This window comes from Piliocolobus tephrosceles, chromosome 13 (genome assembly GCF_002776525.5).
Source record: "Piliocolobus tephrosceles isolate RC106 chromosome 13, ASM277652v3, whole genome shotgun sequence".
Lineage (NCBI taxonomy): Eukaryota > Metazoa > Chordata > Mammalia > Primates > Cercopithecidae > Piliocolobus > Piliocolobus tephrosceles.
Window position 1 is genome coordinate 108,489,294 of NC_045446.1, and position 71,896 is coordinate 108,561,189.

General features: G+C 46.0%; 1 protein-coding gene and 2 pseudogenes across 1 annotated transcript in view; all 3 read left to right on the forward strand.

Moving 5' to 3' along the window:
• The first annotated feature begins 390 nt into the window (after nt 1-390).
• On the forward strand, nt 391-520 carry LOC111540360 (annotated as a pseudogene).
• A 22,085-nt stretch (nt 521-22,605) lies between these two features.
• LOC111540336 lies at nt 22,606-24,350 on the forward strand (annotated as a pseudogene).
• Nucleotides 24,351-70,705: 46,355 nt separating this feature from the next.
• CXCR5 (C-X-C motif chemokine receptor 5) overlaps nt 70,706-71,896 on the forward strand; it is an 18,622-nt gene continuing 17,431 nt past the window's right edge. Inside the window, exons 1-2 of the mRNA XM_023208407.2 lie at nt 70,706-70,947; nt 71,865-71,896. The exon at nt 71,865-71,896 is cut by the window's right edge and continues 109 nt beyond it. The gene's annotated coding sequence lies outside the window, so the exon portion shown is untranslated. The remainder of the gene's footprint in view (nt 70,948-71,864) is intronic.

Here is a 71,896-nt window from a genome sequence, read left to right on the forward strand (position 1 = left end):
CACCTGTGAACCCAGATACTCAAGAGGCTAAGGTGGGAGATCACTTGAGCCGGCGAGGTGGAGACTGCAATGAGCTAAGATTGTGCCACTGCACTCCAGCTTGGGTGACAGAATGAGACCCTGTCTCAGAAAAAAAAAGAAAGAAAGAAAAAGAAAAAAAAAGAAAATCTGTCACTCTTCCATCTTTTCCCCATACCTATCATTTATTCATTCAACAAATATTTATTGATTGCCTACTCTATGCCAGGCAGTGTGTGACTGAATAATTCTCCTGTTATAATAATAATGATAATAATTTAAAAGAGAATAATGTTTATCAGGACCAGCCTGAGCAACATAAGGAGACCCCATCTCTACAAAAAATAAAATTAAGTTAAAAAAAATCAGGGCAGCTTTGCGCAGTGGCAGTATCATAGCCAATGAGGTTTATCCGAGGTGCGATTATTGCTAATTGAAAAAAAAAAAATCAGGGCTGTGCATTGTGGCTCACACCTGTAATCCTAGCACATTGGGAGGCCAAGGCAGGTGAATTGCCTGAGCTCAAGAGTTCAAGACCAGCCTGGTCAACATGGCAAAACCTCGTCCATACTAAAAATACAAAAACTTAGCAGGACATGGTGGCATACCCCTGTAAGCCCAGCTGCTCAGGAGATGGAGGCATGAGAATCGCTGAATCGCTTGAACCCGGGAGGCAGAAGTTACAGTGAGTCGAGGTAGTGCCACTACACTCTAGCCTGGGTGACAAAGCGAGACTCTGTCTCCAAAAATAAATAAATGAATAAAAATAATTATTTTTGTTGAGACGGTCTCACTCTGTTGCCCAGACTGGAGTGCAGTGGCGCCATCTTGCCTCACTGCAGCCTCAACTTCCTGGGATCAAGTGATCTGCCCCAGCCTCCTGAGTAGCTGGGAATACAGGTGCATGCTATCCTGCCCAGCTAATTTTTGTACTTTTTGTAGACTCTGGGTTTCACCATGCTGACCAGGATGGTCTCGAACTTAGCTTAAGCGATCTGACCACCTCAGACTCCCCCAAAATGCAGGGATTATAGGCATGAGCCACTGCACCAGGCCAAATTAAGTTAAATCAAATTAAAATTTTTTAAAAAGAATATCATATAAATGGAATCACACAGTGATTAACTTTTTTTCACATGCTATATTTAAATTCACAATCCATTTTGAATTAGTTTTTGTGTAAGATGTGAAGGTTAGGCTGGGCACAGTGGCTCACGCCTGTAATCCCAGCACTTTGGGAGGCCACGGAGGGTAGATTACCTGAGGTCAGGAGTTTGAGACTACCCTGGCCAACATGGTGAAACCCCGTCTCCTCCAAAAATACAAAAAATTAGCTGGCCTGGTGGCATGCACCTGTAATCCCAGCTACTCAGGAGGCTGAGGCAGGAGAATCACTCGAACCCAGGAGGTGGAGGTTGCAGTGAGCCGAGATTTCACCACTGTACTCCAGCCTGGGCAACAAGAGCAAAACTCGGTCTCAAAAAAAAAAAAAAACAGATGTGACATTTAGGTCAAGCTTCTTTTTATATTCTTTTGCCTATGGATGTCCAATTTCTACAGGGCTATTCATTGAAAAGACTATTCTTCCTCCATTGAATTGCTTTTGCTCCTTTGTCAAAAATCAATTTCTGGCCTGTTCCATTGACCTGTGTATCTGTCACTACTCCATACTGTTTTGATTAGTATAGCTTTACAGTGAGTCTATAGCAATACAGTAAATCTTAACATCAGACAGAATGATTCCTTCCAGATTATTCTTCTGTGTCCAAATTGTTTAGCTATTCTAGCTCCTTTTTTTTTTTTCTTTTTTGAGACGGAGTCTCGCTCTGTCGCCCAGGCTGGAATGCAGTGGCCGGATCTCAGCTCACTGCAAGCTCCGCCTCCCGGGTTTATGCCATTCTCCTGCCTCAGCCTCTGGGTAGCTGGGACTACAGGCGCCCGCCACCGCGCCCGGCTAGTTTTTTGTATTTTTTTAGTAGAGACGGGGTTTCACTGTGTTAGCCAGGATGGTCTCGATCTCCTGACCTCGTGATCCGCCCGTCTCGGCCTCCCATATTCTAGCTCCTTTGACTTTCTGTATAAATTTTAGAATAAGCTTGTCTTTACCTACAGAAAATCTTGCTGGACTCTTCAATTTTAATAATTTTTAAAGTTTTCTTCATTTCATTTATTTAATGTATATTAGTTTTTAAAATGATTTATTCTATTGTATGTCACACAGATGATCAGAAGACACCAAATTTCCTATGTTTCTAAGAGATAGGGCAAGCCCTCTTTTGGCATGGTAGTCACCAAATAATTCCATATGTTATCTTTACAAGTGTTCCTTAAACCTCATAGCAACTGTAAGAGGAAGATACTAGTAGTTTTTCTGTTTTACACATGAGGAAACTGAGGCTTGGATAGATTACATAACATGTCCAGTGTCTCATAGCTAGAAAGTGGCAGAGTTGGGATTTGAACCAAAGCAATCTTGTTCCAGAACACATACTGTTATCCTCTGTGCTATGCTCTTCTGTTTGAATATAGTTATCACATCCAAGCAATTTTTATTCAGTGCCTATTATGTGCCAAGGACTGTTCTAGGTGCTATGTGTTCTAGATGTCCTATGGCACCCATGAGTAAAATAAAATAAAGCAGTGATTAAGACAAAATCCCAGCACCCATGGAACTTCTATTGTAAAGGGGGAGAATTTACTGTATTAATGCGATAATGATTGTTTCGTTGAAGTATTATTTTGTTATTGGGTTTATACTGAGAACACAGACACTTTAAATATAGGAGCTGGGATCTTACCCAAAAGATATGCTTATTCACTGGATATAAATACCATAATTCTACCAGTGTTCTGGGGACTGAAAAATCCCTTAGTTGGGAGATAGATATAAGTATCTTGGGCCAGGCATGGTGGCTCACACCTGTAATCCCAGCACTTTGGGAGGCTGAGGTGGGCGGATCACAAGGTCAGGAGAACAAGACCATCCTGGCTAACACGGTGAAACCCCGTCTCTACTAAAAATACAAAAACATTAGCTGGGCATGGTGACACGTGCCGGTAGTCCCAGCTACTCAGGAGGCTGAGGTAGGACAATCGCTTGAACCCGGGAGGCGGAGGTTGCATTGAACTGAGGTCGTGTCACTGCACTCCAGCCTGGGTGACAGAGCAAGACTCTGTCTCAAAAAAAAATAAAAAATCTTGACTTCAAACACCACAGATTAGTTTTGACTATTTTGGAACTTTAGATAAATAGAATTATACAGTGTATTTTCCTTTCTGACTTTTTTTTTTTTTTTTTTTTTTTTTTTTGAGACGGGGTCTCACTCTGTCCCCCAGGCTGGAGTGCTGTGGCCGGATCTCAGCTCACTGCAAGCTCCGCCTCCCGGGTTCACGCCATTCTCCTGCCTCAGCCTCTCGGGTAGCTGGGACTACAGGCGCCGCCAGGTCGCCCGGCTAGTTTTTTGCAGTTTTTAGTAGAGATGGGCTTTCACCGTGTTAGCCAGGATGGTCTCGATCTCCTGACCTTGTGATCCGCCCGTCTCGGCCTCCCAAAGTGCTGGGATTACAGGCTTGAGCCACCGCGCCCGGCCCTTTCTGACTTCTTTTGCTCAACATTATGTTGGTAAGATTCACCCATTTAGGCCGGGCGCGGTGGCTCAAGCCTGTAATCCCAGCACTTTGGGAGGCCGAGACGGGCGGATCACGAGGTCAGGAGATCAAGACCATCCTGGCTAACACGGTGAAACCCCGTTTCTACTAAAAAATACAAAAATCTAACCGGGCGAGGTGGCGGGCGCCTGTAGTCCCAGCTACTCGGGAGGCTGAGGCAGGAGAATGGCGTGAACCCGGGAGGCGGAGCTTGCAGTGAGCTGAGATCCGGCCACTGCACTCCAGCCTGGGTGACAGAGCGAGACTCCATCTCAAAAAAAAAGATTCACCCATTTGTTGCATGTAGTTGTAGTTTGTTCAATTCTTGTTGTGCTGTTCCATTGAGTGAAATAACCTAGTTTATCCATTCTATTGCATGTGGAGATAGAGATTGTCTCCAATGGCCGGGCGCAGTGGTTCAGGCCTGTAATCCCAGCACTTTGGGAGGCCAAGGCGGGTGGATCACTTGAGGCCAGGAGTTCAAGACCAGCCTGGCCAACATGGTGAAATCCCGTCTCCACTAAAAATACAAAAATTAGCTGGGCATGGTGGTGCATACTTGTAATCCCAGCTACTCAGGAGGCTGAGGCAGGGGGATGGCTTGAACCCGGGAGGTGGAAGTTGCAGTGAGCCGAGATCGTGCCACTGCACTCCAGCCTGGGTGACAGAGCTAGACTCTGTCTCAAAAAATAAACAAACAAACCAAAAAAGATTGTCTCTAATATTTGACTATTACAAATAGTACATGATTATGGTCAGTTTCAATACTGCCAAACAATTTTCTAAAGTCATACCATTGTTTCATACTGCTTGCAAAAACATCCTTTTGTTTTCCCTTATATTTAGCAAAATATTTTGTTGAGGACTTCAACTCGTTTCATCTACAAACAAAAGTTTTAAAATCTATGCTTAGACCAAAGGGATGGAAAGAGAAGAGCAAAGACACAGGAAACCTGAGGGAGGAGGAAACTGGGATAGATTCAGGACTGTTTGGCCAGCCAGTTCTTCCTGTAAGATATTGTCTTTCAAGAGCTAAGCTTTGGGGATTCTAATTGTTTTAATAAAATACAGTGTTCCTTTACATAGTTGAACTGAATTGTTTTCCAATAAATATGAATTAAATTGCCTCATTATTTATTTAGGTTAAACAATTAAACTGAAAACTTAAGAGGAAAGAGACCTTGTACATTCTTCAACATTATAGCCTCAGACATAACAGATGCTCAATAAATGTTTGGATAAATGAATGAATAAATAAATGAATCAGTTTCCTAAAATTTAGCAATTATCTATCATGACCTGATGTAGCATGGTTGGTTCATTATGCAGATACTAATCCTGTGTTTCAAATTCAATGATCCAGGCCTTTCTCCTGAGTCTACCCCAAGTACCATGAGACTATATTGGAGCTCTCTGGGGATTATACATACAGGATCAATAGGCTGGACAACCTCACTCCCTCAGGCAGTCAGCCTGCCACTGCCCTTATAGAGATCCTGGTCAAAAAGTAGACATAGGCCAAGCGCAGCGGCTCATGCCTGTAATCCCAGCACTTTGGGAGGCTGAGATGGGAGGATCACTTGAGGCCAGGAGTTTGAGACCAGCCTGGGCAACATGGAGAGACCTCATCTCCATTAAAAATAAAAAATTTAGCCGTGTGTGGTGTCATGCACCTGCACTTCCCAGCTACTCAGGAGGCTGAGGCGGGATGATTTCTTGAGCCTGAGAGGTCAAGGCTGCAGTAAGCTGTGATTAGCCTGGGTGACAGAGTGAGACTCTGTCTCAAAAAAAAAAAGAACAGAGATAATTTATGAAAGAATACGTACACACACTCAGAATGATGCATGTGGCTTAACTGTTTACAAGTGTGAATAAGTGGCTCATTTACATAGAGTATCACATTTAATCGTCTCAAAGCCCTAAGGGGCTTGTTATCATAATCTTCATTTTATAAATGAGGCAGTTCAGAGAAATGAGGTGAGTTGCTAAAGGTCACAACCAGTAATTGTTAAAGCCTCAATTTTAACTTAGGTCTGTCTAGAGCCTGAGATTTTAAGAATTATGTGTGCATAAATAATTTAAAAATTGGCCGGGCGCAGTGGCTCAAGCCTGTAATCCCAGCACTTTGGGAGGCCGAGACGGGCGGATCACGAGGTCAGGAGATCGAGACCATCCTGGCTAACACGTTGAAACCCCGTCTCTACTAAAAAAGATACAAAAAACTAGCCAGGCAACGTGGCGGGCGCCTGTAGTCCCAGCTACTTGGGAGGCTGAGGCAGGAGAATGGCGTGAACCCAGGAGGCGGAGCTTGCAGTGAGCTGAGATCCGACCACTGCACTCCAGCCTGGGCGACACAGCCAGACTCCGTCTCAAAAAAATAAATAAATAAAATAATTTAAAAATTAAATTTTATTTGGCTCTCAAGGACATGTATTTTTGCATCTGATTTCAATTAAGCTAAATACATTTGGTGCCTACTAGGTACCGAAGACATTTGTATAACTTAAGATAATATTACAATGTATTTACTTTCTCTAAGCACTCCTTCAGCTTCCCTGATTAGGAGGCAACTGGGTCTTGAAAGAAAACTTCTTTTCTGATGTACAGAACAGAGGACTAGGAACCTGCATGAGTAGGTCTTAGGGTGAAGGAAGCCTTTTCAGAAGGGGAGATGAGGGAGAGAGGAAAATGAATTAGCAGGAAAAAGGCAAAAAAGGTATTTCAAGAGGGAAGCCTGAAAATTATTTCCACTAGAGCTTTCCGTGACTTGTTTTAATGACAGCCATCCAGGTTTTTCATTTCATTTATGTATTTACTTATTTACTTGTTTATTTTGAGATGGAGTCTCACTCTGTTGCCCAGGCTGGAGTGGAGTGGCACGATCTCAGCTCACTGCAACCTCCGTCTCCTGGGTCAAGCGATTCTTCTGCCTCAGTCTCCTCAGTAGCTGGAACTACAGGCACCCACCACCACACCCACCTAATGTTTGTGTTTTTTTTAGTAGAGACGGGGTTTCACTATATTGGCCAGGCTGGTCTCAAACTCCTGACCTTGTGATCTGCCCGCCTCGGCCTCCCAAAGTGCTGTGATTACAGGCGTAAGCCACCACGCCTGGCCAGCCATCCAGTTCTTGAAGGCCAAAGAAAGCATAATAAACCTGAAGATCCTTGGCAGATCCTTGCATTGCTGGACTGCAGGGTGCATAAACACCGTGGATGACAGATGACGTGGCCGGCCACCTCAGGCCCATCCCTGCGCACTAGGTCTGGACGTGCCAGCTCCTTGGCAACACTGCAGGCTGTTATGACCCTGTGCCGGGGCGGGGGCAGGAGGGCCGAGCACCAGGTGATGTGGCGACACCGCAGTCAAAGAAAAGCCATGCTAAGAGGCCGCTGCCCTGCAGTCCTGTGACAGGCAAGGGGACTGCAGGAATACTGGGGAAGAGGGGAGGGATGGAGGGGAAGGATCGTTGTTGCACGGCTCTAGCCAGAAAGAAAATCTAAAATTCTGCTTCATGGCTCAGCTCCCGGCACAGCTAATGCTTGGAATGGACCAGTTGCCCGGACAGTTACAATTATTTGTCATAAGCAGCTCAGGCCTTGGTGTTCAGTTTTCCTTTGCCCCTCAGTTTCAGATGGCCTACTGTGGCCCCTGCTCATGATTCAGACTGAAATAGCTGCCTGTTTTGCATGCCAGTTCAGGCTGCATTTCAGTTCTTGTTTCTTTGAAAGGACCTGTCAGAGAAGCAGTATGAAATGTCAGGTTCCGGTTTGGTATTCCCCCTCTAACTTCAACCTTGTAGCTTGACTTTTGCGGGATTCCCACTCATGCTCAGAGTCTCCTCATGCGAATAGGCTTATCTAATTCACAAATAGCTTGGTGATGTGATGATGCCTGGCCCTGTGAAATCATACTTTTTCACCTTACATCACCTTCCATGGACTACCTGGAATTCAGATTAGTTAGCCATCCCTTGCTTGGACATGCTTACTAAAGATAGAGGATATTGGCCAGACGCAGTGGCTCACGCCTGTAATCCCAGCACTTTGGGAGGCCAAGTCAGTCAAATCATCTGAGGTCAGGAGTTCAAGACCAGCCTGGCCAACATGGTGAAACTCTGTCTCTACTAAAAATACAAAAACTTAGCTGGGCGTGGTGGCACGCACCTGTATTCCCAGCTACTCAGGAGGCTGAGGCAGGAGAATTGCTTGAACCCGGGAGGCAGATGCTGCAGTGAGCCGAGATTGCGCCACTGCACTCCAGCCTGGGTGACAGAGTGAGACTCCATCTAAAAAAAAAAAAAAAAAAAAAAAAAAATATAAGGCATTTTCAGTTATCAAGGATTTCTCAATTTCTTCCTACAAAATAATTGAAGAGTCCTACATAGATCTTTACAATTGTCTGTGTAGAAGTTCAAACTCCTGAAAGTTGGCTAGTCCTTGTTCATATCTACCCCATACCTGTGTTAATACCGTTTACATTTACTCTTTCAGACACAGGGGAACAAGGTCCTGAACAAAGAAGGACTTGGTATGGTGCCACAACTGCTTCTGGCTTGGGTCTCTACAACTTTGGTGGAGCTTCCAAGAGCTCCATGTGGGGACAGAGCATTAGATGGTTGACAACATCTGTGGTCTGCAGGAGCCACTATGTGGAGGGCCCGGGGAAGAATTTGCCATTTTCAATGAAAAACACGTGGCAGTTACTAACTATGATGATTTTGTACTCAGGATCTGGATCGGTGGCAACTTTCTTTAAACACCAACTGCTTAAGAAATAAGAATGTTTTAGTTCATCCATTTAACAGACATGAAGAGTGTTTCAAGAGATGCAATCCCTTTGAAAAATGGATCAAACTCTTGAACTCATATAGCATACTAGATATGTTTGTCAATAAACTTATGACGTGAAAACTCAGTCAATCAATTTAGCCTTGGGCATAAACAGATAATGGCTTCTCATTCCCCGTTTACAGTGGCCCCTCCTTCTCTTGTCTTTTCCAAATACAAGACCACTTAGATCTTTATCATGGTCCTAAGGAGCTGATGTTGAAGGTTATATGTAAGACATGGGGAACTTGAACTCAGAGGGGCGTGTGTGTGTGTGTGTGTGTGTGTGTGTCAAGGTCTCACTGCTGCCCAGACTGAGTGCTGTGGCACAATCACAGCTCACTGTAGCATCAACCTGCTGGACTCAAGCGATCCTCCTACCTCAGCCTCCAGAGTAGCTGGGACCACAGGTATGTGCCACTATGCTCAGCTAATTTTTTTTTTTTTTTTTCGAGGCGGAGTCTCGCTCTGTCGCCCGGGCTGGAGTGTAGTGGCCGGATCTCAGCTCACTGCAAGCTCCGCCTCCCAGGTTTACACCATTCTCCTGCCTCAGCCTCCCAAGTAGCTGGGACTACAGGCGCCCGCCACCTTGCCCGGCTAGTTTTTGTATTTTTAGTAGAGACGGGGTTTCACTGTGTTAGCCAGGATGGTCTCGATCTCCTGACCTTGTGATCTGCCCGTCTCAGCCTCCCAAAGTGCTAGGATTACAGGCTTGAGCCACTGCGCCCAGCCAGCTAATTTTTTTATATTTTGTAGAGACAGGGCTTTGCCATGTTGCCCAGGCTAGTGTTGAATTCCTGGACACAAGCAATCTTCCTGTCTTGGACTCCCAAAGTGCTGGGATTACAGGTGTGAGCCACTGTGCCCAACCAGAATTGCAGATTTTTAAATACAGAAATTCTCAAGTGCTTTGCCCAGGAAGGGATACATTTGCCAACTTTTCTGGCTATTGGAGCAGGTCAGAGAGGGCTAATGTTCCTGTCAGAGGTGATAGTTTTACTCTGATCCCATTTGTTCATCTCTACACTTTTTGAAGAAAAGTCCCTTTTCAGATGTGTATATATTTTTGAATATTCTCATTAGAAAGCTCCTTTCTTTATGTCCTGAGTGAATTACTCCCATGTGTTAAGAGTTGGGAAGTTATAGCAAAGGTAGGGTCCAAGGAAATTAGTCAAAAATCAATCAAGGACCCAGCTGAAAGACAAATGAAGTTGAACAGTTCACAAAAGAGGAAATATATTGTGCTAAAAGACACGTGGGAAAATGTCCAACTTCACTAATAACAAAAGAAATGCAAATTTTAAAAACCAGGTACCGTTTCATCTGTAAAATTTGCAAAAGTTAAAAATGTGTGGCTGGGCGCAGTGTCTCACGCCTGTAATCTCAGCACTTTGGGAGGCCAAGGTGGGTGGATCATGAGGTCAGAAGTTCGAGACCAGCCTGGCCAACATAGTGAAACTCCATCATTACTAAAAATACAAAAATTAGCTGGGCATGGTGGCGGGCACCTGTAATCCCAGCTACTTGGGAGGATGAAGCAGAGAATTGCATGAACCTGGGAGGCAGAGATTGCAGTGAGCCAAGATTGCACCACTGCACTCCAGCCTGGGCGACAGAGCAAGACTCCATCAAAAAAAAAAAAAAAAAAGTGTTGGGGGTGGTGGAAAAATACCCAGTACTGGCAAGCATGCAGTATGGTGGCTGTCTTTATGCCCTGCTGGTGGTGGGCTACATTGATATCACTTTTAGGGAAACCATCTGATGAGACACGTCAATCATATTCCTGTTAAATTATCCTGAGGAAGTTATCCAAAACATATACAAAAATTTATCACAATGATGCAGTGTTATTTATTTTTTAAAATGGGAATAACTTAGGTATGAAAAAATATGAGACTGGTTAAATAAATGATAATATATTCTCACAGTAGAACACTAACGCAACCATTAGGAAAGATGCTTTGTTTTCTAGTACCATGAGAAAACACTTTTTTACAATCCAGGCTGGGGTGCCGTGGTGCAATCTCGGCCTCCCAGGTTCAAACGATTTTTGTGCCTCAGCCTCCCTACTGGGATTACAGGCGTGTGCCAACACACCCAGCTAAATTTTTAATATTTTTAGTAGGGATGGGTTTTTGCCATGTTAGCCAAGCTGGTCTTGAACTCCTAGCCTCATGTGATCTGCCCACCTGGGCCTCACAGAGTGTTGTAAGTCACCGCGCTTAGCCTATTACAATGTTAATTAAAAAGTGCAAAATACATAATTGTGTTTACAGTCATCCCTCAGTATCTGTGGAAGATTGGTTCTAGGACTCCCCCTGTCCCCGCAGATACCAAAATCCACAATGCACAAGTTCCTTCTTTTGTTGTTGTTGTTGTTGTTGTTGTTGTTGTTTTGAGACCGAGTTTCATTCTTGTGGCCCAGGCCGGCCCGGTCTCGGCTCACTGCAACCTCTGCCTCCTGGGTTCAAGTGATTCTCCTGCCTCAGCCTCCCAAATAGCTGGGATTACAGGCGTGTGCCACCACACCCAGTTAATTTTTGTATTTTTGGTAGAGACGAGGTTTCACCATGTTCGCCAGGCTGGTCTCAAACTGCTGACCTCAGGTGATCTGCCCACCTTGGCCTCCCAAAGTGCTGGGATTACAGGCGTGAGCCACCACACCCTGCCACAAGTTCCTAATATAAAATAATGTAGTATTTGCATGCAACCTACTCACATCCTCCCATATACTTTAAATCATCTCTATGTTACTTACAATACCTGATGCAAAGTAAATGCTGTGTGAATAGTAGTTTTACTGTATCGTTTAGGAAATAGTGACTGGACAAAAACAACCTGTGCATGTTCAGTACAAATGCAGCCATCTTTTCCTTTTTCAAACCTTTTCAGTCTGTAGCTGGTTGAATCCCAGGATGCAGAACTCACAGATACAAAGAGCTGACTGTACATTCTAATCTCAGTTATGCTAAAAAATAAAACATAGAAACAAGAAAGGGATAAAATATATTAATTCATTAACAATGGTTGTCTTGAAATAATTCGTAATTTTTTTCTTCTTCCCTTTTCCTCTTATTTTTCTGTAATAATAACATACTGTCTTTAGAATAAAAATTGTATTTAGGCAGGGCACAGTGGCTCATGCCTATAATCTCAGCACTTTAGGAGGTTGAGGCAGGAGGATTGCTTGAGCTCGGGAGTTTGAAACGAGCCTGGCTAGCATAGTGAGACTGTCTCTACAAAAAATTTTATTTATTTATTTATTTATTTATTTATTTATTTATTTATTTATTTATTTGAGGCAGAGTCTCGCTCTGTTGCCCAGGCTGGAGTGCAGTGGCGTGATCTCGGCTCACTGCAAACTCCACCTCCCGGGTTCATGCCATTCTCCTGCCTCAGCCTCCCGAGTAGCTGGGACTACAAGTGCCCGCCACCACACCCGGCTAATTTTTTTATATTTTTAGTAGAGACGGGGTTTCGCCGTGTTAGCCAGGATGGTCTCGATCTCCTGACCTTGTGATCCACCCACCTCGGCCTCCCAAAGTGCTGGAATTACAGGCTTGAGCCACCGTGCCCGGCCTATTTATTTATTTATTTATTCATGAGACAGAGTCTTGCTTTGTCACCCAGGCTGGAGTACAGTGGTGCAATCTCAGCTCACTGCAAACTCCGCCTCCTGGGGCTCAAACAATTCTCCTGCCTCAGCCTCCCTAGTAGCTGGGGTTACAGGTGCACACCACTGCCCTCAGCTAATTTTTGTATTTTTAGTAGACAGGAGGTTTCACCATGTTGGTCAGGCTGATCTTGAACTCCTGACCTCAAATGATCTGCCCGCCTCAACCTCCCAAACTACTGGGATTATAGGCATGAGCCACCACACACGGCAAAATTTTTAAAAATGTTTTAAATTTTATTGAAAAATCACGGCCGGGCGCGGTGGCTCAAGCCTGTAATCCCAGCACTTTGGGAGGCCGAGACGGGCGGATCACGAGGTCAGGAGATCGAGACCATCCTGGCTAACATGGTGAAACCCCGTCTCTACTAAAAAATACAAAAAAAAACTAGCCGGGCGAGGTGGCGGGCGCCTGTAGTCCCAATTGCTCGGGAGGCTGAGGCAGGAGAATGGCGTGAACCCGGGAGGCGGAGCTTGCAGTGAGCTGAGATCCGGCCACTGCACTCCAGCCTGGGCCACAGAGCGAGACTCCGTCTCAAAAAAAAAAAAAAAAAAAGAAAAGAAAAATCACAAGCAGCTACAGTAATCAAGGCTGTATGGTACTGGCATAAGGATAGACATATAGATCAATGGCAGAAAGTTCAGAAATAAACTGTTAGCTTTATGGTCAATTGATTTTCAAAAAGGGTGCTAAGACAATCCAGTGAGGAAAGAATCATCTTTTCAATAAATTGTGCTGGGACAACTGGATATCTACATGAAAAGAAGAAAGTTGGACCCCTTCTTTACACCACATACAGAAACTAACTGAGCTGGATTATAGACCTAAATGTAAAAGCTAAAACTATAAAATTTTTAGAAAACAAGAATAAATCTTTATGGCCTTAGGTCAGAGAAAGTCTTCTTAGATATGACCAAAAGCCCAAACAACAACAAAAATAGACAAATAGGACATCATCAAAATTAAATACTTTTGTACTTCAAAACACAGAATTAAGAAAGTGAAAAAACTCACAGAATGTGAGAAAATATTTGCAAATCATATATCTGATAAGGAACTTGTATCCAAAATAAATAGAGCTCTAACAACTCAACAATAAAAAGACAAATCATCCAATTGAAAAATGGGCAAAAGGCCAGTCTCAGTGACTCAGGCCTGTAATCCCAGCACTTTGGGAGGCCAAGGCGGGCAAATCACCTGAGGCTGGGAGTTTGAGATCAGCCTGACCAACATGGTGAAACCCTATCTCTACTAAAAATACAAAATTAGCTGGGCATGGTGGCGCATGCCTGTAATCCCAGCTACTTGGGGGTCTGAGGCAGGAGAATCGTTTGAACCCGGGAGGTGGAGGTTGCGGTGATCCGGGATTGCCATTGCACTCCAGCCTGAGCAACAAGAGCAAAACTCTGTCTCAAAAAACAAAAAGAACAACAAAAAAAAAGAAAAGAAAGAAAGAAAGAAAAAAAAAAAAGGGCAATGAGTTGACTAGAAATTTCTCCAAAGAAGATATATAAATATTGCTGCTGTAACAAATGTAGTGGCTTAAAACAATACCACTTTATTATCTTACAGATCTTGAAGTCAGGAGTTCAACATGGGTAGAAATGGAAAGTGACTGCTAATGAGTATAGGGCTCCTTTTTGGGGTGATGAAAATATCCTAAAATTAATTGTAGTGATTTTTTTAGTAGAGACAATGTTTCATGATGTTGCCCAGGCTGGTCTCAAACTTGTGGGCTCAAGTGATCTGCCTGCTTCGCTGGTTGCACAGCTCTGTAAATAAACCAAAAACCATTTTGTATATCCCCACCTTGGATTGTTTGGGGTTTTTTGTTTTTGTTGTTGTTTTGTTTTGTTTTTGTTTTCCTTTTTTTTTGGTTTTTTGTTTTGTTTTTGTGACAGGGTCTCACTTTGTCACCCAGGCACATACAGGCTGGAGTGCAGTGGCACGATCACAACTCACTGAAGCTTCAACCTCCTGGACTCAAGAGATTCTCTCACCTCAGCCTCCCAAGTAGCAGAGACACAGGCATGCGCCACCACACCTGGCTAATTTTGTTGAGAAATGAGGTCTCTCTGTGTTGCACAGTCTGGTCTCCAACTCCGGGGCTCAAGTGATTGTCCCACTTCTGCCTCTCAGAGTGCTGGGATTATAGGCATGAGCCACCATACCCAGCCTGTATGAGTACTTTAAATGGGCACATTGCATGGTATGTAAACTACATCTCAATTAAGCTGTTAAAAAATAACAAATGAATGACTCCTAAGTAGGATGCCATATCAATTTAACAAAAACACACCACAAATGGCCTTAAAGAATAAAGGAAATGTATTGGCTCATTCAACTGAAAAGTGCAGAAGAAATAAAGACTTCAGGTGCGATACAGTCAAAACTTCCTCCCCCAGCAGTTGGAGCTCCAACTGTACATGCTGCTACATAATTGAGGGAGAGTGAAATAGATAGCGTGGAGACAACACCCACTATGCCCATCCACTATGGTCCTAAGGGCAAAGAGAAAACAGGTGGCTCGCGGCTGGGTGCAGTGGCTCATACATGTAATCCCAGCACTTTGGGAGGTCGAGGCAGGCAGATTACTTGAGCCCAGGAGTTTGAGACTAGCCTGGGCAACATGACCTGTCTCTATAAAGAATACAAAAAATAGCCAGGTGCGGTGACTCACACCTGTAATCTCAGCACTTTGGGAGGCTGAGATGGGCGAATCACAAGGTCAGGAGGTCGAGACCATCCTTGCTAGCATGGTGAAACCCCATCTCTACTAAAAATACAAAAAATTAGCCGGGCCTGGTGGCGGGCACCTATAGTCCCAGCTACTCGGGAGGCTGAGGCAGGAGAATGGCGTGAACCCAGGAGGCAGAGCTTGCAGTGAGGCGAGATCGTGCCACTGCACTCCAGCCTGGGCGACAGAGTGAGACTCCGTCACAAAAAAAAAAAATACAAAAAATTTAGCTGGGTGTGGTGGCACACGTCCATAGCCCTAGCCCGGGCAACAGAGTGACACCCTGTCTCTACATTTTTTAAATAAATAAATAAATTGAAAAAATATATATAGTAAAAAAGAAGAACACAGAAGGGCAGGCCTGGCATGGCGGCTCATTCCTGTAATCCCAGCGTTTTTGGAGGCTAAGATGGGAGGATCACTTGAAGCCAGGACTTTGAGAACAGCCTGGACAACATATGAAGACCCCGTTGCTATAAAAAAAATTATTTTAGGCCGGGCACAGTGGCTCATGCCTGTAATTCCAGCACTTTAGGAGGCCAAGGTGGGTGGATCACCTGAGGTCAGGAGTTCGAGACCAGCCTGACCAACATGGAGAAGCCCCGTCTCTACTAAAAATACAAAATTAGCCGGGCGTGGTGGCACATGCTTGTGATCCCAGCTACTAGGGAGGCTGAGGCAGGAGAATCGCTTGAACCTGGGAGGTGGAGGTTGCAGTGAGCTGAGATTGTGACATTGCACTCCAGTCTGGGCAACAAGAGTGAAACTCCATCTCAAAAAAAAAAAAAAAAAGAAAAAAAATATTTTTAAAAAATACTTTGGGAGGCCAAGGCAGGGAGATCACTTCAGCCCAGGAGTTTGAGACCAGCTACGCAACACGGTGAAACCTTGTCTCTACTAAAAAGCAAGCAAGCAAACAAACAAACAAACAAAAACACTTTTTTTTAATCCAAAAGAGGGGCTGGGCATGGTGGCTTACTCCTGCAATCCCAGTACTTTGGGAAGCCAAGGCAGGCAGATCACCTGAGGTCAGGAGTTGGAGACCAGCCTGGCCAACATGGTGAAACCCCATCTCTACTAAGAACACAAAAATTAGCCAAGTGTGGTGGCGCACGCCTGTAATCCCAGCTATGTGGGAGGCTGAGGTGGGAGGATCCCTTGAGCCTAGGAGGTAAAGGTTGGGGTGAGCCAAGATCGTACCACTGCATTCCAGCCTGGGTGACAGAGTGAGACTGTGTCTCAGAAAATAATAATTAATTAAATAAATAAATAAATCAAAAAGAAAATAAAGAAAGAAAACAGAAAGGCAAGCTCAAAGACAAATAGCAGAGCATGTGTGTACCGGTCAGTCACAGGAGCAATTCTCAGGAGGCCGAAGCCCTCTTTAGACTAAAAAGAGAAACAACTAAGGACAGTAATGAAGAACACTGTCCTTTAAACACTTTAAAAGTGTTTAGGATTGATTGCTAATGGAGCATGAAAATGTTCTAAAATTAGATTGTAGAGATAGTTGCACAGGCCTGTAAATATACTAAAAATGATTGAGGCGCGGTGGCTCACATCTGTAATCCCAGCACTCTGGGAGGCTGAGGAGGGCAGATCACCTGAGGAGTTCAAGACCAACCTCATCAACATGGTGAAATCCTGTCTCTACCAAAAAATTAGCTGAGTGTTGTGGTGCACACCTGAAGCCCCAGCTACTCAGGTGGCTGAGGTAGGAGAATTACTTGAACCAGGAGCCACCTCGCCCAGCCCCCACACATGGATTTATTTATTTTGTGCGTTTGTATATGTTTAGTTTTATTGTACCAGGAGGTGGAGGTTGCAGTGAGCTGAGATCTCACCACTGCACTCCAGCCTGGGCAACCAGAGTGAGACATCGTCTCAAAAAAAAAAAAAAGCCAATGATCATTGGGCACAGTGTCTCATGCCTGTAATCCCAGCACTTTGGGAAGCTGAGGTGGGCGGATCACCTGAGGTCAGCAGTTCAAGACCAACCTGGCCAACATGGTGAAACTCCGTCTCTACTAAAAACACAAAAAGTACCCAGGCATGATGGCGGGTGCCTGTAATCTCAGCTGCTTGGGAGGCTGAGGTGGGAGAATCACTTGAATCCGAAAGGCGGAGTTTGCAGTGAGCCAAGATCATGCCACTGCACTCCAGCCTGGGCAACAGAGCAAGACTCCATCTCAAAAAAAAAAAAAAAAGATTGAACCGTACACTTGAATATCTGTATTCTTTTTTTTTTTTCTTTGAGACGTAGTCTCGCTCTGTCTCCCAGGTTGGAGTGCAGCGGCATGACCTCAGCTCACTGCAAGATCCGCCTCCCAGGTTTATGCCATTCTCCTGCCTCAGCCTCCTGAGTAGCCGGGACTACAGGTGCCACCACACCTGGCTAATTTTTTGTATTTTTAGTACAGACGGGGTTTCACCATGTTAATCAGGATGGGCTCGATCTCCTGACTTCATGATCCGCTTGCCTCCCAAAGTGCTGGGATTACAGGTGTGAGCCACCAGACCTGGCCGAATATGTGTATTCTTTAAATGATGTGTGAATACCAGGCACAGTGTCTCATGCCTGTAATCCCAGCACTTGGGGAGGCTGAGATGGGAGGACTATTTGAGCCTAGGAGTTTGAGACCAGCCTAGGCAAAATAGTGAGACTCCATCTCTACTGAAAAAACAAAACTAGCTGGGCGTGATAGTGTATTCAACTGCAGTTTCAGCAACTTGGAAGGAGGCGAGAGGATTGCTTGAGCCCAGGAGGTTGAGGCTTGAGGTTGCAGTGAGTTTTGATCGTACCACTGCACTCCAGCCTGGGAGACGGAGTGAGATTCTGTCTCAGGAAAAAAAAAAAAAAAAACACTTAAATAATATGTGAATTCTATTTCAATGAAGCTGGATTTCATTGTTAAGAGCAGGTAGATATTAATCTAGTGCTTGGGCATATGGAGCCAGGAGAAGGGAATTAAATGTAAATTAAAGCCCAAAATATGGGAAAGATAGTAAGTGAGCCTCTGTGTATTTCAAGGAGTTCAAGACTCTTGGGCCCAGATAAATTACCTCCTAGGGCACTGAAAGAACTTGTAGGTGTAGTAATTATTTAAACTAATTTGTGAGAAATTATGGAGAATTGGGTGAGGGAAGAGAAGTTTTGGACATAAGCACACATGGACTTTTTTTTTCTTTTTGAGATGGAGTCTCGCTCTGTTACCAGGCTGGAGAGCAGTGGCATGATCCTGGATCACTGCAACCTCTGCCTCCTAGGTTCAGGCAATTCTCCTGCCTCAGCCTCCCGAGTAGCTGGGACTACAGGCACGGGCCACCACGCCCAGCCAATTTTTGTATTTTTAGTAGAGACAGGGTTTCACCATTTTGGCCAGGATGGTCTCGATCTCTTGACCTAATGATCCACCCACCTTGGCCTCCCAAAGTGCTGGGATTACAAGCATGAGCCACCTCGCCCAGCCCCCACACATGGATTTATTTATTTTGTGCGTTTGTATATGTTTAGTTTTATTGTATCAAAGCAACTTGTACATTTTTTTTGTTTTGTTTTGTTTTGTTTTTGTTTTTGAGACAGTCTCACTCTGTTGCCCTGGCTGGAGTGCAGTGGCATGATCTCAGCTCACTGCAGCCTCTGCCTCCCAGGTTTAAGTGATTCTCCTGCCTCAGCCTCCCCAGTCGCTGGGACTACAGGCACACTCCACCACACCTGGCTAATTTTTTTTTTTTTTATTTATTTTTAGTAGAGACAAAATTTCACCATGTTGGCTAGACTGGTCCCAAACTCCTGACCTCAGGTAATCCACCCTCCTCAGCCTCCCAAAGTGCTGGGATTACAGGTATGAGCCACTGCACATGGCTACAAAGCAACTTGTACATTTTTAATGTTTAAAACTGAGCATCTGGGCCAGGGGTTGTGGCTACCTTCTGTAATCCCAGCCCTTTGGGAGGCCCCAGCAGGCAGATGGCTTCAGTTCAGAGGTTTGAGATCAGCCTGGGCAACATGGTGAAACTCCGTCTCTACAAAAAATACAAACCTTAGCCAGGCATGCTGGCGCACACCTGTACTCCCAGCTAGTCAGGAGGCTGAGGTTGGAGGATCGATTGAGCCTGGGAGGTTAAGGCTTCAGTGAGCTGTGACTGCCTTATTGCACTCTAGCCTAGGTGACAAGGCAAAATCTTGTACCAAAAAAATAAATAAATAGGCCAGGCACTGTGGCTCACACCTGTAATCCCAGCACTTTGGGAGGCCTAGGCAGGTGGATCACGAGGTCAGGAGTTTGAGACCAGCCTGGCCAATATGGTGAAATCCTGTCTCTACTAAAAATACAAAAATTAGCCAGGCATGGTGGCGCATGCCTATAGTCCCAGCTACTCGGGAGGCTGAGGTAGAAGAATAGCTTGAACTCGGGAGATGGAGGTTGCAGTGAACTGAGATCAAGTCACTGCACTCCAGCCTGGGCGACGGAATGAGACTCCATCTCTAAATAAATAAATCAATGTAAAAATTTATTTTAAAAGTGTTATATTGGCCAGACGTGGGTGGCTCACGCTTGTAATCCTAGCACTTCGGGAGGCCGAGCTGAGTGGATTATCTGAAGTCAGGAGTTCGAGACCAGCTTGGCCAACATGGTGAAACCCCATCTCTACTAAAAATACAAAAATTAGCTGGGTGTGGCATGCACCTGTAGTCCCAGCTACTCGGGAGGCTGAGGCAGGAGAATTGCTTGCACCTGGGAGGCAGAGGTTGCAGTGAGCCAAGTTTGCGTCACTGCACTCTAGCCTGGCAACAGAGTGAGACTCCGTCTCAAAAAAAAAACAAAAACGGCCGGGCGCGGTGGCTCAAGCCTGTAATCCCAGCACTTTGGGAGGCCGAGACGGGTGGATCACGAGGTCAGGAGATCGAGACCATCCTGGCTAACACCGTGAAACCCCATCTCTACTAAAAAAATACAAAAAACTAGCCGGGCGAGGTGGTGGGCGCCTGTAGTCCCAGCTACACAGGAGGCTGAGACAGGAGACTGGCGTGAACCTGGGAGGCAGAGCTTGCAGTGAGCTGAGATCCGGCCACTGCACTCCAGCCTGGGTGATAGAGCAAGACAACATCTCAAAAAAAAAAAAACAAAAAAAACAAAAACAAAAAAAAAAATCAAAAATTCGCCTGGCATGGTGGCGCATGCCTGTAATCCCACCTACTCAGGAGGTTGAGGCAGAAGAATCACTTGAACCCAAGAGATGTAGTTTGCTGTGAGTCGATATCACGCCACTGCACTCCAGCCTGGGTGACACAGTGAAACTCTGTCTCAAAAAAAAAAAGTGTTATCTTAATGATGTCCATTAAATATGCCAAAGGAGAAGCCATGTTGTCAAAACCCCTACTTAACCCACCGAAATATCTCAAATTCTCCCTTTGCTGATTTTCTATAATCCCATTTTTTAATGTTTTTTTTCTTCCCTTTTTTCTTTCTTTTTTTTTAAGGTACAGTCTTGCTCTTTTCCCCAGGCTGGAGTGCAGTGGCACGATCTTGGCTTACTGCCACCTCCACCTCCCAGGTTTAAATGATTCTCTTGCCTCAGCCTCCTGAATAGCGGTGATTACAAGCATCCGCCACCACGCCCAGCTAATTTTTGTATTTTTAGTAGAGACAGGGTTTCACCATGTTGGCCAGGCTGTTCTCAAACTCCTGACCTCAAGTGATCCACCCACCTTAGCCTCCCAAAGTGCCAGGATTACAGATGTGAGCTACCGTGTGCCCAGTCTCGATTCACATTTAACTCCCTTCTCCTGGCCCTTTTTTCCTTTTTTTAAAACAAGAGAAAGTAGATGGACACATGTTGGTAAATGCTAACTGTCTGTGTTCACATAGAGACACAGTGAATTCTCTGAGCCCAATACACAGAGAAAGGAGGAAAAAAGCAAGAATTCTATGCATAACTACACAGGGGCCTAGCACCCTCCAGCTTCCAGCAGAGCGAAGGGAGTAGGTTTTTCTTTTCTCCCACGCAGCTTTGTGGTGTTGATTCCATACAGTTTTTGTTCAGACAAGAAGGGATAAAAATGAATTTGGGATGGAAAGAGATAGAGACTCTTGTCCCACTCTGTTCTGCTCAAGGTGCATCCCCTCAAAATAACACCCATGGTATAAAGAAAAGAAACCTCAGAAACAGTGTGACTGGTCACAAGAGGGAAAAAACAAAAAGACTGCAACTTGCTCCCAGGAATGGGATACTTTTTTTTTTTTTTTTTTGAGATGGAGTCTCGCTCTGTCGCCCAGGCTAGACTGCAGTGGCGCGATCTCGGCTCACTGCAAGCTCCATCACCTGTGTTGACTTCATTCCCCTGCCTCAGCCTCCCAAGTAGCTGGGACTACAGGCCCTCGCCACCATGCCCAGCTAATTTTTTTGTATTTTTAGTAGAGATGGGGTTTCACCGTGTTAGGCAGGATGGTCTCGATCTCCTGACCTCGTGATCTGTCCGCCTCGGCCTCCCAAAGTGCTGGGATTACAGGCATGAGCCACTGTGCCCGGCCCTGTAGTTTATATTTAATTTATTTATTTTTAAGAGACAGAGTCTTGCTTTGTCACCCAGGCTGGAGTGTAGTGGCAGGATCAGGCCTCACTGCAGCCTGGAACTCCTGGGCCCAAATGATCTTCCCACTTCCAGCTCCTAAGTAGCTGGAATGACAGGATTGCAACACCATGCCTGGCTAAGTTTTTACTTTTAAAAGAGATGGGGGGTCTCACTATGTTGCCCAGGATGGTCTCGAACTCCTGGGCTCAAGCAATTCTCCTGCCTTAGCCTCCCAAGGTACTGAGATTATAGGTGTCAGCCACTGTGCCTGGCAGCCCCAAGTTTTGACTCTTATCCCAAGATTTAGTTTTTGGTCCAAGTGAAAGAGGGCAGTTCTTTATTGTTTCTACAGACATTGAAAAGACAGTAGAACATTATGAACAACTTTTTATGAATATAAATTTAACAACATAAATGAAATGAATAAATTCCTGGAAAGACACAAATGACCACACTGACTCAAGAAAAACTAAAATACCTGAATAGTCCTATATCAATTAAATAAACTGGATTTGAAATTTAAAATCTTAGGCCCTGATGAGTTAATTGTTAACAAAATATTAGCAAATTGAACTCAGCAATATGTAAAAAGGATAATACAGCCTTCTAAACTGAGTTTGTTCTAGGAATGTAAGATGGGTTTAATATTTGAAAAGCAATTAACGTAATTCACCATGTTAGTAGAATAAAGGAGAAAAACCATATGATTATCTCAGATGCATAAAAAACATTTAGCCAAATTCAAAACCAAAATTTGTAACAATAACAATGAAAACACCCCAAACCCAAACTTTCACCAAGATTTTTTTTGCCCATGATTCACCTTGTAACCTTACTTCCGCACTTTGTGCTGTGCACCAGGGATCTCTCTCCATGGCCAACCCTAGAGGGGTCAACACTCAACCTTAAATAAATATTTGGGGCCTGTTAGGAGCTGAGGATACTGTCGTGAATAGGCAGATGAGGTCGCTACCTTAGAGAGTTTATCTTCTTGGAAACAGGCTTGATTTTATTAAGGGTTCTGGAAGGACTCCTTTCACTTTCATTCTATCCATGCCACTTTAAAAAAATCTGTAGGTGGTTTTCTGAGCTTCATCCTGTTGAGCAATGAGACTTGTGATCTGGTTGTTGGACTTTTCTAGCAGCATGGCCCTGAAATGCCAGTCTCCACTACTGCCTCAAAAGAAGAAACCAAGACTGCCTCATGCTCTGAGACCAGGGCAGACATCCACCTCTCTGGGCTTGCAGAAGAAGACAGAAAAAAACCAGCAGGAAGCAACTGAATGTATTGATGAAGTACAAAATGAAATAGACTTAATGAACAAGCCAGTGAGGAGATTTTGAAACTAGAAAAGAAATATAGCAAACTCCGCCAACTATTTTTCCCAAAGAGATCAGAGTTGATTGCCAAAATCCCAAATTTTGGGGTAACAATATTTGTCAACCATCCACAAGTGTTTGCACTGCTGGGGGAGGAGGATAAAGAGGCACTGCATTATTTGACCAGAGTTGAATTGACAGAATTTGAATATATTTATTAGGTTACAGATTAGATTTTTATTTTGATGAAAATTCTTACTATGAAAATAAAGTTATCTCCAAAATATTTCACCTGAATGAGAGTGGTGATCCATCTTCAAAGTCCACTGCAATCAACTGGAAATCTGCAGGGGATTTGACAAAGCATTCAAGGCAGATACAGAATAAAGCCAGAGTGAGGAATCAGAGAGGTTTTTTTACCTGGTTCACTGATCATTCTGATGCAGGTGCTGGGGAGTTAGGAGAGGTCATCAAAGATGATATTTGGCCAAATCCATTACAGTTCTACTTGGTTCCTGATATGGATGATAAAGAAAAAGAAGAAGAAGATGGTGATGATGATGAAGGGTTGGAAGATACTGACAAAGGAGAGGAGGATGAAGGGGCAGATGATTAATAGAACGCTGATGGATTCCAACCTCCCTTTCAAAAAATGTTCCCCATTTTGTGCTGGGCGCGGTGGCTCGCGCCTGTAATCCCAGCACTTTGGGAGGCCGAGGCGGTGGATCACGAGGTCAGGAGATCGAGACCATCCTGGCTGACATGGTGAAACCCTGTCTCCACTAAAAATACAAAAAATTAGCTGGGCGTGGTGGTGGCTGCCTGTAGTCCCAGCTACTCGGGAGGCTAGGCGGAGCTTGCAGTGAGCCGAGATCGCGCCAGTGCACTCCAGCCTGGGCAACAGAGCAAGACTCCGTCTCAAAAAAAAAACACAAAACTTCAAGATGGTCCAAATGCAGTGGTGTTTACAACTAATTTATCACAACCAATGACAGATTTCTTTGTTCCTTCTCCACTCCCTACTGTTTCACTTGACAAGCCAAAAACAAAAACAAAAAAAAAAAGGAAAAAAAAAAAAACAACACATGGAATTCTAGGCAAATCAGTTCCACACATAGCAATTGGCTGCTACGCCTGTTAATTCTGCTGAGCTGTTTTTCCCTCCATTGCAAGCCTTAGAGGATCAGTTTTCTATTTAATTAAGGTTGTTAAGAAGAAAGGGGCCCAGCCGGGTGCTGTGTAATCCTAGCACTTTGGGAGGCCAAGGTGGGCGGATCACGAGGTCAGGAAATCGAGACCATCCTGGCTAACATGGTGAAACCCCGTCTCTACTAAAAACACAACAAATTAGCCGGGTATTGTGGCCGGCACCTGTAATCCCAGCTACTTGGGGACTGAGGCAGAAGAATAGCTTGAACCCAGGAGACAAAGGTTGCAGTGAGCCAAGATGGTGCCATTGCACTCCAGACTGGGCGACAGAACTAGACTCCGTCTCCAATCCAAAAAAAGAAGAAGAAGAGGAAGAAGGAGAAGAGGAAGGAGGAGAAGGAGAAGGAGGAGGAGGAGGAGGAGAAGGAGAAGGAGAAGGAGAAGGAGGCCAGGTGCGGTGGTTCATGCTTGTAATCCCAGCACTTTGGGAGGCCGAGGCGGGTGGATCATTTGAGGTCAGGAGTTCGAGACCAGCCTGACTAACATGATGAACTCCCATCTCCACTAAAAATACAAAAATTAGCTAGGCGTGGTGGCATGCACCTGTAATCCCAGCTACTTGGGAGGCTGAGGCACAAGAATTGCTTAAGCCCAGGAGGCAGAGGTTGCAGTGAGCCAAGATCACACCAGTGCACTCCAGCCTGGGCGACAGAGTGAGACTCTGTCTGAAAAAAACAAAACAAAATAAAACAAAAAAGAAGAAAGGGACCAGGCGCAATGGCACACACTGTAACCCCAGCACTTTGGGAGGCTGAGATGGGCGGATTGCTTGAGCCAAGGAATTTGAAACCAGCCTGGGCAGTATGGCAAAACTCCTTCTTTACCAAAAAAAAAAAAAAAAAAAAAAAAAGCCAGGTGTGGTGGTGCGCATCTGTGTTCCCAGCTACATGGGAGGCTGAGGCACGAGGATTGCTTGAACCCGGAGGTCAAGGCTGCAGTAAGCCATGTTCGTACCACTTCTCTCCAGCCTGGGCGACATAGTGAGGCCCTATCTCAGAAAAAAAGAAGAAGAAGAATGAGAGAGGTAGACTCCAGAAATGACAAATAGCAAACTCCATGTTGATCTTAGGTAAAATTCTAGAATGGGATTTGTGGGCAATACAAAAATAAATTGGTGGTTCTGAGAGCTCTCACATATTCACTAAGCAATTCTGCTGAACTTGATTTCCTTCTTGTCAAAGTATATGTCTTCCTTGGATAGTTGGATTGTTTACCGAGGGCCAATTTCGTACCAAGCATTGTACTAAGAGTGTAGATAAATACAATAGGGGTGAACCAAAAGGACATGCCCCCTGCCCTTACCATGTAGTGAGGAACAGTTGTTCAAAAGGCACGTGAATAAATATATCACTATAAACTGTGGGATGGCAGGATGGTGGGAGAATTTCACAGAAAGACCTGATTTAGATTTGGCAGCAGGGAGGAGCTTGGTCTAAGGAAAACCTTTAAGAGGAACTCATATTTAAAGATAAGTAAGAGGCCCGGCATGGTGGCTCACGCCTGTAATCCCAGCACTTTGAGAGGCTGAGGCGGGTGGATCATGAGGTCAGGAGTTCGAGACTGGCCTGGTCAATATGGTGAAACTCTATCTCTACTAAAAATACAAAAAAAAAAAAAAAAAAAAAAAAGCCGGGTGTGGTGGTGCATTCCTGTAGTCCCAGCTACTCAGGAGGCTGAAGCAAAAGAATGTCTTGAACTCGGGAGGTGGAGATTGCAGTGAACCAAGATCGCACCACTGCACTCCAGCCTGGGCGACAGAGCGCGACTCCATCTCAATAAATAAATAAATAATAAAATAAAATAAAGATAAGTAAGAGTTAGCCAGGGAAATAGAGCAGAAAGAGTATTCTCTCTCTTTTTTTTTTTTTTTTTTTTTTTTTCCCAGGCTGGTCTCAAGCTCCTAGCCTCATGCGATCCACCTATCTCGGCCTCCCATAGTGCTGGCCTGAAAGATATTCTGAGCGGAGGAAACAGCATGGGCAAAGACCTTGAGTCAGTAAAGTAATGAGTTTGAGGAACTGAGAGCAGGCTGATGTCACTGGAAAGTAGTAGGAGAGTGAGAGTTGGAGCTAGAGGGTGAACAGGTCAAAATTATGCAAGCTTTAAAGGGCACAAAAAGGTTGGTTTTTATCCTGAGGGTGCTAGAAAGTCATCAAAGTAGTTTGTGCAGGAATGTAGCCCAAATGATCCAGTTTTGGTTTGGAAAAATTTAAACATAGGCCAGGCACGGTGGCTCATGCCTGTAATCCCAGCACTTCAGGAGGCCAAGGCGGGCAAATCACTTGAGGTCAGGAGTTCAAAACCAGCTAGCCAACATGGTGAAATCCTGTCTCTATTAAAAACACAAAAATTAGCTGATGTGTCAGCGGCACCTGTAATCTCAGCTACTCAGGAGGCTGAGGCATGAGAATCACTTGAAGCAGGGAGGCAGTGGTTGCAGTGAGGTGAAATCGTGCCACTGCCCTCCAGCCTGGGCAACAGAGTGAGACTCTGACTCAAAAAAAAAAAAAACTTTTAAGCATATATGAGAATAGATACAATTACATTATAGCACCCAAAATTCCCATCAATAGCTTCAAAATTATCATTTTATGGCCAATTTTTAGGATTTGGGAATAAAATAGAAATTCCCAGGAATTCTCAGAAATTCTTGATATTAAAAACTATTCTGTGTTTTCATAACACTTGATTTAATGTTTTAAATGTTAGTATGCAAGATCTTCAAAGAAAAAGACTTTTTTTTAATTTTTAAATTTTTTTTGAGACATGGTCTCTCTCTTTGTCACCCAGGCTGGAGTGCAGTGGTGCGATCTCAGCTCACTGCAACCTCTGCCTCCTGGGTTCAAGTGATTCTCCCGCCTCAACCTCCCTCCCAAAGTGCTGGGATTACAGGCATAAGTCACTATGCCCAGCCAAAATAGTTAACATTCTTAAAATAAAAAACATAAACATGCAGGCCGGACGCGGTGGCTTACGCCTGTAATCCCAGCACTTTGGGAGGCTGAGGCGGATGGATCACCGGAGGTCGGGAGTTCAAGACCAGCCTGACCAACATGGACAAACCCCATCTCTACTAAAAAGACAAAATTAGCCAGGGGCGGTGGTGCATGCCTGTATTCCCAGCTACTCGGGAAGATGAGGCAGGAGAATCGCTTGAACCCGGGAGGCAGAGTTTGCGGTAAGCCGAGATCATGCCATTGCATCAGCCTGGCAACAAGACTGAAACTCCATCTCAAAAAAAAAAAAAAAAAAGAAAGAAAGAAAAGAAAAAGAAAAACATAAACATGCAAAGCATTAGTTGCCTTATCTAATAGTCTTGATATTTGATTCCTGACAGATAGTCCAGATGTAAGAGAAATCTCTTTCATTTGAATTGATGTCAGTTGAATTGCTAAAAATACATCCAGAAGCGTCTTTAAATTAGGGATTAGAGTACCTGATGCTTCATACAAGCTCATTTACTTTTATAATGCTTGCCCTGATTTTGGTTTTACTGTTGAAGTTGATAATATTTTTGCAAACTCAGATTATAAATTAGTTCTGATTTCACTGGTATTTTATAACAGCATTATCTCTTCTTTTGCATTTCTTCTGCTAAAGTATTTACAGATGACTGTAACCCACAGCAAATATTCAAACACTAAAAACTGCCAATGAACATTATTGAATAGCATTCAAATAATCAACATTGAGCTTTCCTAACACGATACAGAATCCCAGATTGAAATTCCCAGTTTTAGTATTTACCAAAATTTGTTACTTCTTGGATCACCACTCATTGGATTTATATAAAGCAAACTGTGCATATAAACTCATTACTATTTATTTTACTTGAAGAAATGCTTGTGCTTAGCAGCAGACAGGGCCATGAGCACATACTTGTGACATGGCAGTGAAGACGAATTGACAGGGATGGGTTCATGCTGTGTTTTGGAGTGAGCAACACCATCAGGATATCACAACTCTTTTTTTAAAAAAAATTTTAATTGTTTAAATAAATTTTTAATCTTAATTTTTGTGGGTACTTAGTGGGTGTATATATTTATGGGATACATGAGATGTTTTGATACAGGCAGGCAATGATTATACAACCCATTTTAATAGTCTCAATGCTCTCCATCATCATTTTGTTGACACAGTACCAGTCTGAGTTAACAGGATGGGTATTAGAAACTAACAGGGAGCCGGACACAGTGGCTCACGCCTGTAATCCCAGCACTTTGGGAGGCCAAGGCGGGTGGATCGCCTGAGGTCGGGAGTTCAAGACCAGCCTGACCAACATGGAGAAACCCCATCTCTACTAAAAATACAAAATTAGCCAGGGTGGTAGCTCGTGCCTATAATCCCAGCTACTCAGGAGGCTGAGGCAGGAGAATCGCTTGAACCCGGGAGGTGGAGGTTGCGGTCAGCTGAGATCGCGCCATTGCACTCCAGCCTGGGCAAAAAGAGCGAAACTCTGTGTTGAAAAAGAAAAAGAAAAAGAAACTAAGATGGAAATAAGGCCGGGCGTGGTGGCTCATCGTTGTAATCTCAGCACTTTCAGAGGCCAAGGAGGGTGGATCACTTGAGGCCAGGAATTCGAGACCAGCCTGGCTAACATGGTGAAACTGTATCTCTACCAAAAATACAAAAGTTAGCCAGGTTTGGTGGGACGCGCCTGTAATCCTAACTACTCGGGAGGCTGAGGCAGGGGAATCGCTTCAAACCAGGATGTGGAGGTTACAGAGACCTGAGATCACGCCACTGCATCCCAGCCTGGGTGACAGAGACTCTGTCTGGGGGGGGAGAAAAAAAGGAAGAAAGAAAGAAAGAAAAGAAACTAAGAGGGAAATGAGTTTGGATAGTTGGGGTGGGTGAGGACTCTCAGAAAGGAGGGAGGGCTTGCCAGCAAAAGGGGCATGTTTTCGTGCGTAAGAAATGACTGGGGAAAGCGAAAGCGGTGGGGGCACCCGTGATGAGACTGGCTGGCTCTAGAAACATTAGCAGGATTTCATCCACACTTGCTTGGGTAACTTTCTGTTGTCACTGGGAAGCCAGTGGGACTTTTTCGTCCCAGATGAACCAGGGCCCATACACTTATCACTTTCACTTGTTCCTAGAGGCTGTGTAGTGTCTTGGCTGCCTGAGGGTGCAGGGACTATGCTCACACAGTGGGACTGTAACTCAGCATACACAAATTAGGTGCTTACAGGTCTCACACTTGTCACTTGGCTCCATTCAGTTTCTTTTTCTTTTTTTTTTTTTTTGAGACGGAGTCTTGCTCTGTTGCCCAGGCTGGAGTGCAGTGGCTGGATCTCAGCTCACTGCAAGCTCTGCCTCCCGGGTTTATGCCATTCTCCTGCCTCAGCCTCCTGAGTAGCTGGGACTACAGGCGCCCGCCACCTCGCCCGGCTAGGTTTTTGTATTTTTTAGTAGAGATGGGGTTTCACCATGTTAGCCAGGATGGTCTCGATCTCCTGACCTCGTGATCCGCCCGTCTCGGCCTCCCAAAGTGCTGGGATTACAGGTTTGAGCCACCACGCCCGGCCTCCATTCAGTTTCATACTTGGTTCTTTCTCTTCCATGCTCTCTATTTTGTTCCTTGAATAGACCAGGACTCTGTAAGCTGAGACTTTTGGTAAATTCCTTTCCTTGCCAGTTTACTCTGACTTTGTACCCACAGTTCAAGGCTAAATCCCTTTTTGTCTGGGCTACTGGTTGCCACATCCCTTTTTGTCTGGGGTAGTCATTTCATGTAGAGACTGCTTCTGTACCCATATGTTTATTCAAATGCGGTAGTGAAATAAAATCAATGCACAGCCATACAATTACTACATAGCCTGTGTAAAGAATGATGCAGATCTATTTATACACAAATATGGTAAGCTCCATAATATATTATTAGACTTTTAGAAAGTAAGTTTCCAGATGACATTTATAGCAATACACGTGTATGTGTGTGCGAGTGTGTGTTTATAATTGCATAGAAATTGTTCTGGAAGGATACTTGCTAAACTCAACTCTAACAAGTGTGTAAATGACATAAATTAAATTACTTTATTTTTTAGTTTGTTTTTAAATTATTTTAATTTGCAAGCATCACTTCTATAATGCAAAACAAAAATTTAAAACCCCAAACCATTGCTCTTCTTAGAGTCACTTGAATTGGTAGCCCTGAAGAAAATTCCTAAATTAGACTTTCTTCTGTTCTTGACTGAACGAGGATGAATGGATCACCCAATCCTGTGCCAGGTATAGGAATAAATGCTGGACAGTTACAGATGAAAGACAGCATGTTGCCCTTTAAGGACTTCAAAGTTTACAGAGAGAAGAGACCAGAAAACAAGAAAATAAAGTACAGTATGATATATGCCTCAGAGCTATACCTTGGAAAGAAAAAGGATGGACAGCACAGACTTTAAAGCAGTAACAGGAGTGGGGAGGAAAGCCTTCCAGCGAAGGTAAGAATCAAGAGAAGTCTTTTATTTTCCCTGTTTCTTTATTATTAAAAAATGTGAAACATAACTGAAAAGTTGAAACATCTGCAGATCCACCACCTAGATTCAATGATTGAACATTTTGTTATATTCACTTAATATGTAATACAAATAAATAAATGCAAAACCATTTGAAGATTCACCCCTAAATGTTTAAACCCCAGCTCCTAAGAATGACATTATCTTACATAACCACAATGCCATTATCAAACAAAAATAACTTTAATCCCCCCCACCACCTTTTTTTCTTGAGACCGAGTCTTGTTCTGTCACCCAGGCTGGAGTGCAGTGGCGTGATCTTGGCTCACTGCAACCTCCGCCTCCCGGGTTCAAGTGATTCTCCTGCCTCAGCCTCCCAAATAGCTGGGATTACAGGCATGCACCACCACACCTGGCTAATTTTTGTATTTTTAGGAGAGACAGGGTTTCACCACATTGGCCAGGCTGGTTCTGAACTCCCTACCTTAAGTGATCTGCCCGCCTCAGCCTCCCAAAGTGCTAGGATTATGGGTGTGAGCCCCTGCACTCGGCCTCCCTTTTAATTATCTAATAGCTGATTCGTAATTTAAAAATCATCCCATTTTCCTCAAAACCTCTTTGATACATTGTTTTTTTTTCTCACAATCCAGGATCCAGCCTAGGTTCAAATATTGCATATTATTGTGTTTTGTATCATGTCAACTTGGTTAAGTTGGAACTGTTTCCCAGAATCCTTTTCCCTGAATGGTTTCAGGTTAGAGCTGGCCAAAAGAGGAATTTGCATGACCTTTAAAAAGCAGAGGCTGGGCACGGTGGCTCACGCCTATAATCCCAGCACTTTGGGAGGCCAAGGCAGCGGATCATGAGGTCAGGAGTTCGAGACCAGCCTGGCCAACATGGTGAAACTCTGTCTTTATTAAAAATACAAAAAAATTAACCAGGCGTGGTGGCAGGCGCTTATAATCCCAGCTGCTCGGGAGGCTGAAGCAGGAGAATCACTTGAACCTGGGAGGTAGAGGTCTCAGTGAGCCGAGACCGCACCACTGCACTCCAGCCTGGGAGACAGAGTGAGACTTCATCTCAAAAAAAAAAAAAAAAAAGGCAGAAATGAAGCCTCCTGAGTAGCTGGGACTACAGGCATGCACCACCATACCCGGCTAATTTTTGTGCTTTTAGTAGAGACGAGGTTTCACCACATTGGCCAGGCTGGTCTCAAACTTCTGACCTCATGATCTGCCCACCTCAGCCTCCTGAAGTGCTGGGATTACAGGCGTGAGCCACCGCGCCCAGCCGCAAGTATTATTCTCTAAATGTCATTGTGGTTAGATATGGTGACAGAAGTGCTAGTGAGCTCTAGCTTGTCCTTGCTTTGCTCTGATCAGTGTCCAGAAATGCTAGCCGATTCCTGACCCTGTTGACCACCAGTGACCACCAGACACTTGGCCATGGATCCACAGAGGTGGCGGCTGCCCAGATGGCTCTTCATGAGCCTTCTCAGCACAGCCCAATGTCAGTGGCCAGATGCACTTCCCTCCCCACATTGGTGACTCCTCTTTTGATTCTCTGACTAACCTCTTGGTCTTTCACTTCCCCAGCTTCTTCTACAATTGTGTAAAGCATAATTCCCATAATAAATTCCTTATCTCATCATTCATAAAGTTTCTGCCTCCCTGACTGATGCACTTACTGGTACTGGCCATGGTTTCAGGGGACAGATAACATTAAGGATAGGAATTGGAAACTGGTTCTCTGATCTGATTAAACTTAAGTGCATTCATGATTGTTGCCAGCAGTAAACTTCAATTCTTAAACTCTACCTGTAATCACTTGTGATAAATGCTTATAGAAGGCAAAGCTTTGGGTAGCCAATTATTTGCTGCTGTAGAAGATTCTAATAGAAATAGGAATGTAATGAGGAATGTTGGTTGCTTCTACATATGGGAAAAGTTTGGAGAAAGAAAACAATGAGCTAAAGGCTTTAAATTTCCATCCCAAGATCTGGAAAATGGACCAAAAAACTTGAAGACTGCCTTTAAAAAAAAAAACTCTTATCTCTGGTAGCCTCAAGGTCAAGATTTCTGATCACCAAACCCTAAGTGTCCATTTGCAGCAGACTGAATTTCAATGCAAAGTGAATTCATAACCTACCAGGGTGTCTTGTGTTCAAAATAAGACATAGATTGGGAAGGAGTCAGACCCTGAATCTTAGGATACAAACATGTGGATGGATTCCTATGAGGCCAAAGACCTTCAACCAACCTGTGGCCCTGCAGGCTGCATGTGGCCCAGGATGACTTTGAATGCGGCCCAACACAAATTCATAGACTTTCTTTTTTTTGAGACAGAGTCTCCCTCTGTCACCCAGGCTGTAGTGCAGTGTCATGATCTCGGCTCACTGCGACCTCTGCCTCTCAGATGTGAGTGATTCTCCTGCCTCAGCCTCCTAAGTAGCTGGGGTTGCAGGCATGCACCACCACACCCAGCTAGCTAATTTTTTTGTATTTTTAGTACATATGGGGTTTCACCATGTTGGCCAGGCTTAGGTGATCCACCTGCCTCAGCCTCCCAAAGTCCTGGGATTACAAGCTTGAGCCACCACGCCCAACCATAAACTTTCTTTTTTTTTTTTTTTTTAGACGAAGTCTCGCTAAGATCTCAGCTCACTGCAAGCTCTGCCTCCCGGGTTTACACCCTTCTCCTGCCTCAGCCTCCTGAGTAGCTGGGACTACAGGCACCCGCCACCTCGCCCGGCTAGTTTTTTTTTTTTTGTATTTTTTAGTAGAGACGGGGTTTCACCGTGTTAGCCAGGATGGTCTTGATCTCCTGACCTCATGATCCGCCCGTCTCGGCCTCCCAAAGTGCTGGGATTACAGGCTTGAGCCACCGCGCCCGGCCATAAACTTTCTCAAAACATGAGCTTTGGCCAGGCGCGGTGGGTCACACCTGTAATCACGCACTTTGGGAGGCCGAGGCAGGTGGATCACCTAAGGTCAGGAGTTTGAGACCAACCTGGCCAACATGGCGAAACCCCGTCTCCACTAAAAATACAAAAGTTAGCCAGGTGTGGTAGCAGGCACCTGTGATCCCAGCTACTTGGGAGGCTGAGGCAGGAGAATCGCTTGAACCTGGGAAGCTGAGGTTGCAGTGAGCCGAGACAGCACCACTGCCTTCCAGCCTGGACAACAAGAGAAAACTGCGTCTCAAAAAAACAAAAACAAAAACGAAACAAAACCAACCAAAAAAACACAACAACAACAATAAAATCATTGTGAGTTTTTTTGTGACTTTTTTCTTTTTCTTTTTCTTTTTCCTTAGCTCATCAGCTATTGTTAGTGTATTTTAAGTGTGGCCCAAGACAATTCTTTCAATGTGGCCCAGGGAAGCCAAAAGATTGGACACCCCTGCCTTAAACCCTAAATTCAGCTGACCCTCCTCAGCCAAAGAAAGTGACCTTTCTCCATATCTGCAGTTAATCTTCCCTTACCTGAAGAACCTGGGATGACCTCCTCAGAGCTAGTGGCCTTTCAGGTGACTGTGATGCTCCTAGGAACCTAACCCTTCCACCTCTTTTAGATCTGTAAGCGCAGAGATTCAAGTCACAGCAGGCCCCCAGCATGACTCATGAGGAAATACCATACAAACCAAAAGAATATTGAGTTTGTCAATGTATACATTGCTTCATGTTTTCTTTTGACATAGTTTCATATTTACAGCAAAATTATAAGAATAGTACAAACAATTCCCTTTACCTTTTACCGAGATCCTTAAATGCTGATTTATTTACTGACTGAAACTCAGGGAATATGTCGGGGAACAGATCTTGAAAGAGTTGGGTCAGGATGGAAAAAATATAATTTTGGATTTGGATGAATTTATTTATTTATTTATTTTAAGACAGAGTTTCTCTCTGTTGCCCAGGTAGAGTGCAGTGGCACAGTCTCGGCTCACTGTAACCTCCGCTTCCTGGGTTCAAGTGATTCTCCTGCCTCAGCCTCCTGAGCAGATGGGATTACAGCGCCTGCCACCACGCCCGGCTAAATTTTGTATTTTTAGTAGAGATGGGGTTTCACCATGTTGGCTAGGCTGCTCTGGAATTCCTGACCTTAGGTGATCCACCCACCTCGGCCTCCCAAAGTGCTAGGATTACAGGGTGAGCCACCATGCCTGACCTGGATGAATTTATTAGTAAGAATGCACACCCTAAAAAAACCTTTATCAGCCAGGTGCGGTGGCTCACGCTTGTGATCCCAACACGTTGGGAGGCTAAGGCAAGAGGATTGCTTGAGGACAGGAGCTTGAGACCAGCCTGAGCAACATAGCAAGACCCCATCTCTACAGGAAAACAAAATAAAACAAAATAAACCTTTCTGGCTTCTGGCTGAGGAGAGACTGCCCCTCCCTAGGCTAGCCAGTTCTTAGAGATAGAGATAGCAAAGGGCTCAGCCAGAAGCATGTATTTGATATGCAAACGAACCAGTCCAAGAGCCACACCCCCTCTATCTGCCCTATACATCCCTAAAGGCAAAATTCCTCTCCTCAGGGCCAGGTCCCAGTCAACTAGGGACTAACCTATACCCCAAAGCCACTGAAATTATTCAAACTAGTCAATACTAAAGGTTCACCCCACCCTACCTTGCCCTTCCCACAAAACGCCCCACCCCAAAGAGCAGTAGCCTAAACCTTCCCCATAATTCTGTCTTCTGCCCTTTGATCCCCCGGTGTCTTTTCCTCAGGGCCCTGCATGCTTCCTGTCCCTAGGACCGAGGAGTACAATAAACTCTGTTTTCCTGAACCTCTCCTGTCTCCTCTTGCGGCCATACCTGACTGGCCATCTCATAAAAGAATGCAAAGCGCCGGGCGCGGTGGCTCAAGCCTGTAATCCCAGCACTTTGGGAGGCCGGGCGGATCACGAGGTCAGGAGATCGAGACCATCCCGGCTAACACGGTGAAACCCCGTCTCTACTAAAAAATACAAAAAACTAGCCGGGCGAGGTGGCAGGCGCCTGTATTCCCAGCTACTCGGGAGGCTGAGGCTGGAGAATGGCGTGAACCCGGGAGGCGGAGCTTGCAGTGAGCTGAGATCCGGCCACTGCACTCCAGCCTGGGCGACAGAGCGAGACTCCGTCTCAAAAACAAAAAACAAACAAACAAACAAAAAAAAAGAATGCAAAGCAACCAGGCGCACGCCTGGAATCCCAGCACTTTGGGAGGCCAAAGCAGGAGGAACACTTCAGGCCAGGAGTTTAATATCAGCAACATAGCGACACCTTCATCTCTACATGACTATATTGTGGCGCACACCTGTAGTCCCAGCTACTCAGGAGGCTGAGGTGGGAGGACTGCCTGAGCCCAGGAGGTCAAGGCTGCAGTGAGAGTTAGGATTATGCCATTCATTGCACTCCAGCCTGAGAAACAGAGAAAAACCCTGTCTCTAAAAAAAATAAAAATAAATAAATGTAAAAAACAATTTTTAAAGAAGAGCACTAAGCAGAGACTCTGAATTTAAGGTATCTGTTCAAGTTGTTTGGGAATGGCTTTAGAAGTTCGCTCTTTTTTTTTTTTCTTTCCTTGGGACAGAGTCTCACTCTGTTGCCCAGGCTGGAAGGCAGTGGCAAGACCCCTGCTCACTGCAACCTCCGTCTCCCAGGTTCAGGCGATTCTCCTGCCTCAGCCTCCCAAGTAGCTGGGATCACAGGCACCTGCCACCACGCCCAGCTAATTTTTGTATTTTTAGTAGAGACAGGGCTTTGCTATGTTGACCAGGCTGGTCTTGAACTCCTGACCTCAGGTGATCCACCTGCCTCGGCCTCCCAAAGTGCTGGGATTACAGACACGAGCCACCGCACCCGGCTTTAGTAGTTTGCTCTTAAACCCAAAGATGGCTTGCATGGATGAAGTTAAAATATCAGAACTCCCAATACTTAAGAAGAAGGTATCCAGAGTGCTAGAGTGGATTCATAATGTAAAATCAGCTAATTATATTCCTTGGTAGGATCTCCCAAGGTTTGGTGGACTCCCCTCACCAAGGTTTTGAGAAATACATTGATGAGAACACTGGCATTCTTGAAGTACTCTGTAGTGGTTACTCTTTGAAGACAAGGCTTGAGAATGGGAAATGCAATTATCAAAATGGGATCGCTGCCATTGGGATGCAATGAGAATGATGGGACATTAGGGTGTCCACAGCCAAGTGGAGGCACTTAGTAACCAAGACAAAGTTAGTGTAGTTACTGTTACGGGTAGCAGAGCCAAGGCAGGCATCAAAGCAGTTTGGCCTGCAGAGCGTTGGCATTGGCTAATGGATCATAGTGTTCCAAGGACAGGAATGGATAGGCAGCCTACTAGGGTCTTGCTTGATTTGTGTGAGTGGAAAAGCTCTAGTTATGCTGAAAAAAAAAAAAGCCTGACTTCTTTTTTTTTTAGACAGAGTCTTGCTCTGTCACCCAGGCTGGAGTGCAGTGACATGATCTCGGCTCACTGCAACCTCCACTTTCTGGGTTCACGCCATTCTCCTGCCTCAGCCTCCCCAGTAGCTGGGATTACAGGCACGCACCACCAGGCCCAGCTAATTTTTGTCTTTTTAGTAGAAACTGGGTTTCACCATGTTGGCCAGGCTGGTCTCCGACTCCTGATCTCATGATCCGCCCCCCTTGGCCTCCCAAAATGCTCAGATTACAGGTGTGAGCCACCGACTTCTGACAATAGAGTAAGAGCCCTTCAATCAGTTATTAGATTAGAGACAGTCCCCAAGCCCAGTCCCCTTGAATGAAGGAAAGATCCTTTGAGGAAGGATTTGCTACATTGTCAAAAAGTTACACTGTAAATCTGCTTCTTAGCATTTCCTCAAAGAGATCTGCAGCCATAACGCAGGGTGACTGTGCTTTGAGAAGGGGAAATGACCAGATACTTAGGAGTTAGTATACCTTGGCTCTGAACTGGTGCTAATCCCTGGAGAAGCAAAATGGCACTGTGTCCCATTGTCAGAGTAGGGGCTCATGGAAGTCAGATGATCTGTGAAGTTTTGGCTTGGCTCCATCTCACAGCAAGCCCCGTGGTTCCCAGAACTCACCCCATCATTATTTCCCCGGTTCCAGAATGCACAGATGGGTATACACTGCAGTTTGGATATATTCAGTAGGTGTCTGAGTAGACATACTCAACAACTGGTAGACTTGTTATATTGGTTCTCTGACCCATGGAATGAAGGCTATCATGATAGAAAAGGCCAAGTGGAATCCACAAGAACTGTGTCCACATACTAAAATAGTAAACAAAAAACAGTATCACATTTCTGGAAGGCTTGATGAGATTAGTGCCACCAACAAGGTCTTGAAAGACACAGAGGTGGTCATTCCTACCATATCCCTGCTCAGATCACCTGTTTGCCTGTCAGCAGACTGAAGGACATAGGAGAATGAAAATGGGTTATCCAAAGCCTGGTGACTCCAATTGCAGCTGCTATTCCAGGTATAATTTCATTGCTAAAGCAAATCAACACATCCCATGGCACTTAATCGCTTTTTCTGTTGTGTTTTGTTTTTTGAAATAGCACCTTTCTCTCTCACCCAGACCGGAGTGCGTTAGCACAATAGCTCACTGCAGCCTCCGCCTCCCGGGCTCAAGTGATCTTCCCACCTCAGTCTCCCAAGTAGCTGGGACTCCAGGCGCACACTACAAGTTGTTGTTGCTTGTTGGCAGGATGCCTCAGTTCCTCACCACATGTTCCTCTCCTCAGACTAGATTATGACAGAGGTTAGAGAGTGAATGGAGCCCTGAGGTAGCGACATGAAGGTGTACTGCAGCCCTGACAACTAAAAGAAAACTACATCTGGTAGTCTTTTCTAAAAGGCATAGAGTAGAAAGCATTTCACAGATCAACTGCAAACCAAGTACCATGGTTGGCCAGGTACAGTGGCTCTGCCTATAATCCAGCCTTTTGGAAGGCCAAGCAAGGCAGGAGGATTTCTTGAGCTCAGGACTTCAAGACCAGACTGAGCAACATGGCAAGATCCTGTCTGTACAAATAATTTTTTTTTTTTTTTTTGAGGCGGAGTCTCGCTCTGTCGCCCAGGCTGGAGTGCAGTGGCCGGATCTCAACTCACTGCAAGCTCCGCCTCCCGGGTTTACGCCATTCTCCTGCCTCAGCCTCCCAAGTAGCTGGGACTACAGGCGCCCACCACCTCGCCTGGCTAGTTTTTTTTTTGTATTTTTAGTAGAGACGGGGTTTCACTGTATTAGCCAGGATGGTCTCGATCTCCTGACCTCGTGATCCGCCCGTCTCGGCCTCCCAAAGTGCTGGGATTACAGGCTTGAGCCACCACGCCCGGCCTAATTTTTTTTTTTTTTTTTTTTTGAGACAGAGTTTCACTCTTGTCGCCTAGGCTGGAGTACAATGACGCCATCTCAGCTCACTGCAACCTCCGCCTCCTGGGTATAAATGATTCTCCTGCCTCAATCTCCCAAATAGTTGGGATAACAGGTGCCTGCCACCATGCCCAGCTAATTTTTGTATTTTTAGTAGAGACAGGGTTTCACCATGTTTGTCAGGCTAGTCTCAAACTCCTGACCTCATGATCAGCCCACCTCAGCCTCCCAAATTGCTGGGATTACAGGTGTGAGCCACTGCGCCTGGCCAAAAATATATATATATATTTTTTAATTAGACAGGTGTGGTGTTGCATGACTATAGTCCCAGCTGCTTGGGAGGCTGAGGTGGGAGAATCACTTGAGCCCAGGAGTTCAAGGTTTTGGTGAGCTGTGATTGTGCCACTGCACTCCAACCCATCTCAAAAAAAAAAAAAAAAAGTTTTCACTTAAATATTTTTAGGAAATAAAAAAATGAGCCGGGCATGGCGGCGGGCACCCGTAGTCCCAGCTACTTGGGAGGCTGAGGCAGGAGAATCGCTTGAAACTGGGAGGTGGAGGTTGCAGTGAGCCGGGATCGTGCCACTGCACTCCAGCCTGGGCAACAGAGTGAGAGTCCATCTCAAGAAATAGAATAAAATAATAATAAACTCATTGTGCATTCACATAAATAACATACATAAATACCTTTTGCTAGGATCTGAATGTTGGCATACTCCCCAAAATTCATATGTTGAAACCTAATCTCCAGGGTGATGATATTAAGAGTCGGGGCCTTTGGGAGGTGATTAGGTCACGAAGGCTCCACCCTCATCAAGGGATTAGTGCCTTTATAAAAGAGGCTTGAAGGAGCTTCCTTGCTCCCCACACCTTGTGAGGACACAAAGAAGGAGCCATCTATGAGGAACAGGCTTTCACCAGACACTAAAATTGCTGACACCTAGATTGTGGACCTCCCAGCCTCCAGAATTGTGAAAAATAAATTTCTGTTGTTTATATATTACTCAGTCTATGGTATTTTGTTATAGTAGCCCAAACATACTCAAACACTTTTGTGAAACACAACTATGTTTTCCAAAAGGAAAAAGAAGTTGGTGAGAAAAGAGTGGCTTTGTTTTATATTTTTACAAACCTTGTTCATCTCTGGCTTCATAAAAGACAGCTGGATTCTCATAACTGGTGCTGCATGTACTCTAGTGCGATAACAGTTGTCCTATAGCGTCTGGAATACTCCACAGTTTGTGTGTGTGTGTGTGTGCGTGTGATAGAACAAGAGTGAAAAGGGCATTTAAGCACTATAACAGTTCACAGATAATTTTTTAAAAATTATTTTGTTAAGATGGAGTCTCCCTCTGTCACCCAGGCTGGAGGGCAATGGTACGATCTCGGCTCATTGCAGCCTCCGCCTCCCGGGTTTAAGCAATTCTCCCGCCTCAGCCTCCCAAGAAGCTGGGATTACAGGTATAAGCCACCACGCCTGGCCTAATTTTTATATTTTTAGTAGAGACGGGGTTTTGCCATGTTGGCCAGGCTGGTCTTGGACTCCTAGCCTCAAGGAATCTGCCTGCCTTGGCCTCCCAAAGTGCTGGGATTATAGGCATGAGCCACTGTGCTCGGTCCAATTTTTTTTTTTTTTTTTTTTTTGGTGACAGAGTTTCACTATTTTTGCCCAGGCTTGAGCCATAGCGCCCAGCCCCTATTTTCTTTTTTTTAAAAACATTTTTGGGCTGGGCGCGGTGGTTCACACCTGTCATCCCAGCACTTTGGGAGGCCAAGGCGGGTGGATCACCTCAGGTCAGTAGTTCGAGACCAGCCTGACCCACAGGGAGAAACCCTGTCTCTACCAAAAATACAAAAATTAGCCGGGCATGGTGACAGGCACCTGTAATCCCAGCTACTCGGTACTCGGGAGGCTGAGGCAGGAGAATCTCTTGAACCCGGGAGGTGGAGGTTGTGTTAAGAGCCGAAATCATGCCATTGCACTCCACCCTGGGCAACAGAACCAGACTCTGTCTCAATCAATCAATCAATCAACAAATGAAAATAGTGTAGATTTCACAGACCCCCTGAAAGGGTCTCTGGGACCTCTGAGATTCCCAGACCACACTTTGGGGACCCCTGTTGTAGCGTTATGCCAGAGGACTCTGCTTTGTCCTGTTCAGCATTCTCACTACCTGCTAGGACAGAATAATCAATGTTTACCAGTTTGGCAGATGATACACACTGGGAAGGGAATTATTACAAAAGATGACAGAATTAAAACTTTTAATTATTTCAGCTGACTAGAATCAAACGGAATTAAATTGTATGTGGAATATCTTGCATTTACGTTTTGCTTTACTTTATTTTATTTTATTTTTTTTTTTATTTTTTTTTTGAGACGGAGTCTCGCTGTGTCGCCCAGGCTGGAGCGCAGTGGCGCGATCTTGGCTCACTGCAAGCTCCGCCTCCCGGGTTCATGCCATTCTCCTGCCTCAGCCTCCCAAGTAGCTGGGACTACAGGCGCCCGCCGTCACGCCCGGCTAATTTTTTTGCATTTTTAGTAGCGACGGGTTTTCACCGTGTTAGCCAGGACGGTCTTGGTCTCCTGACCTCGTGATCCACCCACCTCGGCCTCCCAAAGTGCTGGGATTACAGGCAGAGCAAAAATCAGTTGCACGTGTACTAGAAGCATGGGATGGAAGGAACTCGCCAGATAGCAGTTTGTATGAAAAAGATCTGGCGGTTTAGGTCAACCACAAGCTAAATATGAACCAACAGCTTGTAACATAATGTCAAGAAGTGTAACCATTGAGCTGGGACAGACGGGTTGAGGGTTACTTGGAGGACGGGAGGGTAGAGGAGGGAGTAGTTACATTTTCTGTATTGCTCCAGCCATTCTCACATTTGCTCTGACTCTGAACATTGCTTGCCCCTAGCAGTTTGCTCTGTCAAGAGGCCTCTGTCCAGGGGTCTGCTTGCTTCTGTAAAACACTCAGGCTCAATCTCAGCATCACCTGCAGTCTTCCTCAACATCACCCTTTGGAACTTGGCATGGCCACCTGGGGCTCAACTCTTCCTGGCCTGGCCCATGGGGAGAAAGGGTCATGGCTTCTCCCTGCTTGTCGCCAAGACAGTGTCTTTGTGCCTTATTGTGAAATGATTCCATCCCTTCCCTCTTGGGTCAAGAGAGAAGTTCCTCCAAAGATCAGCAAGGATGGCCCCGACTGGCACACACTTCAAGAAGGTGATGATTTCTCCTACTCTGCTCCAGTCTAAGTCAGTCAAGAATGGCATCCTAATCTTGTTACCAGAAAGGGGTCCTGATCCAGACCCCAAGAGAGGGTTCTTGGACCACGTGCAAGAAAGAATTTGAGGAAAGTCCACAAAGTGAAAGCAAAGGAATAAAAGAATGTCTACTCCATAGGCAGGGCAGTGGCTTGAGCTGCTCGACCAAGGATACTTACTGTTACTTCTTGATTTATGCTAAACAAGGGGTGGATTATTCATGAGTTTGCTGGGAAAGGGGTGGGCAATTCCCAGAACTGAGGGTTCCTCCCCTTTTTAGAGGGTAACTCCCTGACGCTGCCATGGCATTTGTAAACTGTCATGGCGCTGGTGGGTGTGTCTTTTAGCATGCTAATGTTTAATAATTAGCATATAATGAGCAGTGAGGACAGCCAGAGGTCACTCTTGTCACTATCCTGGTTTTGGTGGGGTTTGGCTGGCTTCTTTACTGCAACATGTTTTTTTTGGTTGTAGTTTTTTTTTGAGACGGAGTCTCTCCCTGTTGCCCAGGCTAGAGTGCAATGGCACGATCTCAGCTCACTGCAACCTCCGTCTCTTGGGTTCAAGTGATTCTCCTTCCTGCCTCAGCCTCCCGAGTAGCTGCGATTACAGGAGTAGGCCACCACGCCCAACTAATTTTTGTATCTTTAGTAGAGATTTCACCATGTTGGCCAGGTTGAAATCCTGGCCTTGTGATCCGCCTGCCTCGGCTTCCCAAAGTCCTGGGATTACAGGGTGAGCCACCGCACCCGGCCACCTGCAACATGTTTTATCAGCAAGGCCTTTATGACCTGTATCTTGTGCTGACCTCCTATCTATTCCTGTGACTAGAATGCCTAGCCTCCTAGGAATGTAGTTCAGTAGATCTGAGTCTCATTTTACCCAGTCTCATTTACTCCATTCAAGATGGAGTTGCTCTGGTTCAAACCCTTTTGACAGTCTGGGAAAATCACTCATTCCATTAACGACCTGAAAAAATTCCAGAGGATGACAGAGGCAGAGAATAGGCTTTGGAGTCAGATGTAGGTACAAACCCCTTCTCTGTCACTTGCCAAATGCATGCCCACTGCACAAGTTACTTAAATTCTATGAACCTCAGTTTGCTCATTTCATTTATATAATGAAAGTAATATTGGGTATTATGAAGGCTGGGTGAGATAATTCACATCAAGTGCTTATCATAGTATCGGCACATAATAATCACTTATTAAATATTAATTGTATAAATTATATTTCATATCTTTTTTTTAGACAGAGTCTCACTGTTTCACCAGGCTGGAGTGCAATCGCATGATCTCAGCTCACTGCAACTTTCACCTCCCAGGTTCAAGCCATTCTCCTGCCTCAGCCTCCTGAGTAGCTGGGACCACAGGAGCACGCTACCACGCCCAGCTAATTTTTATATTTTTAGTAGAGACGGGGTTTTACCATGTAGGCCAGAATGATCTTGATCTCTTGACCTCATGATCCGTCTGCCTCGGCCTCCCAAAGTGCAGGGATTACAGGCGTGAGCCACCTCACCTGGCCAATTTTTTTTTTTTTTAAGACTGAGTCTCACTCTTGCCCAGGCTGGAGTGCAATGGCGTGATCTTGGCTCACTGCAACCTCTGCCTCCAAGGTTCAAGCAATTATCCTGCCTCAGCCTCCCAGGTAGCTGGGATTACAGGCATGCACTACCACGCCTGGCTGATTTTTTTTGTATTTTTAGTAGAGACAGGGTTTTGCAATGTTGGCCAGGCTGGTCTCGAACTCTTGACCTCAGGTGATCCACCCACCTCAGCCTCCCAAAGTGCTGGGATTACAAGCGTGGGCCACCATTCCTGGACTGTATCAAAATTTTTAAAGGGAAACCTGATCTGAAGAGGCGCCTTTCTGCCTACAACACAGGCCCTTTCATCAGCTGACCAGAGGAGGGAGTGCTCCATGGAGCCTCAGGGCCACAGGCATCTCCATTTCAGAAGAGGAGTTCTGCCCTACATTTACATAACTAAAAGTCCCTTCCAGAGGCTTTTCCTAGAATGAAAATGGATTAACTTTAGCTTTGCAATGACAGATTTCATTTCCTCTCCATTCCTATAAAAGCTTCAAAGACTTCAGGGTCAGTTTTCAGTTGGGGCTCAAGCTCTCCAAGGGTCTGTGTGTGCGTGTATCCCCTGGATCCCCCAAGAAGGAGAACCTGGCCCAAGACCTCCATCCGTTCAGCCAAGCCTGTCTCTACCAAAAGCCAAAGCTTGGGCGAGAATACGGATGGAGGCTCATAGACCATATACCTAATAGTTACAAGTTATAAAGAGACTATTAGACCAAATATGGTTTATCCTCCTGTGATATTCTGAAATACATATTTAGTCTTTATCACCATTTCCCAGCATACAAATCCTAAAATCCTGGGAATCTCCAAAGTGCTGTCTTTTGTTTTTTTGTTTTGTTTTTGTTTTTCGTTTTTTTGTGAGAAGGAGTCTCCCTCTGTCATCCAGGCTGGAGTGCAGTGGCGCAATCTCACGCAACGTCCACCTCCCAGGTTCAGACGAGTCTCCTGCCTCAGCCTCCCAAGTAGCTGAGATTACGGGTGCCCACTTGTCACCAACATGGTGAAACCCCGTCTCTACTAAAAATACAAAAATTAGTTGGGCGTGGTGGCGGGTGCCTGTAATCCCAACTACTCGGGGGGAGGAGGCCAGAGAATCCCTTGAACCTGGGAAGCGGAGGTTGCAGTGAGCTGAGATCACGCCACTGCACTCCAGCCTGGGCAACAAGAGCAAAACTCCATCTTGGAAAATAAAAAATAAAAAAAGAACCCAGAAGCCAGCTGGAACTTAGAATTCTTGGACTCCTCAGTTTCTCCTTGGAATGTGGAAGTGCAGAGAGGTCTGGCCTGTCACATTCAAGTCCTGCTCTTCCATTCTGTAACCCCCCAAGGGGTTCACCTTCCCTGCTGCCAATTTATCAGAGCTCTTTTATGTATAAACATCACACACACACACACAACACATATAAATACAGACAGACAGAAGATTCAGCACTTGTAAGATTTTTCATTTGCCAGTTTCTTAATTGGATTACTGAGAGTGATGTAATTTATACTTCAAAAAGATTACTCTTGGCCGGGCATGGTAGCTCATGGCTTCAATCTCAGCACTCTGGGAGGCCGAGGCAGGAGCATCGCTTGAGACCAGGAGTTTGAGACTAGCCTGGCCAACATAGTGAGACCCTGTCTCAAAAAAAAAAAAGAAAAAAAAGATGACTCTGGCTGCTGTGAGGAGAAAGGATTGTGGGGTGCACAGTGGAAGCAGGGAGACTAGCTGGGAGGCGGGGGCAGCGGTCCCGGAGTGAGAGAATGATGGTCTGGACTAAGATCAGGGCTGTGGCCAGGGAGAAAGTGCACGAATGGAGGCAGCATCTGCGGGACTTGCCGTTGGGTTCCATGTGAGCGAATATGAGGAAGAAAGAGATGTCAAGAATAACTGGCCTCTGCTCTCCAGTGATGACCACATCCTGTCTGTCATAGCTGCCTTTGCCATATGCGGTCCCCAACGTATTTAAAATGCTGGTGTTCTCAAATTTGTTGATGTTTTCCTCTGTTATTTTTTTTTCATTATTTTTAAAATCTCAAGTCATTTCTCATTTCAAAATCTCGTATTATTTGGCCGGCTCAGTGGGTCACGCCTGTAATCCCAGCACTTTGGGAGGCCGAGGCAGGCAAATCACTTGAGGTCAGGAGTTCAACACCAGCCTGGCCAACATGGTGACACCATGTCTCTACTAAAAATACAAAAATTAGCCAGGTGTGGTGGCGCATGCCTGTAATCCAAGTGACTCAGGAGGCTGAGGCAGGAGAACCACTTGAACCTGGGAGGCGGAGGTTGCAGTGAGCCCATGGTGCCACTGCACTCCAGCCTGGGTGACAGAGCAAGACTCTGTCTCGAAAAAAAAAAATCGGCCGGGCGCGGTGGCTCAAGCCTGTAATCCCAGCACTTTGGGAGGCCGAGACGGGCGGATCACGAGGTCAGGAGATCGAGACCATCCTGGCTAACACAGTGAAACCCCGTCTCTACTAAAAATACAAAAAATTAGCTGGGCGAGGTGGCCGGCGCCTGTGGTCCCAGCTACTCGGGAGGCTGAGGCAGGAGAAAGGCGTGAACCCGGGAGGCGGAGGTTGCAGTGAGCTGAGATCCAGCCACTGCACTCCAGCCTGGGTGACAGAGCAAGCCTCCATCTCAAAAAAAAAAAAAAAAAAAGAAAAGAAAAGAAAAAAAAATCTCATATTATTTACATATAATTTTTTCTTTTTGTAAATTAAAAACTAATTTTGGTATAAGAAATATTCTTCAAACTGCTGGTAGCTATTCACTAGTGAGTTATTAGATCAATTTACTGGATAGACACTGGAATTTTCTTTTTCTTTTTCTTTTTTTTGAGGCAGAGTCTCACTCTGTCCCCAGGCTGGAGTGTAGTGGCGTGATCTCGGCTCACTGTAAGCTCCGCCTCCCGGGTTCACACCATTCTCCTGCCTCAGCCTCCCGAATAGCTGGGACTACAGGCTCCCACCACCGCACCCGGCTAATTTTTTTTTTGTATTTTTAGTAGAGACGGGGTTTCACTGTGTTGGCCAGGATGGTCTCGATCTCCTGACCTCGTGATCCGCCCACCTCGGACTCCCAAAGTGCAGGGATTACAGGCGTAAGCCACTGCGCCCAGCCTGGATTTTCTTTTTAATAATATAGGAATGGAATAGAATAGATCAGAGTCCATCTGACATAATAAGGATAAATATTGCTATATAAACTTTTGTTTTGATTATTAATTTATATTAAGCTGAGATGTTCCACATATTTCTTACTGTGGGTCATAGTCCAAAAAAGTTTAAAAGCCTCTTTATAAAATGAAATAATAAAATCTGGTTATTTTAGTCCAAAACTATAAGCAATTTTCCCGGTATTATTAACAGACTAGTCCTCTCTTTCACTACTGATTTATGAGTCCTTCTTTAGCATGTATTACATTTTGGGGTTTTTTTTGAGACAGAGTCTCACTTTATAGCCCAGGCTAGAGTGCAGTGGCACAATCTCAGCCCACTGAAGCCTCAACCTCCCAGGCTTAAGCTGGGGCTACAGCCACGTGCCACCATGCCTGGCTAAGTTTTGTATTTTTTGTACAGATGGGGTTTCACGATGTTGCCCAGATTCGTCTTGGACCTCTGAGCTCACGTCATTCTCCCACCTGGGCCTCCTAAAGTGCTGGGATTACAGGTGTAAGCCACCTTGCCCAGCCATGTGTATTAAATTCTAATACAATATATACTTTTTAAGCACTTCCTGTATGCCCTACATATGTTAGACATGGGGAAAATGACACAACGGCGAATACAAACATAGACTTTCTCTGCACTCCTGGGTCTTATAGAAATGCTGAGGTCTGTTTCTGGGTTATCTGTTCTGTTCCATTGGTCTTTCTACAGATTTTTGCCCAGTGCTGCAGTTGTTACCACTGTAATTGCCATTTGTTGAACAAATGTTATGGGCCAGGCATTCTGCTGAGTGTTTGACATATGCTATTTCCTTTAATACTCGTAAGGATGGTGTAAATGATATTCTTACTCCCATTTTACAGGAGGAAGAAACAGAGGCCATAAGATGTTGGGGAGCTTTCTCAAGATGGCAACCTTAGTCTGCTCAGGCTGCCATAACAAAATACTACAGACCGAGTGGCTTGTACAACAGAAATGTATTAATATCTTCTCACAGTTGTGGAGGCTGGAATGGATCAAGGTTCTGGCAGGGTTCAGCTTTGGGCAAGGGCTTTCTCCCTGGTTTGTAGATGGCCACCTTCTCACTGTGTCTTCATGAAGTGCCCTTTCCTTTGTGCTGGGCAGGGGGTGGGGAAAGGAGACGGGGAGAAGAAGAGGAGGGCCTCAGTATGTGAATCTGAGGGGACACCAAGCAGTCCATAGCAGTGACACGTTCAGGAAGTGGCAAAGTCCGATTCAAACCCAGATTTTCTTTCTCCAGAACCTGAATTTCTCTTAACATCATTTCTTTTCTCTTTTCTTTTCTTTTTTTTTTTTTTTTTTTTGAGATGGAGTCTTGCTCTGTTGCCCAGGCTGGAGTTCAGTGGTGCAGTCTCAGCTCACTGCAACCTCCGTCTCCTGGGTTCAAGCAATTCTCCTGCCTCAGCCTCCCGAGTAGTTGGAATTACAGGCATGCGCCACCATGCCTGGCTATTTTTATTTTTATATGTTTTTAGTAGAGACGGGGGTTTCATCATATTGTCCAGTCTAGTCTCGAACTCCTGATTTCAGGTGATCTGCCCATCTCGGCCTCCCAAAGTGCTGGGATTATAGGTGTGAGCCACTACACACAGCTTAACATAATTTCTGATAGAGAAAATCCTTCCTTGCTGTATTTATTTTCCAAAAGAAAAATAATCCTATTCTTGTCTGTTTATTTTATAATTTTTTTTAGAGACAGGGTCTTGCTCTGTCACCTAGGCTGGAGTGCAGTGGCGCTATCATAGCTCACTGCAGCCTCAAACTCCTGGGCTCAAGCAATCCCCCTCACTCAGCCTCCTGAGAAGCTAGGACTATAGGTGTACACCCATCAAGTCCAGCAAATTTTTAACAATTTTTTGTAGAAATGGAGTCTTGCTATGTTGCCTAGGCTGGTCTTGAACTCCTGGCCTCAAAGGATCCTCTTGTCTTGGCTTTCCAAAATGCTGAGATTACAGATGTGAGCCACCATGCCCAGCCAATTTATTCTCTCAAATTAACTTCAAAAATCACTTTGACCCACACACACCCCACAATATGTACCAATATGTACAACTATGATATATCAATTTTGAAAAATGTAGAGAAAAAGAAAAATGACAGTAGAAAAAAAAATCACTTTGATCCATTCCATGTGAGTGAGAACTGTCATCTTCCCCTCACTGAATATTCCTATCCAGAAACACGCTATGTGCTATCTCTCGGGGAAATGGTGTGGATTTCCTCTTATAGGTTTCACACACATTTTTTGCCACGGATTTTCTGAGCTCATATTTTTTTAGTTTAGTGTTTTTCAGACCGTAATGTGCATACAATCACCTGGGGATCATCTTTGAATGCAGGCTCTGCTTCAATAGGACCAGGGTGGAGCCTAGGATTCCACAGTTTTAACAAGCTCTCAGTGACAGATCCAATGCTGATCTTTGGGCCACACTGTGAACCACAAGGTTCTAGTTGTGCCATTCTGTGTGGGATAGTTTAGTCTCAGATCTCAGAACTGGCTAGTGGGATTATCTAGAAAAGCTAATAACTTTTATTTGGCCAGTTTTACATATAGTTCCCTTTCTGAGCCCTGGAGGTTTGTTTGTTGCTGTGGTTAACAAGGGTTGGGGGAGAGTTTGGGGACAGGAGACCATCATGGTGGTACTAAAAGAGGACCAGTGGTGGGCCGGGCACGGAGGCTCATGCCTGTAATCCCAGCACTTTGGGAGACCAAGGTGGGTGGATCACAAGGTCAGGAGTTCAAGACCAGCCTGGCCAACATGGTGAAACCCCGTCACTACTAAAAATACAAAAATTATATGGGCGTGGTGGCAGGCACCTGTAATCCCAGATACTCGGGAGACTGAGGCAGGAGAATCACTTGAACTGGAGGAGGAGGTTGCAGTGAGCCAAGATTGCACCATTGCACTCCAGCCTGGGCAACAAGTGTGAAACTCTGTCTCAAAAATAAAGAAAATAAAAAATAAATGTTGCACAGATCATACAGCAGAGTAATTAAAAACTCAGAGACCTGGCTGGGCTTGGTGGCTCACGCCTGTAATCCCAGCACTTTGGGAGGCCATCATGGCGCCATTGCACTCCAGCCTGGGCAACAAGAGTGAAACTCCATCTCGAAAAAAACAAAATAAAACAAAACAAAAATAAAGAAGCAGTGAGAGAGTTTATATCCCAGCTCTGCCACCAACCACCAATATTAACAAATTATTTAACCTAAGACTCAATTTCTCTACTTGAAAAGTGTGCCATTTAACAGAACCAACCCATTATAGCCTAGAGGTGAAATATATGATGGTTTGAGCCAGACTGGCTGGTTCAGATCCCAGTTCTGCTACTTGTTGGCTGCATGTCTTTGGGCAATTTATTTAACCGCTTTTTGCCTCAACTTCATCACTTTTTTTTGAGACAGAGTCTTGCTCTGTTGCTATGCTGGATTGCAGTGGTGCGATCTCGGCTCACAGAAACCTCCGCCTCCTGGGTTCAAGCAATTCTCCTTCCTCAGTGGAGTAGCTGGGACTACAGGCCCGCGCCACCATGCCTAGCTAATTTTTATATTTTTAGTAGAGACAGGGTTTCTCCATTTTGGCCAGGCTGGTCTTGAACTCCTGACCTCAGGCGATCTGCCCACCTCGGCCTCCCAAAGTGCTGGGATTACAGCTGTGAGCCACTGTGCCTGGTCCATCACTAATTAAATGATGACACTACAGTAATAGCAATTTCCTCAGAGGATTATTGTGAGGATTAAATGAATTCATATAGTTCCCTAACCTCTGAACCTTGGTGTGCCCAGGGCCACAATCCTTAATCCCTTCTCTGCCTACACTCACTTTCTTGGCTTTAAATGCCATTTAGGGCCGGGCGCGGTGGCTCAAGCCTGTAATCCCAGCACTTTGGGAGGCCGAGGCGGGCGGATCATGAGGTCAGGAGATCGAGACCATCCTGGCTAACACAGTGAAACCCCGTCTCTACTAAAAAATATAAAAAAGTAGCCGGGTGTGGTGGCGGGCGCCTGTAGTCCCAGCTACTTGGGAGGCTGAGGCAGGAGAATGGCATAAACCTGGGAGGTGGAGCTTGCAGTGAGCCGAGATCTGGCCACTGCACTCCAGCCTCGGTGACAGAGCGAGACTCCGTCTCCAAAAAAAAAAATAAATAAATAAATAAATGCCATTTAGGGCCAGGCACGGTGGCTCACACCTGTAATCCCAGCACTTTGGAAGGCTGAGGCAGGTGGATCACAAGGTCAGGAGTTTAAGACCAGCCTGGCCAAGATGACGAAACCCCATCTCTACTAAAAATACAAAAATTAGCTGGGTGTGGTGGCGGATGCCTGTAATCCCAGCTACTTGGGAGGCTGAGGCAGAGAATTTCTTGAACACGGGAGGCAGAGGTTGCAGTGAGCCGAGACTGCACTACTGCACTCCAGCCTAGGCAACAGAGCGAGACTCCATCTCAAAAATACAATACAATACAATACAATACAATACAATACAATACAATACAATACAATACAGTACAGTACAGTACACTACCACTACAATACAATACAATACAACTTGCTTTAAAAAATACTATTTATAAATCAGTCATTTCCAAATTTATATCTTAAGTTCATTCCTCTGCTCTGAACTCTTTATTGGAATATAGCAGCCTGCCTGATGGACAGGTCCACATGGATACCTAGTAGGTATCTTTACACTAACTTTCCCAAAACTGAACTTTTCTTGTATTTTTTTGATACAAGGTCTCTGTCACCCAGGCTAGAGTACAGTGGAGCAATCATGGCTCTCTGCAGACTCCACTTCCCAGACTCAAGTGATCCTCCCACCTCAGCCTCCCAAGTGGCTCGGACTACAGGTGTGTAACACCACTCCAGACTAATTTTTTAATATTTCATAGAGATGGGGGTCTCCCTATGTCCCTCATGCTGGTCTTGAACGCCTGGGCTCAAGCAATCCTCCCACCTCGGCCTCTCAAAGTGCTGGGATTACAGGTGTCAGCCACCATGCCCAGCCCAAAACTGAACTCTCGATCTCTGTCCCTATCCCTGGTGGCCTAGTGGTCAGGAAAAAATTAATTAAAATAAAAATATCTCCACCCTTAAACCTGCTCTTTCCAAGGTCTTCCTTATCTCATTAACTATCTCAGTTAATGGCAACTCCCTCCTTTAGTTGCTCAGGCCAAAGTCCTCAGAGTTATCCATTCATCCAAAGGTCTTGGCTTTACCTTCAAAAGATACCTGGAATACCCTTTCTCGCCACTGCACCGTGACTGCACTGGTCCAAGTCACTATCACCTCTTAGTTGGCTTAATGAAACAGGTTCTTGGTTTCCTTGCTTCCAAATATACTCTCCTATGGCCTCTTCTCAACATAGCATTCATCCAGAGTGAGCCTATTTATACAGAAGTTGCATTATGTTACCTCTGCCTCGAACCCTTCAATACTTCTCAATTTAGAGTCAAAGTCAAAGTCTCTGCCAGAGCCTCTAAGGTCTTCCATACTCTGGCCTCAACTTCTCTGCTGTCATCTTTACACAACCCTTTGCCTACTTGCCTCCTTGTAAGTTCCTGCCCCTGAGAATCTTTATACTTGCTCATTGTTCTGCCTGAAACACTTTTACACCAAGATATCCTCATGTCTCATGTTCTTAACACCTTCAGGTCTTCACTTAAAAGTCCCCCTGGGCTGGGTGCAGTGGTTCATGCTTGTAATCCCAGCATTTTGGGAGGCCAAGGTGGAAGGATCACTTGAGCCCAAGGGTTCGAGACCAGCCTGGACAACACGGTGAAACCCCGTCTCTACAAAAACTACAAAAAGTAACTGGACATGGTGGTGCATGGCTGTAGTCTCAGTTACTCAGGAGTATGAGGCGGGAGGATCACTTGAGCCCAGTAAGTTGAGGCTGCAGCAAGCTGAGATTGTGCCACTGCACTCCAGCCTGGGCAATGGAGCGAGACCCTGTCTCAAAAACCCCAAAAAGTCCCCTTGGAAATGTTGGGTCTTTCCTGACAGTTCCAGCCCTCTCTATCCTCTGTTTCTGGGTCACCTTTTTAAAAAAAAAAAAAACACATGTGCCCTATCTGTATACTATTTAACCAATGTATTCTTTCTTTCTTTCTTTCTTTTCTTTTCTTTCTTTCTTTCTTTCTTTCTTTCTTTCTTTCTTTCTTTCTTTCTTTCTTTCTTTCTTTCTTTCTTTCTCTCTCTCTCTCTCTCTTTCTTTCTTTCTTTCTTTCTTTCTTTCTTTCTTTCTTTCTTTCTTTCTTTCTGTCTCTTTCCTTCCTTCCTCCCTCCCTCCCTCCTTTCTTTCTCTCGCTCTCTCTTTCTTTCTTTCGAGACAGGGTATCACTCTGTTGCCCAGGCTGCAGTGGAGTGGAGTGACTTTGGCTCACTGCAACCTCCACCTTCTGGGCTCAAGACATCCTCCCACTTCAGCCTCCTGAGTAGCTACAGGTGCACGCCACCATGCCTGGCTAATTTTTGTAATTGTTTTTAGTGGCAGGGTCTTGCCATGTTGTCCAGGCTGGTCTTGAATCCTGAGCCCAAGTGATCTGCCCACCTCAGCCTCCCAAAGTGCTGTGATTATAGGCATAAGCCATGGTGTTCAGCCAATTTAACTAATGTATTATTTAATTTACTTATTTATTTTGTTTATAGTCTGTTTTTCCCCACTAGTAAGTCAGCTCCATGAAGACTTGAAGATAGGAATCCTTTCTGGTTTTTTCACTGCTACATCCCCAGAGCCTAGATCACAACCTGGCACATAGTAGGTTCTTCATAATAATTGTTGATTAAATATAATAAATACATGTTAACTCTAATTATTATCTTGACATTTTGGAAACAGTAAGAGGCAAAAATTTTAAACATTGACATTTCATGCTGAAAATCTCCAAACAATATTTTTAAGAACATGCTAAATGAAAATGTAGCTGTTCTGCCTACTCTGCCTATGAAGTAGCCATTCTTTTATTCCTCACTTTTTTTTTTTTTTTTTTTTTTTTTGAGACAGAGTCTTGCTCTGTCACCCAGGCTGGATTGCAGTGCTGCAATCTTGGCTCACTGCAACCTCCGCCTCCTGAGTTCAAGAGATTCTCCTGCCTCAGCCTCCTGAGTAGCTGGAATTACAGGTCCCTTCCACAGTGCCTGGCTAATTTTTGTATTTTTAGTAGAGACAGGGTTTCACCATGTTGGCCAGGCTGGTCTCAAACTCCTGACCTCAAATGACCCACCAGCCTCAGCCTCCCAAAGTGCTGGGATTACAGGTGTGAGCCACTGCACTCAGCCTATCCCTTTACTTTCTTAATAAACTTCTTTCACTTTACTCTATGGACTTGCTCTAAATTATTTCTTGTGTGAGGTCCAAGAACCCTCTCTTGAGGTCTGGATTGGGACCCCTTTCCAGTAACATCTTCTTGGTGAACCATGAAGGGACTGTACTGGGGAGACCCCCAACCCAAAGGAAATAGACTTCAGCACTAATTGGCTATCTTTGGAGTCAAGAAAACTTTTCTTTTGAGCTATTGACAGCTTCTAACAATTGAGTAAACTGTGAACAAAATTTGGAGCATATTTGTTTTTCTCTTCCTGATTTTGTCAGAATTTGGACACTATTTGTGAGTATTCTTAACTTATGGCAACATGATTATTTGCATAAGTGCAATAAGAATGTTTTCTTTTGCAACAGCACACAATTGGAGAAACTGGTTATTTTACCAAGGCTTTGAATGGAATGATGTGCTTTCCTTTAAGGAATCAAACTTGACTTACAGAGGCAATAAAAGCCCCTTGGGAAAACTGGCCATGTGCTTTGTCTGCACAGTCCTTATACAGGGTTTCTGACCTGTGGTAAATAAAAAATGTCACTTTCTGACAGGCCCAGGAGCCCCAAGTTATCTCGGGACCTCAAGAGGAAAGGAATTTACGCAACTCCTATAGGTGTTTGATGGTACAAACCTATAGCTGGGCTTGGCTTTTAAAAAGGTATTATCTGAGATTCTTTTTATGGAAGAAAGTTCCATCAAAGTCAATTAGAAAAAGTCTATGTGAGGCCGGGCACGGTGGCTCAAGCCTGTAATCCCAGCACTTTGGGAGGCCAAGACGGGCGGATCACGAGGTCAGGAGATCGAGACCATCCTGGCTAACACGATGAAACCCCGTCTCTACTAAAAATACAAAAACTAGCTGGGCGAGGTGGCGGGCTCCTGTAGTCTCAGCTACTCGGGAGGCTGAGGCAGGAGAATGGCATAAACCCGGGAGGCGGAGCTTGCAGTGAGCTGAGATCCGGCCACTGCACTCCAGCCTGGGCGACAGAGCGAGACTCCGTCTCAAAAAAAAAAAAAAAGAAAGAAAAAGTCTATGTGAAAAGTAATTATTCTTGCTGCACTTTATACAAATGATCAGACCGAATATAATAAAGCAAGTTGCTCTTACCATGATTTTCCTTTAGTAAAAACGGGAGACTGGAGAAAGAAAAAAAAATATGTTTCAGAAACTATGGCACATCTGTTATTAGATTCTAGTGTTATCAGTTGTTTTTGAGCTTTTTTTCTGCAATTTAAACTCACCTGCTTATTCCTGTGAACCAATCAGTGATCTCTGACTGCAGCTCAGATGAAACAAGAGGAATGGGTAATGTAAAAATCTGGATCAGTATTCTCATTCTAGGCACATATTGGAATCAGCTAGCAACCCCACATCCACTTGGTTTCCAACGATTGTCCAGTTCATGGAAAGCCCAGGCTGGAGGGCAATGGCACGATCTTGGCTCACCACAACCTCTGTCTCCCAGGTTTAAGTGATTCTCCTCCCTCAGCCTTCCGAGTAGCTGGGATTACAGGCACCCACCACCACGCCCGGCTAATTTTGTATTTTTAGTAGAGATGGGGTTTCTCCATGTTGGTCAGGCTGGTCTCAAACTCCCGACCTCAGGTGATCCGCCCACCTTGGCCTCCCAAAGTGCTGGGATTACAGGCGTGAGCCACCACGCCCAGCCAGAAAGCCTTCTTATTTAGTTTACTTGGTATTATTTTGTAGGAGGATCACTTGAGCTCAGGAGTTCAAGGCTACAGTGAGCTATGATCATGCCACTTCTCTCTAGCCTGGGTGACAGAGTGAGACCCTGTCTCAAGAGAAAAAAAAAATCTATGTATCTACATATATATATAAAATAAAGAAAAAAGATGATGGACAAAGTTATATTACTTCCCATCACAACATTATGACTGATTTTTCCCACTATTTTCCAATTATATGTAATGTTGATTCTACAATAAAATAAAATGTTAACTTACCAAAATATGAATAGTATATCCGTCATATAAAAAGAAAGCAGGCTGGGCACAGTGACTCATGCCTGTAATCCTAGCACTTTGGGAGTTCAAGGTGGGTGAATCACTTGAGGTCAGGAGTTCAAGAATAGCCTGGTTGGCCGGGCGTGGTGGCTCATGCCTGTAATCCCAGCACTTTGGGAGGCCGAGGCAGGCGGATCACAAGGTCAGGAGATGGAGACCATCCTGGCTAACACGGTGAAACCCCGTCTCTACTAAAACAAAACAAAACAAAAATACAAAAATTAGCTGAGCGTGGTGACGCGTGCCTGTAGACCTACCTACTCTGGAGGCTGAGGCAGGAGAATTGCTTAAACCCGGGAGGCAGAGGCCACAGTGAGCCAAGACCTTGCCACTGGACTCCAGCCTGGTGACAGAGCAAGACTCTGTCTCAAAAAAAGGAAAAAAAGAAAGCAAAACTATACCTTTTCCTTTTTTTTTCCCATGCCTTTTTTTTTCATGCTTCACTCTATCACGATCAGGGCTCACTGCAATCTTGAACACCTGGGCTCAAGCAATTCTCCCACCTCAGCCTCATGAGTAGCCGGCTGGGACTACAGGTGTGCGCCACTATGCCCAGCTAATTTGTTTGTTTGATTGGTTTCTTTTTCTAGTAGAGACAGGTGCTATGTTGCCCAGGCTGGTCTCAAACTCCTGGGCTCAAGTAATCCTCCTGCCTTGTCTTGCCAAAGTGCTGGGATTATAGAAGTGAGCCACCACACTTGGCCAATTTTATCTTTTGTATAGTGCACAGAACAGTCCCCATCAAAGGGCTTTTACTGTGAAGTCATTTACAAAAACAATGGGTAAATATTATTTTTTAATTTGAAAATATTTTAATTTAGGCTGGGCGAGGTGGTTCACGCCTGTATTCCCAGCACTTTAGGAGGCCGAGGTGGGCCAGTCACCTGAGGTCAGGAGTTCAAGACTAGCCTGACCAACATGGAGAAACCCCATCTCTACTAAAAGTACAAGATAAGCCAGGTGTAGTGGCGCATGCCTGTAATCCCCGCTACTGGGGAGGCTGAGGCAGGAGAACTGCTTGAACCGGGGAGGCAGAGGTTGCAGTGAGCCGAGATCGTGCCATTGCACTCCAGCCTGGGCAACAAGAGCAAAACTCTATCTCAAAAAAACAAAAAAATTAACAATTATTAAATTTAAAAATATTTTAACTTGAAAATATTGTGTAATTAGATTTTTTTTTATGCTGGAAGAAGCTTTAATTAATAGTTATAAGCCAGGCAGGGTGGCTCATGCCTGTATTCCCAGTACTTTAGGAGGCCAAGGCGGGCCAATCACCTGAGGTCAGGAGTTTGAGACCAGCCTGACCAACACGGTGAAACCCTGTCTCTACTAAAAATATAAAAAAATTAGCCAGGCATGGCGGCAGACACCTGTAATCCCAGCTACCTGGGAGGCCGACGCACGAGAATCGCTTGAACCGGGAGGGCGGAGGTTGCAGTGAGTCAAGATCTCGCCACGGCACTCCAGTGCACTCCAGCCTGGGCAACAGAGCAAGACTCCGTCTCAAAAAAATAAAGAAAAAGTTACAGATTACATATTGTTTTTTTTTTTTTTTTTGCGGCGGCGCGCTCTGTCGCCCGGACTGGAGTGCAGTGGCCGGATCTCAGCTCACTGCAAGCTCTGCCTCCCGGGTTTATGCCATTCTCCTGGCTCAGCCTCCAGAGTAGCTGGGACTATAGGCGCCCGCCTAGTTTTTTTTTTGTATTTTTAGTAGAGACGGGGTTTACACCGTGTTAGCCAGGATGGTCTCGATCTCCTGACCTCGTGATCCGCCCGTCTCGGCCTCCCAAAGTGCTGGGATTACAGGCTTGAGCCACCGCGCCCGGCCAATACATGTTGTTTTCTTTAAAGCCTTTAAAGAAAGTGTAATCTGTAACTGTTAATGAAAGCTTCCCAAACAACGAAACTGTTTATTTTCCTGTGCAGGCTCAGGTTGCCTCCAGCTAAACACAAATGTAGGGGCTGGAGAAAGGCCTGGAGAGCTCCCAGGGCCCTCTGAGACACGGCTCCAGGCCACACACCCCAAAGCCTTGGCCTGTTTTGTACGTTGATGGGGTTGAGAGAACACCCTCGCCGCTTCTCCCTGCCTTTAGCAGGGCTATAGGAAACTCCCACCAGAGACCTCCAGCTTGGAGAGGGAAGAGTGGAACAGCCCTCTGGAAGCGAGTTACCCACAGTTCAGTCTGCCCGGAGAGAAAAAGCCTAGAGAGAGACTATGGCCTCCCTAGGATCTTCTGACGGCAAATTCCTCCAGCTCAGTGGCTACTGGGCAGCAGCACAGCCGGTTTCTCTCAAAGGCACACCCCACACACTGCGTCACTGTGCACTAGCCTCAGATGACAGAGACCGGCCTTTCACAAGACTTTTGTGGCACTGTTCATTTCTGAGACTTTCTCTATGGTGAGCTCAAACTGCTTACCTCAGAGAAGAAACTGCGTGCACAGAAAGCAGCTGAGGCCAGCTTGGGGCCCCTTCTTTCCTGTCCCTGGGCACTTCCCCAGCTGCTCTCTTTCCCCACTGCCCAGCCCAAGGAGTCCCCTCTGCAGCTGACCAGGGCTCAGCCTCCAGAACAGCGGGTTCCAGGGCCGTGAAGCCTGGCCAGTATCCCTTTTCTGGACACTGAACCGGTTCACAGGGCTCAGTGCCCTGCGGCTTTCTCCCCACCACAGGCCTGGGAGGGGCAAGAAGCACCAGTTTGTTTTCTGGGTCAGCCTGCAGCAAAGAGCAACTGCCCTCACCGACAAGCAGAGCCTCCCTCCCAGCGGCACCCCCGCAGCAGCCGGCAGGGGACCCTGGAGGATTGTGGAGCTGGATCACCACCCAGAAGACACGAATTCCTCTTGTCCAGAGGCAGAACAATAGCAACAGCAGCCGCTTATGCTCCTGTAGTTTCCAGAACACCTCGCTTAATTGGAAATAGGATGTTACACTCCAGAGACTACTGATTTACGTATCACACTTGTGCTTATCCATCCATTCACCAAACCTGTTGACTGCTCACTCTGCCCTATGTGCCTGGCACTGTGCAGTGTTCTCATCTAGTAGGAAAGACTGACAAGGGCACAGACGTCTGTACTGAAAGGAAGAGTAGGGCAGATGGCCACCCCGCCCCCACCCCAACCTCAAAAAAGAGACTAAAAAATCACTATCACTTGTGTAACTCATCAACAAACTTTATTGAGCACCTATTAGGTACTGAGTGTTTTTGTGTATTGATCACACATTGAACCTCACAATAACCTTTGAGATAGGTTGTGCCATTTACACATGGGGAAGAAGACAGAGACTGGCCACTGTCACGCAGCTACTGATATCCAAGCTGAGATCCAAAGCTCCTGTGCTTCTCCTGATGAGCACGAGCACCACAGGCAGGCCACAGAAAAACACCCAGGACAGCCAAAGTCAGACCCACTCGATTTCCCACCCCACCCTCCGCTGGCCCCACCCTCACTCCCTCCTCATTCATTCAGCCGGTCTGTCAAAGGCAATTATTATACTCCTGTTGGGTGCAAAGCTCTTGAGGAAAGGGGAGGAAGGAAGAATCATAAATGGCTTTGTCACCAAAGGCCCTCATAGCCTACTAGGAAAGTAGAGTACATTAATCACTACAGTGCAAGGTGAAAAATACAGGTAAAGTGCCACATCAGCTTGGGGGTGGGAGTGGAGGCACATTTACTTTGATTTAGGAGAGGCTTTGTAGAGAAAGGGGCACTGAGATGGGCCTTGAGGATATTTAGGTTTTGGTCATGCAGAGATATGAGGGAAGGGCTGCCCAGATTCCAGAAATGGAAACGTCTTTAGCAGAGGGGTGGAGGGTGCAGGAGGAGGGAAGGCTATTGGAGTTCATGTGGTTGGAGGACAGTGCACCGCAAAGGGAGAAGCAGGATATAAGTTTGGAAACACATGGTAGACATTCTATAAATATTTATATCTGAGAAACAAAAGCAGGGAATTGGGGCCAGGTTACAGAGGACATAAACTGTGGCGCCAGGGTTGGCACTTGCTTCTCTGTTCACAGGAGCCGTTGGCGGGATTTCCCATTGTCCCCCTTGGGTAGGTAAGGCCAGGTGGCTGCTCCGTCTCTGCCACCTCCAGCGCCGGTCCCACAGTGTCAGCAGCCCTGTCCCCTACTGCTGTGTCATCAGTTACTCTCTTTCAGGTGTCTGGCCCCCACCCAGTGGCCCCCACCTTGCAGCCCTGAAGGCTTCCTTCCTGGGGCAGCAGAGCCGAGTCATTTGGAAACCTCTCTCGGAGGAGCTCCGTGATCAAGGTGCAGATGCGGCAGGTGGGCCGGCCTCAATCGTGTCCCCAATCGTGATGGTGAATGCGGTGAGGAGTTTCGTTGGCCCATCGCCTCTGCCCTGGGCCCGGCTCACTTTCACTGCTGAGTTAGTTCCACGGCCGCCTTTGATGATGCCGCTTCAGCATCTTTATTCTTTGGCGTTTCCTGCTCCTTTGTTTTCAAGGTCACTCTGTCCTGCCTGCCCCCACTCTGGGCCACCCAAGGCCGAGCCTCTAAGCTCTGCGTTGCTGACCGCAGTTCTTCACACTAGCCTCACTGCGAGGCTCCGTCGAGACTGAACGTGGGGAAGACGAACCTTTCACCATTTGATGTCTTGAGATTCTCCTCCAGAACAAGCAGGCTAGCTGCCCTGCTCAGGGCCAGCTCATCTCTTGCTCCTTGGAGGACAGAGCTCTGGGCCCTGAGTCAGAACTAGCTGGGGTTCCTCACTAACTGAATAGACTTATATGACGCATGAGACCTATGGACTCTTACTTAGTTTTCGTAGGCCAAGAACGCCTGCTTGCCTGTCTCCACAGGCTGGGATGAGGCCCTTATGAGACCAAGAATGGGAGAGGGCTTCATGAACTGTAAATTAATCTGGGAGTATGACAGTCTTCGTTACTAGTTTACAAAGATTGAGTTCATGTTGTTATTTGCTCTCCTAGCACGCTGTTCTTTGTCTTCATAGCACTTTCACATTTTCTAACGATATTGTAAGTTATTATTATTACTAAGCACGTAGTTTATGGGTCTAATGCCTCCCTCCTCGCCAGGGTATAAGCTACCGCAGAGCAGAAGCCACGTTCCATTTTGTTTCTCCTCACTCTCCCAGCACCTGGTTCAGGGCCTGTAATGTTGTGGGGGTTTAAGGAATACTAATGATAAACTGGTGAGTTATTTGAGGACCCACCACCATCCTTGCAAGAGACTTTATGAGGCCAGTCTGTCTTGTTCACTGCTGAAGCCTGGCATTTGGTAAGCCATTCATACATGTTTTTTGGAAGTTGGGATGAATACACCTTAGCTGGGTGTGGTATCTCACACCTGTAATCCCAGCACTTTGGGAGGCCGAGGCAGGTGGATCACCTGAGGTCAGGAGTTTAAGACCAGCCTGGCCAACATGGTGAAACCCTGTCTCTACTAAAAATACAAAAATTAGCCGGGCATGGTGGTAGCTGCCTGTAATCCCAGCTACTCAGGAGGCTGAGGCAAGAGAATCCCTTGAATCCAGGAGGCAGAGGTTGCCAAGATCGTGCCACTGCACTCCAGCCTAGGTGAGGAGAGCGACACTCCATCCAAAAAAGGAAAGATAAAGAAAGAGAGAAAGAAAGGAAGCGAGGGAGGGAGGAAGGAAGGAAGGAAGGAAGGAAGGAAGTCACCTTAAACACCACCAGCTTTTTCAGCATGAAGTTCTGTTGCTGAAGTCCCTGCCATGTGTCTCAGTTGCCCCCTCTGCCATCCAAATGCCCAGACAGGCTCATCTGGGCCTCTCAGTATCCACCCTCCTTGCCTTCTCCCACATCTTCCTCTGCTCCAGTCCAGACAGACTGCTCACCATCCCTTCCCCAAAATGTGCTTTTACCACCTGTGGACACCCTTCCCTCAAAGTCCTGCTCAAAGTTCCTTCCTTTTTGACCTCCCCTTAAAAAGCATGAGTGGGCCTGATACAGAGGCACACGCCTGACATCCCTGTGCTTTAGGAGGCTGAGGAGGGAGGTTTGCTTAAGTCTAGGAGTTTGAGACCAGCCTGGGCAACATAGCAAGACCTTATCTCTACAAAAAAAAAAAAAATTAAAAGTTAGCCTGGCATGGTAGACATTACAGTCCCAGCTGCTCAGGAGGCTGAGGTGGGAGGTTCACTTAAGTTCAGGAGTTTGAGACTACAGTGAGCGATAATTATGCCACTGCACTCCAGACTGTGTGACAGAGCAAGATCTTGTCTCAAAAAAAAAAAAAAAAAAAAAGCATGAGAGAGAGTGTGTGTGTGTGTGTGTGTGTATGAGAGAGAGAGAGATAGTAGCACTTTGAACCTATGGAGGATTTCTATTTGGAAAGAAAAAGTCTTTTACATACACGATATTATTTAATAGCAAAATTGGCCATGCAAGTATTTTACAATTGTATATATTAGGAAACTAATGCTCAGAGAAGTTATATTTGTAATTCTCTTTTTTTTTTTTTTGAGATGGAGTGTCGCTTTGTCATCCAGGCTAGAGTGCAGTGGCACGATCTTGGCTCACTGCAACCTCTGCCTCCTGGGTTCACGCCATTCTCCTGCCTCAGCCTCCCGAGTAGCTGGGACAACAGGCGCCTGCCACCATGCCCGGCTAATTTTTTTTTTTTAGTGGAGTTGGGGTTTCACCGTGTTAGCCAGGATGGTCTCGATCTCCCAACCTCGTGATCCGCCCACCTCGGCCTCTCAAAGTGCTGGGATTACAGGCGTGAGCCACCACGCCCAGCCATTTGTAATTTTCAAACTGAGGATTGTGACTTATGTGTGGACCCATGAAAGCACTTTGATTCATTGACCTCTATTAAAAATAGAAAGAGGGCTTGGCATGGCGGCTCATGTCTATAATCTCAACACTTTGGGAGGCCAAGGTGGGAGGATGGCTTAAGCCCAGGAGTTTGAGACCAGCCTGAGCAACACAACAAGACCCCATCTCTGCAGTAAATTTAAAAGTTAGTTTGGTGGCCGGGCACGGTGGCTCAAGCCTCTAATCCCAGCACTTTGGGAGGCCGAGACGGGTGGATCACGAGGTCAGGAGATCGAGACCATCCTGGCTAACACCGTGAAACCCCGTCTCTACTAAAAAAATACAAAAAACTAGCCGGGCGAGGTGGCGGGCGCCTGTAGTCCCAGCTACTCGGGAGGCTGAGACAGGAGAATGGCGTAAACCCGGGAGGCGGAGCTTGCAATGAGCTGAGATCCGGCCACTGCACTCCAGCCTGGGCGATAGAGTGAGACTCCGTCTCAAAAAAAAAAAAAAAAAAAGGTTAGTTTGGTGTGGTGGTGCACACCTGTAGTCCCAGCTACTCAGGAGGCTGAGGTGGGAGGATCACTTGAGCCTGGGAGGTAGAGGCTGCAGTGAGCCATGATTGTGCCACTGCACTACAGCCTGGGTGACATAGTGAGACCCCATCTCTACAAAAAAGAGAAGAAAGAAAGAGTGAGAGAAAGAAAGAGGGAAGGAAAGGAGGGAGGGAGGAGGAGTAGAAAATGAGTATGCTACTCATACTAAGCAGTGTTTACGAAACTTGTGGTGTATTTGTGTGTATATCTTCATGCACACATGTCCAACTAGCTTGTGATATAAAATATATTTCTTCCTATGGGTTATGGTCAAAGTGACGGGTTTACATGACATGCTGAAAGCTAACTAGTAGAGCTCATGCATTACTTATTAGAGCAGAGCTGAGACCAACCAGAGAGGTAGAGGTGCAATCCGTCAGAGCCTGGGAGGCATCACAGAAACCTCAAAGGTGCCAGAGTGGGGCCCAGGGAGGCCGGTGTTCTGGGAAAACCAACTGTTGTGTTCTGGTTGTATGAGGTGCTGTGTCATTGTTGTTGTGGGTTGTGTGCTGGTTGTATGAGGTGCTGTGTCGTTGTTGTGGGTTGTGTGCTGGTTGTATGAGGTGCTGTGCTGTTGTGGGTTGTATGCTGGTTGTATGAGGTGCTGTGTGGTTGTGGGTTGTGTGTTGGTTGTATGAGGTACTGTGTTGTGGGTTGTGTGCTGGTTGTATGAGGTGCTGTGTTGTGGGTTGTGTGCTGGTTGTATGAGGTGCTGTGTTGTTGTGGGTTGTGTGCTGGTTGTATGAGGTGCTGTGTTGTTGTGGGTTGTGTGCTGGTTGTATGAGGTGCTGTGTTGTTGTGGGTTGTGTGCTGGTTGTATGAGGTGCTGTGTTGTTGTGGGTTGTGTGCTGGTTGTATGAGGTGCTGTGTTGTTGTGGGTTGTGTGCTGGTTGTATGAGGTGTTGTATCGTTGTTGTGGGTTGTGTGCTGGTTGTATGAGGTGCTGTGTCATTGTTGTGGGTTGTGTGCTGATTGTATGAGGTGCTGTGTCGTTGTGGGTTGTGTGCTGGTTGTATGAGGTGCTGTGTCGTTGTTGTGGGTTTTGTGCTGGTTGTATGAGGTGCTGTGTTGTTGTTGTGGGTTTTGCACTGGTTGTATGAGGTGCTGTGTTGCTCTGGAGAGATGTCAAGTACAGTACCCTTTGTGTGGGGGGACTGAAGGCCCTGCTGGGTGGTTGGGAGCTCCAGGCTGGAATACAAGCTGTGTGGGGGTGAGTGTACCAGTTGGTATATGGCTGTGTACCAGTCCTGCGTGGCCTAGAGCAGTGGTTCTAGGAGTATAGTTCTCAGGTGAGCAGCATAGCATCACCTGGACACTTGTTAGAAATGCGAGAAATGCACATTCTCAGGTTCCACCCCAGACCTCCTGAATCAGACACTCTTGGGGTAGGGCTTGAGGTAACAAGCCCTCCTGGTGCCTCTGAGGCATCAAGTGTGAGGAGCACTCCCCTAGGGATGCCTGTTTGGATTCTGTGTTTGGGATGTCTTTGCACAAGCAGGCAGGGTCTGGTCTAAAAGCGGTCTTGCTGGGAAGCAGAAGTGCTGGGCCTCCAGTGCAACGTTCCTCCTGTCACCCACTCAGCCTCATGCACATGCACCCACAGCACTCATGTGTGAAGGAATGCTGCACGTTTCCCCCATTCCCTGTGCCCTCCACACTGCTGACTCCACCTACACTACCTTAGCAACATGGTAGAGTTTTGTATACTGCTTTGAAAATGTGCCCGGCTGCATGTGAATACGAGCGTGCCAACTTGCATGATGTGTCTGTGTTACCTTCTCTGTTAGACAAAGTGCTCCTCCAGCAGAATCTTCCCTCTGGCTGCTGCAGTACTCAGTATACAAACGCCTGATCCAAGCACCAGACTCACTCTAACCCTGGCCACACAACCCACCCCAGGCTGACGTTCCCAAGCTCATTCGTGGCCCCCATAACCTTGTGGTAACCTTGATGTGCCTACCCAGCACCTGCAGCCCATTTCCCCCCTGCAGGACTCTACGTGTTTCCTAACGAGAGAGGAGCTGTGCGTGGGTGCCGGCTGCCGGCAATGACAGCCTTTACCACCCCACTTCCTGTGTTGACTTGTGATGGGGTGTTGGGTCCCTGCTGCCTGAGTGAGCTGTGAACATTCATGCTACTTCCCATTACTGTCTGAAGCTTGGTTTCCGCATCTGCAGTGTGGTAATAAAAATACCCAACCCTTGGTGGGGCGCGGTGGCTCACACCTGTAATCCCAGCACTTTGGGAGGCCGAGGCGGGCGGATCACAAGGTCAGGAGATGGAGACCATCCTGGCCAATGTGGTGAAACCCCGTCTGTACTAAAAATACAAAAAATTAGCTGGGCATGGTGGCGCGTGCCTATAATCCCAGCTACTCCCAAAGCTGAGGCAGGAGAATTGCTTGAACCAGGGAGTTGGAGGTTGTAGTGAGCCGAGGTGGTGCCACTGCACTCCAGCCTGGTGACAGAGCGAGACTCCGTCTCAAAAACAAAACAAAACAAAAAACTCAACACTCAAAGGCTGTTCAGGGGATGAAAAGAAACGACCTGTGAAAACCTATCATAGTTTGTGGCACATAGAAAGTACTTGATGAAGAGCCCGTGCAGGGTTTAGCCATAGTTTTCCCTTTAGCCAGCCAGGTAAGTGCCTGTCCTCTGCAAACAGCGCCTCTGAGAGAAGGGCCGTGTGGTCTTGTGGAGGGAGCCCCAGATTTGGTGCCTACAGGGCTGACTTCAGGCTCTGACTCTGCGACGAACCCTCCCTGCAATCACGAGCAAGAAAATGAGACTCGGTTTCCTTATCCCCCTAAAATACGGCCAGGAATGACGCCAATCCCTCTTGCACAAGCTGCTTCAAGGACTACATATAATTAAATGTGAAATTAAGTGAAATATAAAGATTAAGTAACATTAAATTTAAACTCTCATGGGACTGTGTAAACCGGTGACTGCTATGCAAGTGCTATGGTGAGTTTCCTTCAGTGCTGAGAGGTATACTCTACTCTTCCTGAGGCTGATGAGTTGGGGACCTGAGAGCTCTGTTCTCAGCTGTTAGGAAAGACCTAGAGAAAGAAGAGAACAAGGTCTCTGGCGAGGTCAGAGAGGGAGGGAGTCCCAGGTTAATAGAGGGGGAAACCCCAGCCCGTTCCCCGCAGCAGCACCCCAAAACTGTGTGGAACAGCTTACTTTTTGTGTGGAATATGGAAAATGAACTCCAAGACAAGTGACTGCCATCTAATCTCTGGAGCAAATAGAAATTCAATGTAATCCATGGACTGTAAAGTATAATTACTGAGAAAAATCCACCTGAGCTGATGTAAGCAGCCACCCATGCCTAAACCAGACACAAACCCAGTCTTTGGCGGATGCATCAGTAGTCTTTTTTTTTTTTTTTTTTTTTTTTCGAGATAGGATCTTGCTTTGTCATCCAGGCTGGAGTGCAATGGTACAATCTCAGCTCGCTGCAACCTCGACCTCCCGGGCACAAGCAATCCTCCCACCTCAACCTCCTGAGTAGCTGGAACCACTAGTGTGCACCACCAGCTAATATTTTTATTTTTTGTAGAAATGGGGTATCCTATGTTGCCCAGGCTGGTCTCAAACTCCTGGGCTCAAGTGATCCTCCTCCCTTGGCCTCCCAAAATGCTGGGATTACAGAGGTGAGCTACCATGCTCAGCCTCCAGTGGTCATTTTGACGAGAAGACTAGAAAACAATTTAGCCTCAGTTAGACTGCCTATGGGGTGGGGATTGGGATCCTGCATAGGTGAAATATAAACAAGTCGCAAACTGAAATAAAACCTGGGCTGCCTGACCTGGAAGGGTCCTCTCCCAGCTGATTGTCACACACAGGTGGAACCTCTGACATCTCCCCTTCAAAGGCAAAGGATCACAGCTTAGACATTGCCCTCTCTTTTTTTTTTTTTTTTTTTTTGTTGAGACGGAGTCTCGCTCTGTCGCCAGGGCTGGAGTGCAGTGGCCGGATCTCAGCTCACTGCAAGCTCTGCCTCCCGGGTTTATACCATTCTCCTACCTCAGCCTCCCCAGTAGCTGGGACTACAGGCGCCCGCCACCTCGCCCGGCTAGTTTTTTGTATTTTTTAGTAGAGACGGGGTTTCACCGTGTTAGCCAGGATGGTCTTGATCTCCTGACCTCATGATCCGCCCGTCTCGGCCTCCCAAAGTGCTGGGATTACAGGCTTGAGCCACCGCGCCCGGCCTGACATTGCCCTCTCTATCCTAGGGAGCTAGTCTGGTTTTATGTGTGAAGATTGTAAGATCATAGTTTCTAGTAGAAGCAGTAACTCTCTGAGCCTTCTCAAGGCAATATTAGAACTCATGGCTGCTGGGCATGGTGGCTCACGCCTATAATCCCAGCACTTTGGGAGTTCTGAGGCAGGCGTATCAGTTGAGCCTAAGAGTTCAAGACCAGCCTGGGCAACACGGTGAAACTCTGTCTCGACAAAAAACATAAAATTAGCCAGGTGAGGTGGCATGTGCCTGTAGTCCCAGCGACTTGAGAGGCTGAGGCAGGAAGATGGCTTGAGCTCAGGAGGTCAAGGCTGCAGTGAGCCTTGATTGTACCACTGCACTAAGGCCATAAGAGCAGCTCCTACCTTGTCCAATACATGCTTCGATCACCTCCTCACTCCTCCCCCTGCCCTATCTCATCATCATCATCACCATCATCATCATTGCCATAGCCACATCACCACACACAGAATGCCTATGATGTGCCGGGCACAAGGTAATCTTTTTTTGTTTGTGTGTTTTTGAGACAGAGTCTCACTCTGTCACCAGGCTGGAGGGCAGTGGCACCATCTCAGCTCGCTACAACCTCCACCTCCCAGGTTCAAGCGATTCTTCTGCCTCAGCCTCCCGAGTAGCTGGGACTACAGGTGTGCACCACCACACCCAGCTAATTTTTGTTATTTTTAGTAGAGACGGGGTTTCACCATGTTGGCCAGGATGGTCTCAATCCCTTGACCTCGTGATCTGCCCACCTCGGCCTCCCAAAGTCCTGGGATTACAGGCGTGAGCCCCGAGTAATTCTTTCTCTATTTTATTTTATTGATTTATTTATTTTTTTTGAGATGGAGTCTCGCTCTGTCACCCAGGCTGGAGTGCAGTGGCGCGATCTCGGCTCACTGCAAGCTCCGCCTCCTGGGTTCACACCATTCTCCTACCTCAGCCTCCTGAGTAGCTGAGACTACAGGTGCCTGCCACCACACCCGGCTAATTTTTTGTATATTTAGTAGAGATGGGGTTTCACCATGTTAGCCAGGATGGTCTTGTTCTGACCTCGTGATCCACTCGCCTCAGCCTCCCAAAGTGCTGTGATTACAGGCATGAGCCACCATGCCCGGCCAGGGAATTCTTTCTACACATTTTTTCCCAAGCAGTTCTCAGCATGTCCCACACTCTCCACCGTGCCCCCTCTCCAGGCACACCAAGTCTTCGTTCTCTCCAAGCCTCCAGTGGCCAAGACTTCCACGAAGTCTTTCCTGACCTTTGGGTATATATAGTAGGTCTCTAATGACATGAAGCAGAATTCTGATTTTGGCTTCATCCTGTCAATATTTGCCATCAGGACTTGGATAGACCCAAGGATGACTTATCTATGTCCCAGAAATCACCCAGAGGTCAAAAAACAGGGTGTCAAAGGACCCAGAAACCAAGTCTTCGAATAACGACTGAAGACACTGTAGAAGTGTGTTTTGGAGACAAGAACACTCGCGATGTGCTGGCTGTCTTCAGAGGATGCTTACTGAAAGAAGAGTTAGACAGTCCAGACAGAAGGGACAGCCGGGGGTGGAGTTACAGGAAGACATATTTTGACTCATCATGAGGAATAAGTGTCTAATCATGAAACCATCCTCCATTGAAACATGATCTATTGAAAGGAGCAAATGTCTCACCTTCATTGATGTTTATATTCATTGATGCTGGGTGACCATCTGATAAGGATGCAGAGACAGGAATCTTGCATTTGCTGGGGGTGGGGGTGTGGTTGAGGATAGTCTGGTTTATCTTTCAAAGTTCCTTTCAATTCCTCTATGATTCTATAGGCTGTCCTCCTTCCTGATCAATGTCCCTAGCCGGGGTGGCCAAGGCTAAGTCGAGTATGCTGAGGGATTGGAGGGGCAGGGATGTTGAGAATAGGGTGAATGGAAGGATGAGGAGTTCCCAGCAAGCCTGGGACACAGGAAACCTTGGGGCAGCTTCCTCCCGGAGGTATCAGGACTGGAAGTGCTGGGTAAGAAGTGTGATGCCTTGTCCTGAAAGCCTTCCTCCTTGAAAGCAGCTTCTAAAGGCAGTGAATGGAGAAGAGCAAGGAAACGACCCCAACACCACCAACAGAGGGTGGAAACGCCTCAGGCTGTTTAATCCTAAGAATGATGCATCTGTTGGCTGGCCGCCGTGGCTCACGTCTGTAATCCCAGCACTTTGGGAGGTCAAGGTGGGCGGATCACCTGAGGTCGGGAGTTCAAGACCAGCCTGATCAACATGGAGAAACCCCGTCTCTACTAAAAATACAAAATTAGCCGGGGTGGTAGCGCATGCCTGTAATCCCAGCTACTCGGGAGGCTGAGGCAGGAGAATTGCTTGAACCTGGGAGGTGGACGTTGTGGTGAGCTGAGATCGCGCCATTTCACTCCAACCTAGGCAACAAGAGCAAAATTCTGTCTCAAAATAAATAAATAAGCAAACAAACAAACAAAATTAGCCGGGCGTAGTGGGGCATGCCTGTAATCCCGGATGCTCGGGAGGCTGAGGCAGGAGAATTGCTTGAACCTGGGAGGCAGAGGTTGCGGTGAGCCAAGATCATGCCATTGCACTCCAGCCTGGGCAAGAAGAGCAAAACTCTGTCTCAAAAAAAAAAAAAAAAAGAATGGTACATCTGTTGGGGATGCAGTGAGGTAAGCATCTTCCGTAAGCAAGGTGTGAAGAGGGGAAAAAGGGAAGGTGAATATGGAGGAGAGGGTGAAGGAGAGCAATGGAAAGGGTAGGATCCCAGCGAAGGGTGATTTGGTTGAAAAGGAGCATGATACAAAGGTGGGGGTGGGGCCAAGAAACAGCCATGTGTGGGTGCCGCTGTGCGTGCAGACATTGTTTTCACATCATTGTGGACCAAGAGAGGAAATGCCCGCTTCTGGAAGAAAAAGCCACAAATGAGACTTGGAAGGGAAACTGATCAACATCTACAAAAGGGCTTCTTAAAGGAAAAGGCCCTCAGACAGGGCAGAGTTGAGGGAAAGGACAGAGGTTATGAGTGCCTGCAAGAGTGGCAGCTTGGAGTAGAGAAAACACTAAAGGTGGAGTCAGAAGACCTGAGTTCAAGTCCCAGCTCTGCCACTGGTTAGCAGTGGGATCTTGGGTAAGTTGCTCTCCCTCTCAGCCTCACGGACCTCCTGCATAAAAATTGGGGGTTAGACTGGATGATCTCTGAAGTCCTCTCTAGCCTGGTAGTCTATGAGGTTAATAATTTATCAGCAAGCCAATTTAATTTATAGACAGAACATCATTATTTTTGAGTCAGAAAATGACTCTGTAACTATATGCTTTTCTTGGTGATTTCACTTTTTTTTTTTTCTTTTAGAGACAGGGTCTTGCTATGTTGCCCAGGCTGGTATCCAACTCCTGGCCTCAAGCAGTCCTCCTGCCTCAGCCTTCCAGAGTTGATTTCATTTTTGTCTTCCAGTATTGTTTTACTGTTGTTCCGTTTGAAAAATTCTAACCTATCTTTTCTGAACTTGAGCTGAGAAAGGAAGGGATTTTGCCCCTGTTGGGCAAAAGGATGGTGGTAAGTAGTTTGACCAAGTGCCCTGATTTGCCAGGACTTAGGGGTTTCCCAAGTCAAGGGACTTTTCAGTCCTGGGCAGACTGGAATGGTTGATCACCCTAGTGGTGAGGAAGATGAAGGTCTGGAGGTGGCTTGGAGGAGAGGCTGCTGGGAGAGCTCTTCTCCTGTTCTCTGTTGATCAGGAGTTTCCCTCATCAGTCCGCTGACATTGTGTGGTGGTTTCATTACAAGTTGTGAGCCCCTTATTGGGGGTATAGGGAGGAGAAGTGAGGGCAGCCTTTAAACTAGTCATAGGCCCCAGTTGAGACAATTGTTGCCGGGAAAGAAGCTGAAATGCTTGACTAGCACTGATGCTGTGGGGGATTTTCCCTCTTTCTTCAAAAAAACAGAAAAGACCCAGTGGAAAAAAAAAAAAAGTGATGAGTTGTGAGGCAGGTCGCGGCCCTACAGCCCCAGGAGACGATGCGCAGCTCATTTGCTTAAATTTGCAGCTGACGGCTGCCACCTCTCTAGAGGCACCTGG